Raw genomic sequence first — 57,755 nt, 5'->3', positions numbered from 1 at the left:
CCACGTCAAATCAACAGTTGATTTTATCACATACTGAGTTATGATTCCATCAACGGTGGATAATATCATTTGGTACAACGAAAACTCCACTCTAAACTAAGGGTGGTTCGGTTTGGTTTGCTTGTCACCCTAACTGTGGATTGTTAATGTCAAATTTTGACATTGTACGTATTCGAGAACTTATGATTTTTCCCACATCAACGGGAGATCAACACGATACGTCAAACGTCGCTTGTCGAATAGGGGTCCTGTTTGTTTTCTTTTGTCGTCCGATCCCGGCTTATAATATATACTTAGTACTTATATTGTCAGATTTTTAAGGTTCCGTACTCAAAGGTTAAAAACGGTACCCTATTACTAAGACTCCACTGTCCTTCTATCTATCATCTACTTGGTATGGAACCCTTTGTACGCGAGTCCGATTCGCAATAGGCCGGTTTTATTCCGATAACAGAGGAAGAAATGTTGACAAAAATATAAAAATTACACGAACACGTAAATCCTAGGAGTTACACGTTCCATGTATCACAAACGCTTTGTAAATGCTTTATCTAAGGCATAATGCTAAATACAGGCTTACTATATATTATATTGTCTAGGCTCTAAAGGTAAATAGGCAAAGGAAAACATATATAAGTTGACTGTGATTCCAACTAGTCACTCTTGTGGTCAAATACATTTTTTTTAGTAGTGTAACACCCCACCGGTCTCCAGGTCTGTAACTTATAATTATTTAGGTAGTTAAGTACATATTTACAAAAAAAGTGAGGTGAGCCGCGGTCAAGTGCGGAAGCTTCAATTTGTTTTCCTATCTAGCGAACTTTTAATTATGTAGCCAATAAAATGTGCAAGGTCACTAGCTTAGGGCCTAAAATTAAAGAATACCTTAACAAAAAGTAGCGTGTTTATCAGTATTTTTTACCTAACATTCAACGCTACACATTACCTAATTAGTTAACTTTTTTGTCTTGTAGTTATTAGTTAAATACATACACTTAAATTGTCAAATACTCAAATACCTATATTCCGAAGCTTTTAGACAAATGGTAGTGGGTCAGTGGGACAGCAAATCTGTGGTCAAGATTTATAATAACCAAGTTATTTTTGCCGTCCTCACTTGCCATTTTTTCAAATCTTTAATCAAATCGTTATGGTGACCGATCATTTTCACTTCTTTGTTTTTTAACTTTCTCAAATTGTCTAAAGCATTTCCAAATGTAATTTCGAGTAAATTAAGGTTTCATAAAAGGTTAGGTTAGTTACTACCTACTTAAATATTATTTATGTTCAAAAGCAAAATGAAGTGTGGTATCCTGCTCCTGCTTCTATTTGTGATCGCGACAGCGTCGGCCATGATATCCTTGGTAGATTTATTCAAAAAGGAGTGGGAAAGTTTCAAGGTAACTTTTTTGTTATATTAACAATTTATTTAGAAACTCTTAGTGCTAAGGATTGAATCCTATATGTAGGCATCTTGTATTCAGAGTTTTACTCTTGGTGCCGATGTCGTAAAACTGACATCTCGTAGCATGAGATAAAACCATCAATCATTTCATGCTCGCTTTATCATATTAGTAAATTCTAAATATTACATTTGTGGACGTATTTTTCTTTGTACGTTAAAAATATTTTTCATAAACAGGCTCTTGTTTCGAAATGAAAAAGTATAGGTATTATAGTAGACATAATAAACACACAGCTACAATAGTGCATATACACGACACTTGCGGATCGCTATACATACAATTTAATTTAAATTATGTTATATGCATAGTGCCCTACGGCTCCAAGATTCGGATCATCTTTATATCTTAATGTTAGAGTTATTTTTATTACTAAACTGTTTACCTATTCTTTAAATTCACACATTTTGCTTTAGCTAACGCACAATAAGATTTACAAGTCAGTGGCAGAAGAAATGCGTCGCATGGAAATATACGCTCTGAATAAATACAATATAGTCCAACACAACGAGCTCTTTGAACAAGGACAGGTTTCCTTTAAGCTTAAAGTGAACAAATACTCCGACATGGACCATGAAGAATTTAGCAATATCATGAATGGTCTCATCTACCATGCTGAGTGAGTTAAGTTGCAGATAATATCATTAAATTAGTATTTACTTTTAGACGACTCCCGTATACTTACTTAAGCTTTAAAATTACCACCAACTCGATGGCTAAGTTATAAGTTAAGTATACAGGGTGATTCATGAGGCGTGAGCAGGACTGATCTTGCACACTCAGTAACTGATAATTGATCGAATAGGTACCGTCGTATTTAGGTGAAACAACCACACTTTTTCCTATTTTTTAACTTTTTGGCGAGGGCAAATTTAATTCTCTACAATCAGGGTCACCCTACAAGACCTAATTAAAAAACATAAAACCTCTTTAACCGTAATGACAGCATTATGATTACGAAGAAAATAAACTGTCAAACTTGAGTGAGATACGAGTTTTCAAAAGTAACCAGACCGATGACATTCAATTTGATACAGAATATCGGTAGTTTAGTATTCTAATTGTAGGGTGACCATGCATGTCGTAAAATAAATTATTAACTTTTTTTTTCAGCACGACTAAAAAATTAACGTTAACCTCACTAATACTGATACAAAACAGTTGCTTATAATTTACGATATGCGCAGTGTTAGTCCTGCTCACGTCTCCTGAATCACCCTGTATAGTACCTATCTTGTTTTAGCTCGGGTAACTGTGTATAATTGACTATAAAGTGAGTATAATTTACTAATTTATATTCTGATTAAATGTTGAATTCTTAGCGACAATTCCACAAGTTACGGTTCACGTGTTACAAGAGCGGCCACGAACCTTCCCGATCAGGTTGACTGGCGTGTGAAGGGAGCAGTGACGGCCGTCAAGGACCAAGGAAGTTGCGGATCCTGCTGGGCCTTCAGTACCGTGGGTCAAACATAAAGTGTGGAACTTGCTAACTATGCAAACAAACCGCCATATTAAAATTGTCAAAGAATGATGAATTTACTAGTGACTTTTGTTTACATAGTTAGCAAGTTCCATAGAATGACAGTTTAATTCTACTCTTAGCGCCAGTTGCACCATTCACTAATGGTAACATTCTATTTCTAACCGCAGCTGCACTGCCGGTACTGAACGCGTCGCTGTCATTGTCAATTTCAATAGTAAAATTAACAGTAATGCAGCTGTCGTTGGAAATGGACTGTTACCTTTACCCGGGGTTAACCGATGAAACCTGGAGTTGCCATGGTTACCAGTACAATTTGACACAGGGTTGGTACAAGTGGCGCTTAGTCAATATTTGACCTTCAACTTTCTGGCACATAATATTCTGATGTATGTAACTATTAATGGTTTTACCCGTATACACCGTGTTTTTATTGAATTCCGTTAACTTCGGGGTATGGTTAAGTACATTTAAGATAACTAAATGGCATAGTTAATTTTCAAAAAATATTTTTTTGTTTTTCGAAAAAATTAAGTTTTAAAAGTAATTAAATGTAGCATATAGCGTTGTTATAACACGGGCATTACATTTAACTCAACTAAACAATTGAAATCTTTGACATATCAATGTCATTTCGAACATCGATCGACCGAGATTGTACTTAAGTTTAGTAGCAAATGTATGAACTCATTCTAAACCAGCCCTAAGGCAAGTGTACACGCTTGTAGAGGCCTTATAGGAAAAAAATAAATTATTGATTATCTCCGAAATGGAGTTAATTAGAATATCGGTGTCTTTGAAAAAGTTACTTGATTTAAGCTCAGGAATGCACCCTTGAAATTAACGGAAATAAAAAAAAACACGGTGTATAGTACTCTTAATTTGATACTGGCTCTGTTTAATTGCTTAGTTAGTGGGATCGTGCAAGTGGCGCTTTAGTAGAATGAGCTCGTGATCAGCTACCATTGAATTTGTCTAGCTGGGGTCATATGAAGAAAATTTTATGAAGTATAAACTTTGAAAGTCTTACGGAACTCGGATCGAATAGTATCATCTGTATATACCTATAAAATGCACTAGGTACATATTTAACCTCTTACACTTTTTCTACTGGACAAAAAGATCCGCGTTTTGCATAAACAGCCTTCGAACCAGAAATAAGATAACTTTTGCAGCCTATAAAAAGCTCTAACTCCGATAACTTCTTGGGTAAACAGACGGGCGCTCTCGAAGGCCAGGTTTACATCAAACACAACCGCTTGACATCCCTATCGGAGCAAAACTTGGTCGACTGTGCGGGCAATTATGGATGCCATGGCTGCCAGGGCGGTTGGATGAACAGCGCCTTCTCGTTCGTTAAGGATAATGGCGGGATTGACACTGAGGATTCATATCCCTACCAAGCGAAGAATGACCAATGCAGGTAAGTAAGACTTTGCATGTATTAAACCAGGTGGCCTATATTATCAGTCAACAATAAATATACGCTGTACCATTTTATAATTTTGTGCTAAAATAAAAAATACGAGTAAGTTTCAATAAATGTTTAAAATCAATTCATTTCAGCGTCATCTTGTCGAATTTTAAAACCAGAGAACCAGGAGGCTTACCACCGACATCGAATTATCCGCCTCTATATAGCTTGAATTATGCAAGAGCGATAAAAAGGCAGATCATGATTTCCGATTTTTCGATGTTGGTGGTAGGCCCTCAGAGAATAATCTCTGTAAACTAGCGGTTATTAGCTTTACATAGAGGCAGCAGGCTAACCGCCTTAAACCTGGTAGCTTTCAATTAATTTTCTTCATTCTTCGCTAACCAATAATTGAAAAATAAAATTCCATAGGTATGATGCCAAAAACTCAGGCGCTACTAACAATGGATACAAGACGATCCCAAACGATGAAGACAAACTAAAGGAGGCAGTAGCAAACATTGGACCTATGGCAGTAGCCATAGACGCGGGCCACGCATTCCAGCACTATGCAGATGGAGTTTACTATGAAAAGGATTGCTCTTCTTCTAAACTCAATCATGGGGTAAGCTGTACACCATTGTAAAGTCACCACACGGGATTGTTATGCTATTTAGGATCCTAGCTAATTTGGAAATCCTATAGTGTAAGTATTGAAAAACCAATTTAGCTAGGACCCTAAATGGCGCAACAATCGCAGAGCATGATGGTAAATACTTTAATTTAGACATTTTGAGAGTAAAATTGCTTTTCTATGTTCATGATTACAGCAGTGCTTCAGTATAGTGGCAAGACATTGTCGTCGACTGTATTCCTGCAGCCAATGTCAAAATTAATGTTGATGCCCGGATTTTGACATTTGCTGCAGCAATGTCACGCCGAAATACTGCAGCAGTAACGCTACCAGTCTGAATCCGAATGTTGCCTTAACTTTGAATAACTTTGTCAGGTCCTGGTCGTTGGCTACGGCACGGACACAAACGGAGGTGACTATTGGCTCGTGAAGAACTCCTGGAGTAAGGGATGGGGTAGGGATGGCTACATCAAGATGGCGCGCAACCGTAATAACAACTGTGGCATCGCTAGTGCCTAGGGATTGCAATCCGGTCCGGCGGATCCGGTAATCCGGCCGGATCCGGCACATTTTTCATGATACCGGATCCGGCAAAACTCACCGGATCCGGTCCCGGATCCGGTAAGTGCGCTAAAATATAAAATTACAGCTTAAAACACTGCTAAAATTTAAAAGTTCTCGCCAGTATTCGAATTTTCTCTCTCGCAAACAGCAACACAACAACTTGTTTGTTAGTTGACGCCAGTCTTCTAGCCGACGAAATATGTGTCGTGAGATTTCCGTGCACCCTAAGTACTGGATTGGTTTATATTCAATTTATTGTGTTGTTACATTGTAATTTAATGTACATGTTCTTTCGTTTTATTTTGTACAAACCATTTTAGCCCACTTATAATAAGTGTTACCTGCATTTAAAATATAATAATGAATAAATATTTATAAAATTAAATAGAGAAATATATGTTGACTTTTGACGACCGGTCTGACCTAGCCAGTGGGTAGTGATCCTGCCTGTGGAGCCTCGATCCTGGGTTTTCGAATCCCGGTAAGGACAATTATTTGTGTGATGAGCACAGATATTTGTCATGGTTGCTTTCTATGTATTTAATTTTAAGTATTTGTATATTATATATCGTTGTTTGAGTACCAACAACACAAGCTTTCTTGAGCTTACCGTGGGGCTTAGTCAATTTGTGTAAAAATGTCCTATAATATTTATTGTCCTTTATTCACCATTCTTCTTAGGCTAGGTTTTTATAATATGTATATAAAAGTAAAATATAAAAACACTTACAAAACAATAAAAAATACATATAAACACATTATAAAAAACCTAACCTAGGGTGCCGCCAGCAGCGGGGCAAGGCCCAAGCTACCGGTGGTCAGGGCTGCAGAGAGAGGAACCGGCGGACTATCCGCGCCGTGTCCAAGATCACCGCCTTCTGCATCTGTCCCTTGATCCAACCACCTAGCGAGAGTCTCTCAAGATGTTGGTCGAGACTCTTCGCTATTAAACCGTTCACTGAAACGACTATCGGGACAATGATCGTCGAATCAACATCCCACATGGCGGTTATCTCGTGAGCCAAGTCTAGGTACTTACTGGACTTGTCCTTCTCGGCCTTCACGAGATTCTCATCATGGGGGATGGTGATGTCAACGAGCACGGCCCGACGTTGCGAACGATCTATTATCACAATATCAGGCTTATTGGCTACAATAGTCCTGTCGGTGATGATAGATCGATCCCAATAGAGCGTGGCACGACCATTCTCGAGAACAGGCGCAGGTGAGTACTTGTAGTACGGTACTTCGCGGTCCACAAGGCCATATAGAAGAGCAAGTTGCTGGTGAATAATCCTGGCTACGAGATTATGTCTGTGCAAGTACTCACCGTTAGCAAGATGAGAACAACAATATTTATTTATTATTATTATTTATATGTTATTTTGTTATTATTATGCTACTAAATGTACTTGTATAGGTATACACGTTTATTGATTTTGTTTGCTAAAACTAAAATGGTTGAATTGAGAGCACCTTTTTGTTGGAAATGTGGGTTGGGCTATAGATATTTTAAGAGAAAAAGAAGATTTTATTTGTGGTTAAGTAATGAAAACGTTGATTTTTGAAACTTAAAACAGCCGTCATCGAATTAAACTGTTGTGAGACATACTAACATTGAATAATTTACGGTTTAGACTCACTTCTTTTTAGTCACTCGCGCGGCATGTTTGGGAGAGCCTAGGTCTCCTGTTAAGACACCAGTTTTATTAATCCATTAAAAAATATTCTTAACTTCGCATATAACGCTAAAAACATGATAAAATACGTGACTTGATGAATTTTTTATCCGCAATACCAATCCGGCCGGATCCGGCCGGATCCGCCGGATTGAGGCCAAAATGCGGCCGGATCCGGCCGGATTCAAAACCAGTCCGGATTGCAATCCCTACTAGTGCCGCTTCTTATCCAACTGTTGAATAATGTTATGTGGAAGTTAATGTGATCAACGACTAAGATTTTTTAGTTGCTGTGCGACAAATATTTTCTTTAGTCTCACGAAAGCGACATTACAATCAAAATTTTATTTTAATTAAAACCTCAACGTGGTGTTTTTTTGTTTAGACCACTGGGAAAAAAGAGATAAATCCAAAAATTTGGTACAGATGTAGTAATTATTTCCCATCGTATTTTCAAGGAAACGTATGAACATGTCTTGCTATTTCAGACAGTCTCGGTGCAAAAAGTATTGAGGTTGACTGAAGTAGCATGACAAATACGAACGCTTCCGAGAAAATACGATGGAAACAATTATGCACTACATCTGTATTAATATATAATACTTCAATAAAATCTAACAATTCATATCGTAATTTTGCTTCATTTTCCTGTTTTCTAGCTGCATACTATAGCGAGTAGGTACGACTTGGAGTAATTACGTAGTTGCTAATAATTATATCGTTAGTACGAGTATATTAATAACTGTCAGCGCGTATAGTGAATTCTGCCCACGTAGTCAAATGCCTATTAATTAATGTAAATATATCCAGAGGAAAATTAAGTTGTTGGGGTGAATTTGTTATGGAGAACTTAACATGAAACTGGGGATCTAGGAGATATTTTATAGAATTCTCTTTTAGTAGAAGTAATATATGACTCACGCTAGAGCGGTCCGAGTCCAGGCCGGGGAGACTTACACTGTGTTTACGATGGATGATTGGTGACAATGTGATGCTTTCTATAGAAAATACGAAGTGTCGGATGCCTCGGCCCGGGCCCCGGGACAAGCTAACGTGAGCCTTAAAGGTTTCCTATAGAAAGCATCATGTGATCACGTCACTTGTCATAGAAAACCATTCATGTGTCGCTTGCCTCGGCCGTTCTAGCATGATCTTTTTTAATCTTGTACAAAAACCATAATCTTAAAAAAAGATCCCAAGCCTCGCTAATCTGCAAAAATATACATATTTATATACAATTAGTAATGGACTTTTGTCTTCAACTACCGCAAGACAAATACATAATGGATTCGTCCCAGTTTTAGTTCAGTTCCACGTAGACGTTACGAGACAAACAGTTTTCCTTATATATTGTGAATCTGCTAACATTCTAAATCAGTGTCAATACGTAAAGCCTGGCAGTTCGCACGTCATGCCATTCATCTTAAACCACATGCTTGAAACAAATGCATTATCTAAATCTTAAATGCCAAAGATATGTGGTTAGGGTTAACTTGTCAAATAAGTATAAACATGTATATAAGTAGGTTGTGATACCAAGCGGTCACTATTTCAGTGTCAGAGGGCACAAAAGCTCAAGTAGGTAGGTATAGAAAGTTGATTACCAATATCAAGTTTCATACAAATATTATTTTAAAGGTAATTGCTGTTTTTTTTTATAATTTGTTTATAAATTACATACTTACCTATATCCGATGCATAAATTTACTATATGTATATTATATTTATTAGTATTGTTAGTTTTGACTATTTTTGTTGATACAATTACAATACATTACATTAAATAATACAATAACAAGTAATATAGACAACAATACCTAAATAAAGCCGAAAATTATAGATTTTTTTTGTTAGTTATCTCTTACTCTCTACTGTTGAGTCCTGTGCATTGTTAATGTTTCAAATAAATAGGTATGTAGGTGTATTATTTCAGCAATACAATGAGGGGTGCGTTCTTGCTCGTATTTGTGATGGCCACGGTGATGGCGGTCTCTTTAAACGACTTTGAATCATTTGGGAATTTCAAGGTAAAGTAATATTTAAAATTACTGTGACTTATATAGAATATCCAATCAAATTATGAATCAAGATTATCAGTCTATTTATTGGCATGTTTGATTTTTTTAAATCTAAAAATACCTATATATTTTTATCCCATTATTCAAATATTTACATACAATATTTTTAAACTGTGCTGCAACGCTGCAAATGCCGATAGAATTTTGAATCACTTTCATCAACTCCAATTATTATTTTAGTTAGAGCACAAGAAACACTATAAATCAGCGGTGGAAGAAATGCGTCGCTTGCAAATTTACGTTAAAAATCAAATGAAGATTATGCAGCACAACATGCGCTTCGAGCAAGGACTGGTTTCCTACAAGCTCAAGCTGAACCAGTACTCTGACTTGGACGACGACGAGTTTGAGCGTGATATGTACGGTGTTCTCCCCGATATCGAGTAAGTAGAGGTCTTTTCAACCGACTTCAAAAAGGAGGAGGTTATTAATTAGAATTAAATTTTCCAATTGTTAAAAGAACATATATGTTATATTGCATGTCGCCAATAGCAACGAAAGAATCAAATGAGTTTGTCTTTGTCTTCTAAGGGCCACTTGCGCCATTCCACTAACCCGGGTTAACCGGTTAAACCTGGAGTTACCATGGTAACTAGTACAGTTTAACCGGTTAACTCTGGGCTAGTGGGACGATGCAAGTAGGGCTAAACAGTTTAAAATTTGTCTAACGAAAAATAAATTTCCATTCATTTCGATTGTTAAAACGCAACGCGTGTTACAACACGCCTCTGGATGTCTAATAATATTTTAATGATTTCTCCTTAGTGACAATTTTACACAACCAGCTTTCAACCATCGTACGTTATCATTTGCGAACCTTCCCGATTACGTGGACTGGCGGGAAAAGGGAGCAGTGACTGAGGTTAAGACACAGGGGCACTGCGGCTCCTGCTGGGCTTTCAGCACCGTTAGTGCCAATATGTAGCTTTTTTAAGGGTAAAGATTCCCACAAACCCTCCACCAATGACCAAAGTGCCACTCCCGTCCCATGCAATCGAAACACAAATGTCGGTCGTCGTCAGCTACGAAAGTGCATGCTAGGAGCGTGAGTTTTGTGGCCGAGGCGTTAATATACAGCAGTAACGTGTACCCAATGCCGAGCTTGCTACTGCCGAGATATCAACTATTATTTTTTTCTCCTGCGGTCTATATATCCTTACAATAGGAGGTCCTTACAATCAACTGAGAAAAAAAAATCAAAATCCAAGCCTTGGCTTGGAATGATTATTATGATCATAATTCAACTTTACCAACACTTAGTATCTTTATTATTATTAGTATCCGTACCTACTTTCATGGCATCGTTTTTACCAAGTAGGTAATTATTCAAGTGTATTTTAGAAATATTTTCTGCTTCACAGACGGGGGCTCTAGAGGGCCAAGTTTTTATCAAGACTAATCGTTTGATATCTCTATCAGAGCAAAACTTGATCGATTGTACGAGCAACTACAGATGTCGTGGGTGCGAGGCCGGATGGATGAATAATGCTTTCCAGTACATTAAGGACAATGGCGGGATTGATACTGAGGCCTCATATCCATATGAAGCGAACAATGGCCAGTGCAGGTAAAATAATACACGGGCTGTATTAACAACATACTAATTCCATCTATCTTGTAGTGATACAATCTTAACACAGGGCGACAACAAGGGGCGGAGGGTGTATCTAAAACAATGCATATGAAAGAGACCCATACAACCATTTCCAGTCGCCGTTACGACACGGTGTAGACACATCTTGTGTCGACACCGTCTGTTTCGGTCACAATTCCAGTCGCAGAGTCGTCGCCGTGTCGACACAGTTACCAGAAATGGGGAAGGGTCGACACATGACACAAAGTGACATAAAGTGTGGTCGCCGTGTGCACACATTGTTTCGGGTTTGCGACTACTTTATGCCAAAATCATTCGTTCATTCGTTCATTTTGTTCCTGTCAAATGGAAACTGTCAGATGGAAAAATAGTTAAATAAAAATAAGTGACATTAATACGCCATCTCTAAAACGGATTACAAGACGTAATTATATATTGTTTGCATTTATATTACAATAGGACTTAAATTATTATGGGGAATTAAACTGCTCGAGTGATTTGATAAACTAAGTGTAATATAATCAACGCGCCACCACATTGTTTTAGTTTAGCCGGAAAGGAAATTGTTTACTTCTCAGTGCTTGTGTTCATAAATATATTATTTGATGCATTTTTAGTACTTCGATGCGTATACTATACTTAAATAACAGAAATAACGCTTTACATATTACGAAACTTGTTAATTATGATGTATAAATATGGTTTAAGGCTGAGAAATATTGCAGTCACAAAGTAGTCGCAAATGTTTCGACTTTGTGTCGACTCTGTGTAGACACATGACACGCGCTGTCAAAAGTAATAACAAAGTTACTGGATTTGCAAAATGGCTCCTTGTGTTCATTTGTTTTCAGATATTCTCAAAGTGTAAAAATGACGTGGTCAGAGATGGGACTTAATAGATTAACTGTTTATTCGACTAATTAATGGAATAAAAAAAGTTAATCCTCAAATTTTAATCACGATTAGTTTAGTCGACCTAACATAGATTGAAATTGAATTAATCTGAACATTAATCGAATAAATTATCGATTAAATCTCGGTTGGAAGTTGACAGGGGGCCATTTTTGTACGTAAAAATAATAGAAATGTCTTGCATGCAGATGGTAGCCAAACACTTTGTCATAAAAGTCGAGATGGGTGTCTATTTATAGGTTTTAGGGAGTGCCGATTTCGAAAATGATGACCATTTTGGAATCCAAAATGGCGGCCATGCACTGTGTCATAAAAGTCGTCATGGATGTCGTTTTATACGTTTTAGGGGGCCCCAATTTCGAAAATGATGACCATTTTGGAATCCAAAATGGCGGCCATGCACTATGCCATAAAAGTCGTCAGGGGTGTCGTTTTATAGGTTTTAGGAGGCGCAGATTTAAAAAATGATGACCATTTTGGATTCCAAGATGGCGGCCATGCACTATGTCATAAAAGTCGTCATGGATGTCGTTTTATAGGTTTTACGGGGCCCCGATTTAGAAAATGATGACCATTTTGAAATCCAAAATGGCGGCCATGCACTATGTCATAAAAGTCGTCATGGGTGTCGTTTTATAGGTTTTAAGGGGCGCAGATTTCGAAAACGATGACCAATTTGGATTCCAAGATGGCGGCCATGCACTATGTCATAAAAGTCGTCATGGATGTCGTTTTATTGGTTTTAGGGGGCCCCGCTTTCGAAAATGATGACCATTTTGGAATCCAGAATGGCGGCCATGCACTATGTCATAAAAGTCGTCATGGGTGTCGTTTTATAGGTTTTGGGGGGCGCAGATTTCGAAAACGATAACCATTTTCGATTCCAAAATGGCGGCCATGCACTATGTCATAAAAGTCGTCATGGATGTCGTTTTATGGGTTTTAGGGGGCCCCGATTTAGAAAATGATGACCATTTTGAAATCCAAAATGGCGGCCATGTACTATGTCATAAAAGTCGTCATGGATGTCGTTTTATAGGTTTTGGGGGGCGCAGATTTAGAAAATGATGACCATTTTCGATTCCAAAATGGTGGCCATGCACTATGTCATAAAAGTCGTCATGGGTGTCGTTTTATAGGTTTTAGGGGGCGCAGATTACGAAAACGATGACCATTTTGGATTCCAAAATGGCGGCCATGCACTATGTTATAAAAGTCGTCATGGATGTCGTTTTATAGGTTTTAGGGGGCCCCGCTTTCGAAAATGATGACCATTTTGGAATCCAGAATGGCGGCCATGCACTATGTCATGAAAGTTAACATGAGTGTCGTTTTATAGGTTTTGGGGGGCGCAGATTTCGAAAACGATAACCATTTTCGATTCCAAAATGGCGGCCATGCACTATGTCATAAAAGTCGTTTTATAGGTTTTAGGGGGCCCCGATTTAGAAAATGATGACCATTTTGAAATCCAAAATGGCAGCCATGCACTGTCATAAAAGTTGTCATGGGTGTCGTTTTATAGGTTTTGGGGGGCGCAGATTTAGAAAATGATGACCATTTTGGATTCCAAAATGGTGGCCATGCACTATGTCATAAAAGTCGTCATGGGTGTCGTTTTATAGGTATTAGGGGGCGCAGATTTCGAAAACGAAGACCATTTTGGATTCCAAGATGGCGGCCATGCACTATGTCATAAAAGTCGTCAGGGATGTCGTTTTGTAGGTTTTAGGGGACGCAGATTTCGAAAATGATGGCCATTTTGGAATCCAAAATGGCGGCCACTCACTATGTCATAAAAGTTGTCATGGGTGTCGTTTTATAGGTTTTGGGGGGCGCAGATTTAGAAAATGATGACCATTTTGGATTCCAAAATGGTGGCCATGCACTATGTCATAAAAGTCGTCATGGGTGTCGTTTTATAGGTATTAGGGGGCGCAGATTTCGAAAACGAAGACCATTTTGGATTCCAAGATGGCGGCCATGCACTATGTCATAAAAGTCGTCATGGATGTCGTTTTGTAGGTTTTAGGGGACGCAGATTTCGAAAATGATGACCATTTTGGAATCCAAAATGGCGGCCATGCAGTATGTCATTAAAGTCGTCATGGCTGTCGTTTTATAGGTTTTAGGGAGCGCAGATTTCGAAAATAATAACTATTTGGGAATCGAAGATGGCGGCCATGCACTATGTTAAAAGTCGACATGGATGTCGTTTTGTTGGTCATGGTCATCATTATCGAAATCTGCTCTTCCTAACACCTATAAATCAACATCTATGACGGCTTATATGACAAAGTGCACGGCAGACATCTTGGAATCCGAAATGGTCATCATTTTCGAATTCTGCACTCCCTAAAACCTATAAAACGATATCCATGACGACTTTTATGACAAAGTGCACGGCACACATCTTGGATTCCAAACTGGTTATCATTTTCGAAATCGGCACTTCCTAAAACCTATAAAACGATATTCATGACGACTTTTCTGACAAAATACGTAGCGGCCATCTTGGATTATAAAATGATCATCGTTTTCGAATTCTGCACTCCCTAAAACCTATAAATCGACATCCGTGACGACGCAAGTTATCTTTATTTTCAGATCTAACAAATTGCTACAGAATACAAAGGACAAAAAAAGAAGCGAGGAGGTAATGAAACAAGCAAACATACAGATGATTCCTCGACGCAATTGGATGCTTCTTAAATTGTGTCCAGATTTATTTGTCATAAAAGTTTTTATTTTTCACGTATTACTCTCACAAGTTCCGTGACATTTCGACCTTGTAATTTTTTAAGTAAATGGTTTTGTTTATCTGTGAGGATCTCACTAGAATAATATAATCAAGGTATGTTTATATTTGATAATTGAAATAGTAACGCAAAAAAAAATTATATTTGTGTCTTATAATCCTACCGAAGACTTTTATTTTTCCTTTTCCTTCTACACAAGTTTGGTCAAGTAATAAGAATTTAGGGCTCTCAATTTTATTTTGACTTCTACAACAGTAAAGCTACGAGGCCATGTTTGGTATCGTTTTCGTATAAATTCGCAGTACCAAATTTAGTTATGGTATCACATTGACACCATTCCAAAGTAAAAACATATAAACTTACTTTCTCTTAAACTCCTCTTCACGCTTAAACTGCTGAACAGTTTTAATTTAAATTTAGTACACATATATTTTGAGTCCCGAGACAGGACATAATAAGTTATCTCAAAAATCATCCTTCAAAGGTGTGAAATGAGGTGTAGGGGGGAATTCAGAATTGACTTCTTGAAGTTAATACTGTTTAAGTTTAGGTTTGAAGTCATGTTTTTTTTTATCATTTTTAACTAAATCAAAGATGTAGACCTTCCCAAATTTAATATAAATCGGTTCAGCGGTTATTGATTTCCCGTACAAATTTCCACGCCACTTTTCACACCTTCAAAAGATGATTTTGGTTATAAGATCTATCCTATGTCCTGTTCCGGGATGCAAACTATTTCTATACCAAATTTCAACGAAATCGGTTCAGCGGTTAAGCGTCAAGAGGAGTTTAAAAAAACCGACCAAGTGCGAGTCGGACTCGCGTATTAAGGGTTCCGTACATTAAGTCCGACTCGCGCTTGACTGCACATTTCTAATAGGTTTTCCTGTCATCTATAGGTAAAGAACTATTTTGTGTATTCAGACAGACAGACATACAGACGCACGAGTGATCCTATAAGGATTCCGTTTTATGCTTTTGAGGTACGGAACCCTAAAAAGATTTTTTTAATTTTGTGGAATGGTTTCCATGTTAAATGGATTCAGCAACCCAGATTTATACGAAAACGATACCATACACGGCCTAGCACCTTCACTGATGTAGATATATCAAGATAAAATTGAGAGCCCTAACTAAACTTTCAAGAGCGGATATCTCAAAAACTATTCAACATATCGAAAAAATTGACTGAATAAACTTGTAACAAATTAAATTAACTTTCATTTTGTATAAGTGGCCATGTCGCTAAGATGCATAGTTTCCGAGATATAATCGAAAAACCGGAAAATGGGACATTCAAAGCCCCCTCTCTTCCCCCCGCTCAAGGGCTACGGCCGGGGACTTTTGATATGTTCACCTCCTAACTTGTCCAAACCAAGTTACAGAGTCAAAAATTGTGTTCCGAGCATTTCCCTCTACAACTTTTTTGAGCATTCGTTGGCTGACCTAAGTAGCTTATTGCATTTCTTTAAAAACTTTTCTGTAAAAGGTTGACGGGTGTTGGGTGTTTATATGGTTTTGGTCGATTATTATCATTTGCATCGCCCATGACGACTTACTAGAATTACTTACGAGCACACGAGACACTAATAGTAGTTTGACAAACCTTGGTTTTCAAGAGGTATTTTATATTGACATTTGCTGTCACAAATTTGCTGTCAGATTTAGTCGCAAACCGCACGCAAAGTGCACACAAATGTGTCGACACCTTGTTACGGAAAAGTGTACACACGGCGACGACACTTTGTTTCGAAACAATTCTAGACACATTGTGTGGACTCTGTTACGACACATCTGACATTTAGTTACCACTTTGATGATTCTGCGACTGGAATGGTTATATGGGGAACTAAGTACTTACCTAGAGTGAGTCAAAACAAAAATATGATATCTTTAGCCTCTGCGAATGACTGTGCCTTTCATGAGGACACATACTACGTACAATGCTATTATCGTCACTCTTCATAAGAACTATTAAAATCTCATAATTATTTCTATTTTTACAGATATGACCCCAATAATATAGGCGCAACCAACAAAGGATACGTAAAAATTCCGAGGGACGAAAACAAGTTGAAGGAGGCGGTGGCAAATGTTGGCCCTATATCTGTAGCCATAAACTCTTTGCCGTCAATCAACCATTACGGCGACGGGGTATACTATGAAAAGGATTGCAATCCTAACAAACACAACCATGCGGTAAGCATAAAATATCCATAGGAATATTTATAATTTCGCCGTGTCCCATCGTTCAATCGCGGCACATCCTCTATGCAAATTGGGGTTTTATTATTTAATTTTTAAGTCCCTTCAATCCACATAACGATATATCCTCAATGTCGAAATATCCATGTATTCATAACCAATATCCATGTAGGTACTAGAGTGAGAGAAAAATGTTGCTTTTTATAAAAACCCAAAGTTGAGCTCATGAAAGTCCCTGGGAGCACGTGTATGTTGTTGGCCGATAAAAAGATAGGTACTATAGACAATGGAGTTATATTTGGGGTGATAAGATTAATTTATAATGGCACTTATTAAAGTTCACCCATGTCCACAGGTTCTGGTTGTGGGATACGGCACGGACGAGGACGGAGGTGACTACTGGATCGTGAAGAATTCCTGGGGCAAGAGATGGGGTCGCGATGGCTACATCAAGATGGCGCGGAACCGGGACAACAACTGCGGTATAGCCAGCAGCGCCTCATATCCTCTTGTCTGATTCCGAGAACATCGTCGGCTAACGTTGCTAGCCCCTGAATTCCATTAAATCGAGTTTAGAAGACCACTTAGTTACTACAGAAAAATCGCTTAAACTATTTGGTTTTCCATTTAGATCTTCAAATGATGCTTGGATTTAAGTTGTTTAAAACAAAATATGAAATTTTAAAAACATGATATGAATTTGAATACCCACACTATTGAATTCCTATATGGATTAGGTACAATGTAAATAGGAGCAGCAATACTACAAATAATTTGAATGCCTTTTTATGATGATGAAAAATCAACCCATAACCAAAACATACCAAAATATCATTCAAGCATTTTCTGAACGTAAGTAGTATTATGTATTTCACAAAAACTAGTAACAAAGCAAAAAGTTGAATCCTCATTTATTATTAGAACAATTTAATTAGATTGGGTTTATTCCCTCCCATAATTTCATTTTGTATTCACTAGTAAACAAAGTTTCAAAATTCGTCAACAATCCAAAATAAGCGTAATAATCATATTTGGAGCGGTAGCAATCTGGACAAATATTCCCAAAGGGGTGGCGCGATCGCGGTTGGTTTGAAATTTCAGTCGAGTGAAGTTTCAGTGTCACGTGATTTTAGACGAAAGTGGACGATCGCACTAAATCACCTTTTCTTACAAAAATAGTCCTTAATTTATCTCTAGATATTATTATTCAAATAGTTAATTGACAATATTTTTACACAGGGTCACTACCCTCTGGGATAAAGTACAGACAGGTCGTCAGCATTTTTAATTATTTAAGTATTACTATGGAATTTGTTTTACGCTCCTAATTCTTGTAACATATACTCATATAATTTCCAACGAAGGGACATACAGCTATGGTTAATATATTACATCACAGTATTGCCAGTGTGGCTAAAATCAGACGATACACCAAGTTGTTTTTGAATATATCATCACCAAACATTAGCAGAAAAACGTCCGATTGCCAAGGGTCTACAAGACTGTTGTAGACATGCCTATTTACCTTAACCTAATAATAAAAATCCCTAAAACTGAAAGTAGAGTATCAAGACTACGAGTAATAAATAATAATCCTCCTTAAATTGTTTATACGACAACGGTTTCACTCATTCGAGCCTGAGGAAGGACCCCCGACGGGCCCGAAACATGTCGCCAATAGCGACTAAAAATTCAAGTGAGTGAAACCGTTGTCGTATAAACAATTTAAAATATGTCTCACGCAAGTTTAATATCGAATAATCCTCCTTAATTGGAGAGAGTACACTCAAGTGACTCAACACAGATTCCACTGAAACTGCGACAGGGTGCGAGATTGGAGTAACATCCGCGCTTATGTAATGAAGGACAATGTTCAGACAAAACAACATGTAGTAACTTAGTGGGACATTGGCCTAACTATGACCATTCTAGCCAGATACGCCTTTGTCCCACCAAATATACGAAGTGTAACTAGTGCTGTGCCGTTACCAGAATATTCAACTCGAAGGTTTACGGAGGATTCTAATTTTCTATACGTTTATATTTCAAAGGTTTGTTTGAAAGGTCGGTACTTTTACATTGTTTTGAAACACAATTGTGTACCTACCTACTTATAATTCGTCTCTAATAGTTACTTACTGGTTTTTTTAAACCTTTAGTACCTAGGATCTTGCAAAATATGGTTTTGTAAATAGGGTCATTAGCATTGACCACTGAAAATATTCCTACGGTATGGCTCTTAAGACAAAACACTAGGTAGTGCCCACAAATCAAAATGAATAATCATTAAAATCACCACCATCTCTTTCGCTATGCCATAATCCCGTAAGGGATTCGTATAGGAGGGCCAAGCGTGTACGGCTCGCCCTAAAGAGTTGGTCAACTTCGACTAGCCTTTTAAAGATTGCATATATTCGAGAATTTCGAACGGGTACCGCCGTGACCGAGTGGTTTAGTACTCAGCACATTAGCCGCGTAAGTTGCAGAAGCCGGTTTAATTCCGGCCTCGACCACCGGAGGCTTGGTCACTTTTTCTGCAGTGTACGATCTATTTCTATTTGTATTCAAGCTCGTGGCTCTCATGTTCAGCGACGTATGCTTCTATTGTGCCCCTGAGACCTTGCAGAAAATGCTCAATGTCCAGCTTTTCGATTAATATGCTCTATATCAGGGGAATATTCCTGCACACATCACTACGTGTAACGAATACTCGCACCCGGGGCTATCTTACATTCGTATCATATTCAGGCGGGACGTATGCTTCTATTGTGCCCCTGGGACCTTACAGACAATGCTCAAATTAAAACATTGCAAGCTTTGTTTTTAAATTTGCTTCTAGTTTTTACAAGATACAGTGCCGACTAGGAAAAATTGTGTAGGTATCATTACAGTTTATTTTTCTCTGTTAACATAACTGTATTAAGAACTAGTTGACTGTATTCAGAATTAAGAATAACAACTTACAAGACCGCATTAGTTACATAGCGATTAATATATTGTGCAAACTGGCGCAGTGACAAGATTTACTATTCAAAATGAATCATGAATTTTTCGTACAGAGGATGCTGAAGTAGATATGACATAATATTTCTGCAAGCTTCGTGAACATTTTATGTGGGTATGTCATATTGTATTATGATAATGACACGAAAACTAAAACGTATTGTAACTTTATTTGCCGTTAGATTGTTTACTGTACCAATAAATGAAATAACAATCAAAGCTTTCATACAGCACAATAACGACATGTAGCAGCGTACTTAAAATAAAATAAAAGGCTGTTTATTTCATGACAAGGCAATATTTGATGGGTACTACCTTTTACGAGGTCGTATAAATGAACACAGCGGTAACAAGTTTTGCGCACCTATATCGTATAAAAGTAGTAAAAACGCTATGAACGTGGGTTAACTTTACCTGATTTCTTATCTTTATATTCAGGAGTTTTATTAGTTCAGCCGTTATAAGCATAATAGAGAAATCTGGGAGTAAATTACTTTTATGAATTTCTTTTAGGGTGTTTTATTTTTACTGTTAATATGTGTTTGCTGTATAAACGTTTAAAAGGTAGTCACATTTGCATGATTATGAGTCTTGGGATTAAGCTGTTGTCATTGTGATAAACATTATAAGCTTTGTATTGTAGTATATTCTCATGAGGTTAGAAACCAACAACAATTAATTTATAAACATGCTCTTCGTTGTGAAAATATGATTTTATTTTACGATTATGATCGATAATTAGACGGCAATTGACTATTTTACTATACTTACCGACTTTACCGAGAGTCATTATTTTACTATAAAATAAAACTAAACATATTATTAAAAGTATTTATTAATTTAAAATTGAGATTTAAACGTAAACTTATAAACTTATTATTATACGTAGTAAATTTAGTCGAAGTTTTTTTTGGCACAATTTGAGCAGATCATCAAATTGCTTTTACCACTTTCCTACTTTGAACAAATCTTTGCAATCTGTCCGTTTTATTAGGCGTTGATTTTAAAGTTTCACAATTATTAGGCTAAGTCCAGTGAGAATTGCGTAGTGGTAGTTCCTTTGAAGTATGTTCGTTAATTTTTTTTTATCTCAATCGTTATCTTTATGTACAATGATCAATGCAGATAATATGTAATCTGCACATTCAGTCAAATCTCAAACCGCAACCTGTCTATTTATTATTAAGAAGTCGGGTAAAACTAATTAGTACATTATTTCAATTTAATGGTCATTTTATTGTATGTGTTATCATTTATATATTGCTCTTTTTATACACGTATCTCTAAAGTTATTTCTAATTTGGCTTTAATCCAGAACGACGCCGATATCCGATTAGCGATGGGCGAAAAATTGCATGAAGCCTATTTACAGCATAATAGATCATAAAAAAGCTGTTTTGATAAACAAAAAAAAAACATATAATTAGAGCCCAGTATGACCTTTTAGAATCGTTTTTAGGGTTCCATAGTTGAATAGGTCAAATAGCTTTATTTACCGCCGTTTTTAGGATGGCAGCGTAGCACTGAGTTAAGCCGAATTCCAAATTTTGTTTGGTATGTATGTAATTTATACAATTTCAAAATAGTAAGAATAAAAAAATTCTTAAACAATTTACATAGCTAATTATTTACCTTTTCAACTCCAACATTTGTTGAATTCGAATACAGTTTTTCCTGTTTTACATCGACTTATTGTAATAAAGTAAAAAAAAGTGCAAATGTATTTTTGGCCTTAGTTTTGGCAAGTATCATATTATATCTATGATTATATTTTATCATCAACATTATATCCTGTCATTTTCTGACAAGACCGTGTAGGTAATATAATTAATATAATAATCCGCAGTAATATAATCCACAAAGATAACTTTCACCAGTTGATGAAAGGGTGTTATTCCAATTATTATAATCCACAACATTAAAGGATCAAATATTTTCACAAAAATGGCAGTATTATTGTATCTATTTACAAAACTTTTATAAAAAAAAAAACTTTACTTGACCTTCTTCTAACATCATTATTACTTATATTTATCTGGAGACATAATCTTATTCAAACATTTTGATTAAATCAATGGAAGATAATTTTCTAATAAGGCAAGACCGTCTACATGCTAGAACTTTTGTGTTTGTATAATTTTACTTAGAATCTTTTCCCTACCGTAAGTAAAATAATTTTCTCTACAGAAAACAGTGAAACACGAACACAAAAGTCGTAGAATGTGAATGGTCCTGCCTTATAAGGCGCTCGCACACTGAACTATAAAAGTCATAAACCATTTATAAACATTTCAATAAATTAACTTTCTAAAATAAAACAATCGACGTGTCAAACGAGTCCATATTCAATTAAACTACTTCACTTTTTACATGATAATAAAGTTAGACTCTCAATTCTGCTAAATTGTCACGTTAACATTGATTACACCCTTACAGCTATACAGTACGTACTATCGAGATATGAGTTAGATATTTACAAGATTCAAACGAACTAGCACCGCTTGTGTCTAATATAAAGCATGCCCCCTTACAGTTGCTAGTAAGAAAGAAATTATTTATGTCACACTAGGACGGTGCTAGCTCATCAGGTGGTCACAGTCACTCTCACAAGTCCTTGATCGCCTACACATCGCTTGGGGACGAGGAGGCGGATGTTGGCCGCTAGTGAAGCTGGCTCTTGGTGCTAAAGCCATAGTGCAGATATGGAGAGGAGGCCCCGTCCCTTGGGCCTGAGGAGTTGCCCCCCGCCGCGCCGCTTGGACACTTGAGCGCCGACCGCAGCTCCGAGGCCATTTCCGAACACAGTGAGGCCTGACCACACAAAGCCACGGTACAGTTTCAAATTTATTACAAAATATCATTATTAGTTAGAAAAATTGTACCTCTTCTTTCTGTAGTTCCGATGAAGGGCGGCATTAGGAAAATAAATAAATAGTGTTATAGGGGCATTAGGAAAATATATAAAAATCATCTTAAATAGCGTTAACCACGGCTGCATACCCTGCTAATACTGTTTTAGTGCGTGCTGTCCAAAAATTACTTGTTTGAAAGTGCTATGCCACCCATGTCTGGCCGTCAAGTTATTGATAAAAAATTCGCGCGCAACTTGTATGTTACTAATACAATATTATTTACAAAAGTACCGAAAAGTAGTCTACTCTACTGGTGTCACAAACACAGATGCTAGCCATAGAACATTACTTAATCATAAAGATTTACCCATGTGCTGACTAAAAGTAAACCTAAAACAAAATAGAGTTAACGATGAATAATAACGTAAAAAGAAGAACTGAAATAAATAAACAAACATGTTGGTAAGTATTATGGTGACATTGACAGTTCATTATCATCAACATAAAAAAGACCGAAGCCCTCTTAAGCGTATACGCAGTATACGTATAACGCGTCTGGCCACCTCTATTGTAACACCTGCAGAAGAGTCTTTAAGACCATGTTCGACCTGGCCGGCCACATTAGGGCCCACAATAGGCGTAAATCCGTAATTGCTGAGTTCGAAATCGATAAGGAGGACAAAAATAGGTTTGGCATGATTTAGATGTATGAATATTTGATATTTTACAACGCTGACGATATAGTTATACTAAAGTTTTCTGTAAGTAGGTTTCTACAGAAACGGTAGGTAAATAATGAGCCAAAAAATAATCTACTTTGCCTATCAGTTTATCAAACGTTACATCGCATTTCTTGTAATGAAAATAATTCCTAACAGGGTTGGGCCCTATTATTACTCTAATTCCATAGAAGTCGTAATTGATAGTTCTAACATCAATAACGTAAAATTATGTAGAACACACCTATTTGTAACGTGCTATTTACAAATAACCAAATAATTGTAATGCAAAATTTAAATAGGTACACACCAATAAATTCGGAATGCTCTGTGCATTGCTCTGAGCACCGTAAACTGCTCTAATGCTGCGTAATGCTGACAATTAATAGGTACCATGTACTCACTGACTATGTTAAAAACAAGTTTAAGGGCTGATTTAGACGGCGCGCGAACTCGCATGCGATTTTAGTTATAAGTATTGCGGACTGTTGGTTACGTCCAATTCAACCGACCGATAAAAAGCGGCAATGTAATGAACCTCGCATGCGAGTTCTCGCATCGTCTAAATGAGCCCTTTATCTCCGCATACTTGACCACTTTCATTAGGTACTTCTAAAAATACATAGAGTGTAAATTTACTATGGCTATAGTTTCTATTACCTTCCCTTGTCGCATTATGCCTTCATCTTCTTCCAAAAAGTGATTATTATGATGTAATTGCTCAAAGGAATAAGTTGGCCTTAGTACTAATAACGAATGTTATTTTTCCTGTTTTGTTTTGATTTGATTTTTGTACAATGAGCCCCCCCCCCCCCACATTTAGCGTCTTTCGAGCGTCGGCGTCTGGTCAGCACTATGGAAAATGACTTCGCTGCGCAGTTGCGTCGACGTTGCGTCGAGCAGCGGCCATAGAGTTGTAGACGCCGACGCTCGAAAGACTCTAGATGTGGGGGGGGCCTAAAGTGTTTTTCTTCTACTACTAAACTCACCCGTTCATCCACAGCAACTTTGCGACTCTTCCACACGAACTCGCAGACGGCGATGACGCACGCCACCCCCATGCCGCCCATCAGCACCACAAACACGCCGCCGACGTTAGCGAGACCCAGCTCGTTTGCTGTCGACGACGACTTTGATGTCTCATCCTAGGAATGAAAGAGATTTGTTAGCTAGTTAGTGCCGGCATCAGAAAAGAATAGCACCACCCCATCTCGTCCCGTGGGTGTCGTATATATGTCGTAGGCGACTAAGGGCCCCCCCACATCTAGCGTCTTTCGAGCGTCGGCGACTGTCGGCGTCTGGTCAGCGCTATGGACGTCGTATGCGTCGACGTTGCGTCGACGTTGCGTCGACCGCGGCCGAAAGACGCCAGATGTGGGGTGGCCCTAAGGGAAAACTGGCGACAGATATGCATATCAGCAAGGCTCGCCCGTATCCTTAGCGGGGTCCTTGCTCACAAGAGCTGTGCGCGCGACACATGAAAAAAAAAAAGCTAGCTAGTTAAGCTTACTGTATTTTAGGCACCGTGTCGAACTTGACTTCTGTTTCATATTTTTGTAGTCGAATGATCTTATATATTTAAGAAATATTTTGAAATATACTAATTACATACTTATATTTTTTATTCCTTTAAAAAAGAACTGTCGCGCTACATTAATTTTCACTTTATCTTCTATATATATAAATGCAAGTGTCCTGACTGACTGATTCATCAACGCAGAGCCGAAACTACAAAAGCCAGAAAGTTGAAATTTGCACACCAGATTGCATTTATAAAGTGTACAAGAGATAAGAAGCGATTTTGAGAAATTCAACCCCTAAGGGGGTTAAAAAGGGGATGAAAATTTGTATGGGGTTAAAGTTTTATTTTAAGCTAGGAATTTGAAACTTCGTAAAAACATATATTATTAAAATACAAGAAAACTAATTTCAGCGTTTTTGAAAATTCATCCCCTGAGGTGGTGAAAAAGGGGTTGAAAGTTTGTATGGATATCAAATATTTTTTCGAATGCGGGACTTGAATCTTTGTATTTGGGGATATTATTAGAAGGCAGGAAAAGTAATTTCAGCGTTTTTTAAAATTCATCCCCTAACAGGGTTGAAAAGGGGTTGAAAGTTTGAATCCATTACAAATGCTTGGTAACTTCTAAGAAAGGCATAATAGCCGATTACAAAAAAAAGTAATTGCAACATTTTTGGAAATTCAACTCCTAAGGGGGTTAAAAGGGGGATGAAATTTCGTCTTCGGGTGCAAATTTTATTTTAAGCTAGGAACTTAAACGTTGTCAAAAGGTATTAAATTCAAATACAAAAAACTGATTTCAGCGTTTTAGAAAATTCATCCCCTAAGGTGGTGAAAAAGGGGTTGAAGTTTGTATGGATATGATTTTTTTTTTCTATTGCGGGACTTGAATCTTTGTATTTGGGGATATTATTAGAAGACAATAAAAGTAATTTCAGCGTTTTGTAAAATTCATCCCCTAACAGGGTTAAAAATGGGATGAAAGTTTGTATGGGGTTAAAGTTTTCTTTTGAGCTAGGAATTTGAAACTTCGTTAAAAGATATATTATTAAAATACAAGAAAAGTCATTTCAGCGTTTTTGAAAATTCATCCCTTAAGGTGGTGAAAAAGGGGTTGAAAGTTTGTATGGATAACACACATTTTTTCGAGTATGGGACTTGAATCTTTGTATTTAGGGATATTATTAGAAGACAGGAAAAGTAATTTCAACATTTTGTAAAATTCATCCCCTAACAGGGTTAAAAAGGGGTTGAAAGTTTGAATCCATTACAAATGGTTTTGAAACTTCTTAGAAAGGCATAATAGCCGATTATTAAAAAAAATAATTGACGTTTTTGAAATTTCAACCCCTAAAGGGGTTAAAAAGGGGATGAAAATTCGTCTGCGGGTGCTTATTTTATTTTAAGCAAGGAACTTGAAACTTTGTAAAAACGTTTTAAATACATGAAAACTAATTTCAGCGTTTTTGAAAATTCATCCCCTAAGGTGGTGAAAAAGGGGTTGAACGTTTGTATGGATATCAAACATTTTTTCGAGCGCGGGACTTGAATCTTTGTATTTGGAGATACTATTAAAAGACAATAAAAGTGATTTCAGCGTTTTGTAAAATTCATCCCCTAACAGGGTTAAAATGGGTTTAAAAGTTTGAATCCATTACTAATGCTTTGAATATTCTTAGAAAGGCATAATAGCCGATTACAAAAAAAAGTATATTGCAACGTTCTTGGAAATTCAACCCCTAAGGGGGTTAAAAAGGGGATGAAAGTTTGTATGGGGTTAAAGTTTTATTTGAAGCTGGGAACTTGAAACTTAGTATAAAGGTATTAAATTAAAATACAAGAAAACTAATTTCAGCGTTTTTGAAAATTCATCCCCTATGGTGGTGAAAACGGGGTTGAAAATTTGTATGTATATCATACATTTTTTCGAGCGCGGGATTTGAATTTTTATGTTTGGGGATATTATTAGAAGACAATAAAAGCGATTTCAGCGATTTATAAAATTCATCCCCTAACAGGGTTAAAATGGGGTTCAAAGTTTGAATCCATTACAAATGCTTTGAAACTTCTTAGAAAGACATAATAGCCGATTACAAAAAAAAAAGTAATTGCAACGTTTTTGGAAATTCAACCTTTTAGGGGGTTAAAAAGGGGATGAAAGTTCGTCTTTGGGTGTAAATTTAATTTTAAGCTAGGAACTTGAATGTTTTGCAAAAAAAAAGGTATTAAATTAAAAAACATGAAAACTAATTCAAGCATTTTTGAAAATCATCCCCCAAGGTGGTGAGAAAGGGGTTGTAAGTTTGTATGGAGATCAGATATTTTGTGAGTGCGGAACTTGAATCTTTGTATGGGCATAGGTACCTAATTATGAGAATACAAGAAAAGTAATTTCAGCAACCAACATCAAAATCTAATTGACTTAAAACTTCATACAACTTGCTAAAAAAGAAAAGTACTTACTTAATTTCAACTTTGCTTGGATATGAAAATTATATGTACTTAAGATGTAAAATGTTGAAGATAAGATTCCACGCGGACGAAGTCGCGGGCAACAGCTAGTTAACCATAAACAATACTTTGAAGTCACAAGCGCCTCCTATACGGGGCATGAATGTTTTGCACCTCATCGTTAAACACAGTAAATTTAAAACAGTAAGTAGTTTTTATTTTTATTTTCTGTGCATTCAAATCACAAAAATGATCATGAAAATATTTTAACCACGCTTGTCAGCCAGGACGTTTATACGAGTTTGTAACTTCCATACAAAGTTTCTAACTTCAAGAGCAATGTCCGCCGCCGGCGAAGCGCTATGTAACGTGTAAACTGCATTAGTTAATTCGAACTACCAACTCAATTACACCAATAAAGTTGCAGTATGAACACAGTTTGATTTGATATTTAGAATTCTAATAATTAAATAGCCCTATTTACCTAGTTACCGTCTCGACTTACCCTACAGGATCCTCCGCCTCTTTTTTCTTTCCACCATTTCGTTTTCAGAATATGCAATTTGCCTTCCTCTTGCAGTTTTAAAACAGCACCACTGATAGCAGTGCGGTATGGGGAATCTAGACAAAGATAAAATATTTATGATTTTAAAATATATTCAGTGACGGGTCCTTTGTGAAAATATGAAATTTAACAAATCAATCTATTAATATTCATTATTCATCTAGGTAAGGGTGTGACCTGACATGCACGGATTCGCCGAGTGCCGAGCCGATTATTTCATACATTCCAAAAAGTTCTTCTTTTCTTTGAAATAATCGGTTCGGCACTCGGCGAGTCTTGGCCGCATCATAAAAATAGTACAATAATGTTCGAGAAAAAAGTAATAAAACGGCGATAATACCGATAAAAGTCATGAAGTGCAAACTTTTACTAAAACGTTGGAATTTCATGAATAGAATGCTGAAATAACAAGATTTTGAAAGTCATGACATGTCAAACAATTTTGGCTTTCATGTCAAAAAATGTAAGAACAAAAAACTTACTAGGTGGCATCGCGATCCCGTAGCCCTTGGAGTCAAGCATGCCGCCGACCTGCGTAAGGTCGCAGTTGCGCTCGACCACATATTCGATGGTCGTGGACTCCATCAGGTACGCGTACGCTCCCTTGCCGCGCATCACACGCTCCTCGCCCTCCTTGTTGGTGGTGGCGAACACTGACGGCCTCGCAGACTCCATAAACGACCACATGCGCTGGTAAGTCGAGAAGTTTGAATCCTGTTGAAGTTAAATCATGAAATTTAAGAGCAATACAAAAATAAGTAGCCTTATCCTCATCCTTTTTCATCATACAATTTATTTTTTTAATTTCTTCATAAGCATATTCAATTACACAAACGGGTCTACCGCGATATAATTTCATTGTCTACTTGGGGACCAGTGATTCAAATGTTGAAACCAGCAGATATATCTTCGGACCAGTGTACGGATACTGTGAGTGTTGTGTGTCGTGCCGTGGACAATAAACATTAAACTTTAACGGGTAGCTGCAATTTCTTTGTCTACCCCGAACATTTTTATAAACTAATTTCGGGTAGTTTAGTGTTGTTTTATTAATATCTCCGTTGACATTTGTTGGGACGTCAGTCTTTCCGTGACCACAGCTGATGCAACTCAGCTGAAACGTCGGAATTAAAGGTAAAAACAATGAAATTATATCGCGGTAGACCCGTTTGTGTAATTGAATATGTGTACAAAACGCGAGAGTTTAAAGTGTTATATTCTTCATAAGCAATTTGTCAAAGCTTTAAGCATAACATAATTAGTGTCATCACGTAAAATTGTGTGCCTTCAGAATCTGAGTTGAGGCACTATGGCCGACAATGAAAATTTATGAATGATTTTTATATTACCAATCTACTGTGTCACTTCAACTACTATCAACATATCAGATTAGGGCTTTATATTCTAATCAACTTAGAAGACTATTAACTGATTTATCTAAAGAATCCGTCATCTAAATAGTCACTCGAAGAACAATGACGCGTAAATTTGGAGAAGCGTCGCCATAAACAAATTTCGCAAATTCTAGTTTACATTTTATTAACGCTCGCTTCTACGAGTACTTACTCTTCGCTTTGCTTGAATAGATGGGTAACTGAGAAAAGTTATTATGCTTAATACTTAATTTTGTTGTCTACAGCTTTATTTTTTACACGAGTAGCCTTAAAAAAATCTTACCCTGAAGAAAGCAGCGGTGGAGCCTCCTTTCAAAGCGCCGTACTTGATTTTTGTCTGTTTTGCGAGATCTTCCGCGCTCTCAATAGGCGAGTCCATGCGCTCGACGGTAAGAAAAGCGGCCAAATTCGCGGTATACGATGATATCATGATCAAAGTGAAGAACCACCACATTCCAGCCACCATTCTTGTTGAAACCGCTCTGGCAATACATTCAGATACAAAAGTTAAGTCTAAACTTGATCATGTTTCTAAGTGCCGCTACATCAAATTAAGTGTTCAAAGGAGCTGAAATCACTAAACTAACGTTTGAACATGTTGAGCATCTACTTGAATTGAAAGTGTAGTGATTTGATTACTCGTGAAATGTAATCTCAAATGAAAATCTTTATAGCTGTTCTACTAAATACTTTAATGCGTTTTCAATCAGTTTTGATATTAGTAGCTTCTGAGATCGATGTTACATATTTCACATCACATCATGGCATGGAACTGTAGGTACATAAATTTTAAAAGAATCAAGTTGAAAACATGTAACATCGATCTTTAGGACTTATCTATGATTTAACTTTAAATTTTGATGCAGCAAGCTATGGATACTACACAAGCACAGAGAAATCTGGTGCACTGTTATCGGAGAACCATACCGGATTCAAAAACAAAATTATCAAAACCATGACTAAGTATTGTGAATCCAAAGCTCATCGAAAGTACCGAACCATCTCTATGTGAACCGGACGGTGTAGGTTTACTTACTCAGTAACTACCGATGCTTGAAATTCACAAAGGGCTGTGGTCGCTTTGAAACTAATTAGTGAAAAGGAGTTCTTCATCCAAGCTTCGCAGTAACCGAAGGCTACATTTCCGTATTTACAAAGACGGAAGAATATATGCGCTATCAGCTAGGTCAGTTTATCGAGTAGGACCAAATAAAGTGCCTTCAGAAACCTTATGCGCCCGTATGCAAAACTTGAAAACTGAGGGTGCAGAATTGTAGCCAACCGTTAGTAGTAGATGGGACTTACTTCGGTGCGATATCCGAACCTTGCTGCATCAAGGAGCCGATAGTGAACCACAGCGAGTTCAACAGAGTGAATTGATTCTCCAGCACCTGCGGCTCGTCAAGACAGTTCCTCGGGCTGTCCCACTCGTACGGGCTGAACCTGCGCCCAAATACCGCCCATTTAATGACTGTCTATTACTCACGCTCACCATCAATTGCTCTTCACCCTCTTCGTCATTTATTTGACAAAGGCGTAAAATTTCAAAATATTCAAAATTATGTCCAAATCGTAAAATTGCCAATAAGTAAATAATTAGGTACTTAAATTGTATCTTGAAGCATTATTCTTAAGTACTCATTAAATTTTCATCAATCATTTGATTCAGGACATAATTCCAAGTTATTGACGGTTTACGATTTAGAGAAAATTGCCAAGTTAACATTTTACGACTTTGAAAAATGACAAATCATTCTCTCGTTTATGTTTTTGATGGTCTGAGCGTATTTTCCAGGAAAATAGGGCTCTGTCTATCGCACGGAAAAAGTACCCAATTGTTACGGATATTCCTAACAGTATTCCTCGAAAAAGGGCGAGTCATTCTCGACCATTCTAGATTTTCATAATTCAAACTGTATTGATTTCGCTGAGGTCACTATTCTCCAGCGACACTAAAACCACATTTGAATCGTTTTAGTGCCAATGCCAAATGTGTTTTCAAAATCGCTTTTGCGCAATTCTTCTATTTGTTATCTTTATCTTACTTGGGTAAAAAGTCACAGCTCTGCTGCATTAGAGATCCAATGGCAAACCACAGACAGTTAGCGAGTGAAAATATATTTTCCATTTTCTCTCCGTCCGGCGACCGCGTTTGATGCCATTCGTACGGAGTAAACCTATTGGATTAGCGCATTTAGCACACGAATAAAAAGAGAGTTACTTTATACGAGAGGGGTATTCCACAAAATATTAAATGGGTTTGCTTTAGCAAGAACGAAAGAACGTACCTGGCTAAAATAAACAGCAACACTGAAACACCCAAGTATGCCGTGGCCATATAAATCCAGACGTCCAGAGACAATGGCGAGAGAAACGAAAACAGGTTCGGCGGTTGTTTAATAGGTTTGCGGTAGAGAACAGAAATTCCGAGGTTCATGAAAGGCATTGTGAAGTCGACCACTTGCTCCCTGTTCAAAAAAACATTGTATAAAGTAAAATGTGTATTTTCTTTGTGAGAATAAAGGACCAAATATTTTGTAAGTGTTCGAGTACGTACCTGTCGTATGTAATGGTTAGATCCGCAATGGCTACGTCAGCACGCTGTTCTAACAATTCTCTTATCATTCCATCCCATTCTTTAGTCTCCCGATTGAAGGATCCGTATCTGCCATCAGGGGCGAGCTTGAATGTGTAATTGAAGCCCAGAATTTTAGATATCTCGTGAATGAGATCGATGGCGTACCCTTCGAATTGCGCATTTCCTGTCAACTTCTCGCTTGCTTCCTTCCGCATACAATACGGAGCACTCTATGGAAATATTGAATATGTAAATGTGAAACCAAATAAATGTAAGTAATATTTTGTTGTCAAAGTAAATATGTCGATCTCAAAAGTAGCTTTACAATATAGCATCTTGTGATTTTTGTATATTCAAGTGCGATTTACTTTAGGTATATATTTTCTCGTTTACTCAATCTGACTGTGACAAATACAAATGTATTAAAGAGGGGGCGTGAACCTACTTAAGAAATTAAGTATGAAGAAGGAAACAAAAGATATTGGCGCACCGCACGACACATATGGTGATAGGAGTCTGAAATATAATCTAGTTTGTGTCAATTCTTTTACAGCATTTGCCTTGTAAAAACGTGTAACAATTCAGAATAAAAACAAAAAATTTTCGTTAGCCCCCTCTTAAGCCAACATCTACTTCCGAGGCCGACCTTACGTTTACAAGTAGAGATGTAAAGTATTAGATATAAATGTAAGCGACTATATTTCTTACTTGTGCAATGTGATGTAATTTACAAGTTATGTGAGTCAGGAGAGTGTACATACAAATGTTGTGTGCGCTAATAGGCTTTGTGGGACTCAGGAGAGTAGTTAAATGTTACCAAAAGATTGATGTCGGTGCGCGCTTACCAAAATCGTCGTCACTATCAAGGTTTTGTTTTGCAGGATCTCGACAATCTGCTTCTGATTTTCGCCGTAAGATCGTGTATAGTTTACGCCTTCAGAGGAATTCCAAATACCGGCCTTCTGGAGGCCGTCCCTTGTGAGTTCTATTATGTCGAGAGTGAAGTCGCTCCTGAATCCTTGATGGTCAAACTTTATAACTCCGGTTAAGCCCTTCATCTCTACCTGTGTATTGAAACAAACGGGCGTTGTGAAACTTGCATAATCAGCCTGTTCAACTATTTAGTTGCGGTGGGAACTTTGGATTGTGTTCGTGCTGCACGTTTCGGTGAATTCCTTTCTAGCTAATAGGTTGTCGACTGCTGCTAACAAGTTAGTTTAGACAAAGCCGAAGACAAATTTACTTACGTCTTGTGCGTGTCTTGTATCGTATCGGATTATAAATAGCATTGTTTCAAGTGAGTTACAAGGTCAAAAGCAATTGAAATTTGGTAAATATTACGTTATTATGATGTTATGAACATTACATTAGGATTGAAAACAAGAGAATAAACAGTTAAAACAATCTATGACCAAATAAGCACTAATTAATATTACCTCTGAGATACGAACGAAGTGTTTTATCTCAATATTCACAGAAAAAACTTAGGGAGATAGGAGGCAATTTTCCTTCTTCAGAGCTGTCATGACAAGGAGAAAAGTTAATTTTTTAACCGACTTCCATTTCATAGAAGGAGGAGGTTCTGTATTCGGTTGTGGCTATTTTTTTTTTTTTTTTTTTCTATGTACGTTCACCGATTACTCCGACATCCGTGGTCCGATTTGAGTAATTCTTTTTTTGTTTGAAAGGAGCTACCTCCGAGTTGGTCCCATTTTAATTTGGTTCTGTTCTGATGATGGAATCCATGAGGAATTGAGGGAACTCCTCAATTTTTAAAGGCACATGCATGGTGATTTGGGTGTTTTCTTAAGCAACTCGAGCATTTTTTCCCGAAAACCACCACTTTGATGAAGTGGACCTGATGATGATGATTGTTTTGATGATAATGATGATGATTTTTTGAAATGTAGTATGTTCAGCGATTACTCCGGCACCTGTGATCCGATTTGAGTAATTCTTTTTTTGTTTGGAAGGAGTTACCTCCAAGGTGTTTCCGTATTATTTTTGGTTCTGGTCTGATGATGGAATCCATGAGGAATTGAGGGAACTCCTCAGTTTTTAAAGGCACGTGTAAAGTGATTTCGGTGTTTTCTAAAGTAACTCGAGCATTTGCTTCCGAAAACCGCCAATTTGATGTAGTGCAAGTGTAGCCCTACCACGAGTTTGACATTGACATATTCGCTAAGTTAGCGACGCTAACGTCTTCGTAACTTACTTTTGATGCATCTTGCTCGCATTAATATGCCAGTACGAGCGAGATGCAAAGAAAGTAAGTTACACACACGCTAGCGAATAAATCAATGTCAAACTCTTGGTAAGCAGGTAAGGCTACTGATCGGGGGTTAGGGTTAGGAGTTAAAGGGGTCGGGGAATGGCGGTTGAAGGGCTGCTGGTTCAGGGTCGAGGGGTTGATGGATCAGGGGTTGATGCGCTGTGAGGTAGAGTTATCGGGGGGTTGAGGGATTGGGTCAGTGGCGGGGCGGAGGATGGATTTAGTGTAGTGACAGGAATTATAATTTCCCAGACGGACTCGAGAAAATTCCTGATTACATATTTATTAAAGTAGGTACACGCATTTAATGTTAATCATGATGTTGTTTTTCATTCATGCGTCGCGCTCTTAACAATGCATTAAAACTAAAAATGGAAAAATAAAAACTTTTTACAAAAAAAAGAAAACCGACTTCAAAAAGGATGAAATAAAATATTATCCTTTTTAAGTCTATGCGTTACCAACTGATATGTTTGAAGTCGGTGCCAAGCCAAGTAGTAACAATACCCGTCAAAAATAATCAGCTTTATGACTATAAATCCCATTAGAACTGTACTAATAACTATTATAAATGTGTAAGTAATTCTGTCTGCCTCTTTGTCGCCTTTTCATGGCTAAACAACTGAACCGATTTAGGTGAAATTTGGCAACAAGGTAAATTCTTTGAATTGTTTTATATTTTGAAATGTAGTCCTCTGAATAAGGGACGGGAAATAACTCAGTCCCAATCCCACGCTTGCGTGCCGACAAACATGGTACGGACTGTGCCAAGAAGGTTTGATCGTGTGTTCAGGTACAGTCGACGTCAAAGATATGTTTACACTTTTGCACCTTACTCCTTTTTAATAAGACGAAAAGTGTAAACATACTTTTAACGTTGACTGTACCTACAAAAAGTACGTTCATTGTCGTCGTGTAAGGCAATCCAACGTACATACTTATTGAATCGTACCAAAATCATGGTAGGTATGCTTCATAAGTTGGCTTGGCACCGACTTCAAACATATCAGTTGGTAACGCATAGACTTAAAAAGGATAATATTTTATTTCATCCTTTTTGAAGTCGGTTTTCTTTTTTTTGTAAAAAGTTTTTATTATCATTCAGCTTTTACGGGGGCGTTTTATGAATGAACGTCTTAAACTTGTAAGCAAATCCTTGACGATATTAAGATTTATCTTTGTCAAGAACCTTAATAAAATATGATTTATAGTTATACTTAATTATAAATTATTTACAAATGCTAAATTTATTATACTATTTTTAGGGTTCCGTACCCAAAGGGTAAAACGGGACCCTATTTTACAAATGTTTTTACCGCATGTTTTAGTGCTTTTACAATTTTGCCAACGGAATGCTTCCTACGACATACTTTGATAATTTACTTATCAAAAGGTTTATTAACCAAAGAGGTTTTTTTTGTTTAACTTTGATGCCCGGATGGCACAATAAAACTGAAGTGTTTCAACAATAAACATGTGAAACATCGTAGTTTACGTTAATAATTATGAATCATAAGATCAGTGAATAATGTCTAGCATTAATGTAATGTACTTATATTTGAACGGCCAGTAGCCCCGTTAGAACTCGGCACTCGGCAATCCCTAAGCTCGCTAACAATGCGGACAACTAATCCTAGTACCCACTAATGCGCCCTACATTCTCAACTCGAAACAAGAGAACTACTCCTGTCTCCTTTATACTGCACATGAGTGAGGTGTAAAGCTACGTTGAATTAATTTCTACTCTAAGTGATGCTTAACCTCACTGTTCAGCCGGCTTTTATTCGGTATTTAGGTGCCTAATATTCAGAGTATTCAGACGAAAGCGAGGAATGTGGTAGCAAAACTTTAATTGCTGGGGCTAATTAAACATTTCTCGCGGCGCGATTTGTTTTCATAGTGATTATTTAACAAGTACACCGTGCCATTTTTTACTCTACTATCCATTTCGTTAATGTACATAGCAAAGATGAGTTTATTTTGATCTCTACCTGTGATCCGACGAGACCCAAATTAAAGTTTTAATTTTAGAGTTAGAACCAACTATTGATTTCCGAGTGGAAATGTTCAAATTTGGAACAAAAGTGTAACTACGTACGTAAGCAATGCAATTTTAAGTCTATAGATAGCCTATAAATACTAAAAGACCCGTGTAATAATTCTTAAAACTCTATGTTTGGGGAAAACTACCTGATTGAAAAATGGAATCAGTTAAATTATTAGAAATCAAACTAATTTAAAGGCACATGTTCATCAAATACCATGTTCATTATTCGCAACCTACCCATATTTTAATGTAATTAATTGATACAAACAATAAATTAAATTATACAGAAGCAATACTCACGATCTTCATATAATTGATGAGACTGTAACCGTGAGGCCACGTGTCTTCAGCTTCGCACGACAGAGGTCGCACGTCGATTTGCTGTGACGTGTCCAGATCGTGCAAAGCCTTCGCGAATAAATGTACGGCGTCGTACATCAACGCAGTTTCCGTCTGTGTAAAAAAAAATGTTTAGATAACATATGAGCTGGCCTATAGTTTGGCGGCAAACGACAATCTAAAATTAAAACTTATATGATGAAGGATGCGAACGAAAAGTTACTTGGTCATATCTAAGTGTTATAGTTCGTTTTTTTAGCATTAGAAAGAACTTGCAAGAAGGTAAACGATCTTGACATGTCTTTTAATTGAAAAACGCTTTTTAAAAACAAAAAACTATTACTTATGAAAGCAGAAGAATATAAATGGTCGTATTAGATTCATAATTGTTACATATTTGCCGTAACTTATTTTTAAAATGTGTTTTTCAATTAAAAGCCACATCAAGATTGTTTACCTTTTTTCTAATGCTAAAAAAAACGAGGTATAGATTTGATTGGTGTTTTCTATTATGGAAAGTAAAGGTAAGGAAAACAATCTCCATGTATCAAAAAGTGACCGTCAAACCATGTTTTTTATTCTTATAAGGAAACGATTGTCACTTGGCTAGGCTCTCAGATACAACTGTCTGTAGGTAATCAAAAAATGTAACAAATAAGTACTTAAGTATCGATGGCCAGGCGTAGTTTGCTTTTTAGTACAAGGTACAAAGAAAAATTAACCGTTGAGATGTAGGGTCGAAAGGGCCTGCTACGCATAAGTAGTACAAAAGTCTGATACACCCACTTTTGACTGCCCCGCTCGCACTAAAATGAAAGTTACCAGATTCTTTTACGCAGTGTTTTATAATCAGCTCATAGCGAACTTGTACATAATTTTATATTATTTCAAAGAGTTGAGGTAGGCAAACAAATTAACTTGTTAGTAAAGTAAATAAATATCTTGTAAACTTGTATACTCACCTTTATAAAGGTCATGTTTTCCTGTGAACAGAACAAGCAATTTCATTATGCTAAACAAGTTTAGTCTGCTCTATTTTAGGAATTACTTAATAATTTTGGTATTCCGTCGTTAACTTCGAAATTTGCGGGCCAGACACTGTCAGTAAATACCTTAGGTACAGGTTATTATTATTGATAATGTAGTGAGTGGGATGAATAGGAATAATAAGAAAACTGGAATAATACGAAAAATTTATAAAATTATTAATATACTGCCTTACTGGTAGTGTCTAAATCGCAAGTATTTTTTTAACGAGTATAATTGTATAAGAAGGTTAAGGCTGTAGTCCCAACCCAATTCGTCACAGTGCGTTCTATTTCATATTATTTAGGTATTATATGAGATTGCGTGTAAAAAGTAAGTACCTATTTGCACGAAAATACATCGACGAAAACGCGTTAAAAAAAAATTAACACATGCTGCTATTCTGCCCGACCACACATTAAGACATTAAGAGCCATAACAACCTATGGAAAACTCATTCAATTTTATTGTTTATAGACAGCAAATTTCTAATTCAAACTGGATTTTCAATGACTTACTGTGTGATAGGGTAGTATCTATTATTTAATCTATGTTCTCGTAGACAATTTGAAATGTACCTTAGCAGAGGTATGGCCTAGTTGCAATTTCCTTCCTTTCCTTGCCTCATCATAGACCCAGTCTCTGACTACTCTTTGCACGTCCGCCCTTTCGGGGTCTAGCAATCTCAGTGAGGTTATATTAGTTCCACCGTACTTGAATTCTTCTAAATCAACGCTATGTAAGTCCTGTTAAAATAATAAGAGGTATCAACATTTTGTAAGCGACACATCCACATATTTTCTATGACAGGATTATGTTCGTAGCGCCAATTTGTGGGATGTGAATAGAATAACTAAAGTTTTAAGCTAAAGTATCAGGCCGCGTAGCCAAAATGCCAATCGCTTACGCTCCGTAGCGATCGAAACGCAACTGTCACTGTCGCGCTAATATGGAAGAGTGATAGAGAGACATAATGCTTTTCGTTATCGAAGCGATAGCGATTGTAACCTTGGCTAGGCCGGCAGCTATCCCGCCGGCAGCGTTGAATAACAACGGTCGAGATTTTTCCTTTAATACTTCTTGAAAATGTCGCATGTGCAAAGAGATGAGCTTATGCTTTAAGTGCAATATGGACGTTTCCATCCGGAATTCCAACAGAAATTCTGATAGAAACGTCCTTATTGTAGGTGAAGCCTAAGGACCCTTCTGATGGAAAGCTACATATAGGTATACTTCAAACACAAAGGTGTAATGAGTAGGCACTGTAGTAGTAGACAGCAATATTACCAGAGAGGTGATGAGATAGCTGTGGTAGTCCGACATCATCCCGATCTGTTGTGCTTGCTGTAGGACATCTCGAATCCTGTCTGTCGCACAGTCCAGCACTATGTGTGACTCCGCCGAGTTCTTAATTTGCTTTAGTAGAGGCCTGGTTGGATAAACGATTGCTTTCATTTTGATTCAAATTACAAATTCAAAAATGATTGTACTATTTTTTATAACAAATAAAAATGAAAGACAAAATCGAGTCGAAAGTGCGTTTAAACATTTAATGCCTAAGTAAGTATTACACACAATTATTTAACATCATTTGCACGAAAATTATGCCTACCTAATACTTAAAACCATGCCAAAATGAATGTTTCGTTTCATATAAATATTAAGTACTTCTTTCTCATACCAATTAAATTATGCTCGTAAATTTATGAGGATATAAGTTGTTTAATGAAATGCAACTTTACCACGAGGTAATATAACTTTCAACTGATATAGTTACAACATTTACTGAAACTCATTTTGCATTTCACGAAGTTAATGATGTTACCCGAATATTTACATGTAACTGGTTACCTATATGAATCCTTTGTTTTTGACGTATGAACAATTTTAGTATTCCATAATCAAAAACGGAATAGGTATATGATTTCCATGGTATCTGTTGGTAAAAGTTACGTACCTGTAGTCATGTGAGTCCGGCAGTTGCCTCACTGCAACCGGCAGCTCTAAAGGCCCATGGGCTTTCAGTAGCTCCTGAAGCCGAACTAGACCGTCGCTATTTTCGTACACGATTGTAAACGACTTCCAGCCCCACGCTCGTACCAGGTCCACATACGCCTGTTAGTATCAAGTAAAATTAAATGAGCAAATGATTATGTCCGGCATCTTTAAATTAAATTAGGCTAATATCATGATTATAACTATCACATGGTGATACATTGTGGCCAATTCGACTTGCTTTATATTTTATTGAATAGTTTCATAACTACATCACCCGGCTTAAGGCGGCAGGATGAAGGTAGGCCCATCGAATCACGAGTTGAGGCAACTCCATAGTCTTGCAAATGCATGTGGCATACATACCCAGCTCAAGGCAGCATGATGAGGATAGGCTTGACGAGACACGACTCGTCGGTAGTCTCACCAGGTCAAATGGGCCAGCACCATGTGTTCCAGGAATATATAAAGCATACATACCCGGCTCAAAGCTGCAGGATGCGGATAGAGGTTGACGAGACAAGACTCCCGGCGAGTGCGATAATCCCATCGGGTCTCCAGGTGGGGCAGCTCCATGGTATCGCAGATGGACTGCACGTGCGCTGCCGCCGGGGCGCTTTGCGGGCCGAAGATAGCCGCCACCCCACTTCGGAGCAGGTGGCATACTACGAGCAACATGTTAATATCAGTCTAACACGCGTAATCGGGAAACGAGATAGTCACAAGATCTAGAAACGATATAGAGATCAACTAGATTTACATTAGATATCGACTAGATGTGACTTGGATATCTAAGTCATAACTTGTCGAAATCGTTCAAGAGGACCTCCAGAATCGCGGAAACGTCAAATTTGACATATCTACCTTACAAATATCTTTAAATTATCCATATCGTAACTTGTTGAGGTCTAGTAGAGATCTATTTCATTTTCCGAATCGAGCCGTAAGGCTACTTGTAAATTGCTCTAGGTTTCTGGAATGTATGCGTACCTAATAGCTGTTCAGGTTTTAGAAAATTGGATGATGGATGTGTATTTTGCCATCACTTATGATGAGATACGCCTCAGTCGTCGCTCTATCTCTCTAGATATTTGATACAATATATGACAAAATGTGTGAAACAACTCTGAAGATACGAGTATATATTGAAGTATTATACGTCAGATAAAATATTTATTCATAATCTCGCTCTTGGACGAGCTCGAAACACTTTGAGCAAAAGAGTAAATAGTCAGGAATTTCTGTATAAGAAATAGGCTCTTAAAAAGTTCCCCGAGCTACTTTGTATTCAAAAGAAAGAGTTTGTCATCCCGTCAACCCATCTCGCTAAATTGGATGCTTACCTACAGCCTGTAGGCTACAGGCAACAGTGCTTGTAGGGGTTTACCTGGTTTTTATATATATCAAAAACATCCTAGAACTGTTTTGCTGTGTACCTGTTTATTCTGAACTTGTATAGGGACCTGTTTATTCTGAACTGAACGTTTGAAAAGTATATGTTATATGTATTAAATAGAGATATTGGCTCAAAGCTAATTTAACTATTTCTACGGTACACGAGTCGAATGTCCAACACCAAATCTATTTTTTTTTTACCAGTTTTAAATTGGACCACTCTTTTAACGTGCGGAAAACCGTTTGGGATACCAAACGGTTTTACGCACCTCAATCGTTTTAGCAATAACTCGACTAAACTATCAACCGAAAAATTGGTTCGGGCCTTTCATCTCTAATGGCGTTTGCCATAATAACTAACTGAGTTATTGAAGGGCCACTCTATACACGTCGAGTGTGGCAATTACTAGTATTTCTCTCATTCTTTTCTTTCCAAATCATATGGGTACCTACCTATTCGTTAAATATGTATGGAAGTAGGTACAGTAGAAGATGTCTCTGTATCGTACCTATCATCATTATCAAAATTTTGTAGGTACCTATTCGTAAGTTTTCTTTGGTCCAGTAATTGATCAAAAATTAAAACTCGTACCGTAAGCTGATATTCAGCTGTCTGTCAGTTGTCTCTCCTTGGTATAGTGATTATTAACTAACGAAACAATAAAATGACGTATGTGTTTAAATATATGTAAATGCTTCTAACTTACCTCTCTTGGAAGCGTGGAAGCTGTCCTGCGGCGAGATGGTCTCAACTTGAGCGAGCAGTTTGGCCCGCGGCAGAATAGCGCGGTCCGCGTTGACGCGTTCCACGGCGTACCGGAACGCTACCTCCTGCTTGTCATCTTCGGGATGGAACAGGCCACCTGCCACACATAGGTTAACAATGATGATAATTCTAATTAATGGGCACGTAACATAGAGACTCGTCGCGCGACCACTACCTGTGCTTTGCTTTATGTTTAAAAAAAAAACTTAAACTTCGCGTGTGTACGTTTAATTATGCGTTAAGCCATCAGAATCAGACATTTATAGGTAAAAGCAATATTATTTTACATGTCAAATATTTATAAATATATTATAGCTAGGTATTTAATGCGATTAAGTACCTTTGCCCAAAATTTCAAGCAAATTACAATACAATTATGTACATAAATCAATGTCAATTTAATCTCAATTTAACATCACTTACTACTGCGAAATAACAAATTGTTATTATTTTTAAAGATCGAAGAGAAGCGACTGTGCTAGAATAAAATTAGCTTAAATAGCTCCACAGTGAGCACCCAAGTCATATTTTTATATGGACATTGTAGCATTTGCATTCACATTGTCTTGTCTTCTACCACTTACAAAATAAATACGCCACCAAAATATTATATTACTTATTCACTTGACGTAGGTAACTTTAGTCTGCTCTCAACCACGAAATATTTACAAGAGAAAATGTTTATATTTACAAGTAATTAATCTAGTCAAGGTGAACCCTGACTTGGATGAATTTTAACTTATATTTATGTACACTAAAATGACGTAAATTTATACGACGTCACTAATTAGGCAGCCATTATCTAATTTGTAAAGTTTCGTTCATTTGAAATATACGTTCAGCAAAGATCCGTTTTATTCAGGGCACCAAAGAGCTTTGCATGTTTTATTTAATAAATATAAGATAATAGTAACTAAGAAAAAAATGGAGACTAGAGAATACTCTACTTTTTACAGCTAGCACAGGTATAAGTCTATATCCATAGAAACACGTACACGACAACATAAATTACATAGGACAGTCGCTGGTTGTAATCATGCAATCACGTCGATATAAGCCATAGATGTCAGAGAATTATCTCTGTTGATATTGTCCCTGGCGCTTCCATACGATACTAACTATGACCTACATAGCAAACAGCGACCACATCACATCATTGTTAATACATTTGGCAGATATCAGTATCAAATCAACCACCAGTCCATTAGAATAAGACTAAATGTAGCGCTACCTCTTCACGCAAAATAGATAAGCAAAATGGTTGTCAATTTGCAGAAAATGCCCAGAAACACTATCTAACTAAATACTTACCCCTCCCCCCCCCCCCTTCATTCATAAACGCGCTACAAGTCTCAAGTAAGAACGGGATAAAACATAATTACTTAGTTTAAAATAAGAATTGCTTTCCAAGCGAGTAAAGTTGCAAGAATCAATTCAGCAGCATTCCTTCTCGGATCTTCTATTTATATCCCTAGCTTTGAAGTTATTTCACTTTATCCATCACTTCTTAGACCCTTAATTTGCTGTTAAATTATTTAGGGAATTTAGAACTGTACAATTGGTGTTGTAAACAAACTTCGCTTGAATTATTACTTACTTATTAAAGTTAACTTTAAGATATCTAATTTTATATCACATCTATACACTTTTGAATATTTGAATAAAAGGATTGATTATGTTTCTCAAAGTAATAATTATGAATCGTATTTTCGGTAAACCCACGTATTTCACAACAGGGGGCCTAGCCAAGATAACAATTGTACATCGACAATCGCTAAACGAATAGAGAAAATCTATTGGGATGACAGATGCTACGAAAAGACACGTGACAATCTCCATACATTGAGTTTCGATTGGTTTTTTATCAACGAATGTCATCGTATCGCCTGATTTCTTATTATTTTTTTAAATTGGCGAACAATGGATTTTATTACTTGTTCCAATAATTCTGTTATTCATACCGTAAAAAATATCATTCGTCGTTTAAATATTAGATATTTATAGAATGTAAGAAGTTTAGTTTGAGAAAATCAATTCTTGTTTACGTATAGATAAAAACCCTAGAAAGAGGCACCTGGTATAAAATAAACAACACACTAGTAGTAATAGGTACGTGCTAGAAATATCCAAGTCAATACGTAATATGCCTTACCAATCCTTATCGTATCCGGCAACGCAGAAAGGTGACCAAAAAATAGGATCAGATAAATTGCCTTTGCTCCTCTCATCCTGAAACAAAAAAGTAATAACTTTTTCAATTTCGCCATTTTGCGCATAAAAAGCCACCCTAGTTTTGGACACCGTGACCAAACTTTTACAGGGCAACTGGTAATTTAGATAAAACATGAATTAGGCTATGATATCAGTTGGCAATATGTATATACCTAATTTAGATTCGCCGTTTTTTATGGACTTAAAAATGCCTAATGCAAATGAGGCAGTTGGCGAAGTGTGTTTAGATAATCCTAATTATGTCTTATACAATTGTATAGGGGAATTCGTGTTTGTGTTCGTAATGATAATTCATCTCGATAATACTAGCGGAAATGGTGTAACCTAGCCGCGTAAAGGATGACTCACGTAAGACCGGGTCGTGTCCGGACCGGAGCTTCCGGCGCTTACTTTTCTAAAGGGGCCCACAGATTACCAGTTCGCCGGACGATATCAGCCTGTCAGTTGTTTTGAGGTGTCAAACTTTTAACTGACAGGCCGATATCGTCCGGCGGACTGGTAATCAGTGGGCCCCTTAAGACATCATAGGTGATGCTTTCCATAGAAAACGGTGCGCCGGAAGCTCCGGCCCGGCCACGGCCCGGTCTAACGTGAATCATTCTTAATTATAATCATGCGTGTTGTGAGTAAAAGTTCCACTACCACACGCGATTCATTTGAAGGCTTTAACGAAAACACTTCGTTACATCAGAAGTTAGTAGGTTAATATTGGAGTACAATGCATAATAACAGTAAACACACCTAACGAAACTGAAATTAATGCGACTTTTTTCCTTATTTAAAATGTGAATGATCAAAGACCAGGAAAATTTCTCCAATAAAACCACAATATTTATGTTTGATATGATGTAACAAATATTCCTTTTTTTCCGCACAATAAAGTGTTTACTTACTCACTTAATGTTATGCGAGGGATAAATAAATTATATTACTTAAATATAAATACCATAATGTGATGTAAATATTAGACGGTTTTGTTCAGTGGAGGAATATTTATGTATCTGTAATTTTTAGGCATAAAATAAATGCTTAGGCATACAATTCAGTGAAGAACTCTGAAGGCAAAAGGCAGTAGAGTCGGACAAAAAAAAAATTCTGCAACGGATTTGATAGCCCACGTAGTGCAAGTGTCATTTAATACGTCATAATTTCATAGAAGTTTGACGTTTAAAATAACACTTTCATTGCGTGGGCTATCAAATCCGCTGCAGACTATTCTTGGTCTGACTCTATTTACTTATAGCACGTACACGTGACGAGGTACCCAGTGACCTATTACAATCTTACACACCAGTTTTATTAGCAGAAAATGGTGGCATGGCAAATCAACATTAACAGGACCCCTATTCGACAAGCGACGTTTGACGTATCGTGTTGATCTCCCGTTGATGTGGGAAAAATCATAAGTTCTCGAATACGTACAATGTCAAAATCTGACATTAACAATCCACAGTTAGGGTGACAAGCAAACCAACCGAACCACCCTTAGTTTAGAGTTGAGTTTTGGTTGTACCAAATGATATTATCCACCGTTGATGGAATCAACACTCAGTATGCAATAAAATCAACTGTTGATTTGACGTGGATGCGAAATCTGACAGTTGTACATGTCGAATTTGGCCCCAGATTCATGAATAGGGTTTCCCTGTCTTGATCTATCTACCTCCCAATATCTATCGCCCATCTTTACTGGATTGATGTAAACTAGGATACAGTGGCGTGGTGGCGGCGCGTCCATAAAAGCCGATTCCCACCGGCTTGCCTGTTTTTGGATGTTTGAGCAGAGTTGTCAAGGAAATATGTAAGCCAAATTAGCCCCGGCTTGCCGTTTGGATGGATATGTTTGACGCGCCGCCACTGGTAGCATAGAAGCTCGAGTGTGAAATCAAATTCATTGCCATCACGTTTTTCTTCGAACTACGTCAAAGCAATAGGTACAATACAATACCATGTATATGTATACAGTCGCCATCAGATATATCGAAGCGGCCAAGGTGTTCACAATACCTGAACACGCACTCTAACACCCTGACAATAGAGGCGTGTTCAGATATTTGTGAACACCTCGGCTGCTCCGATATATCTGATGGCGACTGTACAATACTCCGGCACGTGCACAATGAAATCAATTAGAAATGCCGCGGCATACTTGCGGTCGGGTGGGGAATGTAGGGCAATTGAGCATCCACCGTTCGCGCATTTCAAGAGCTTCTCATTACTTGTACAGGGTAATTATAACACATTATTTGTCCATGAATACGTAGTCATGTCTCGAAGACGTGACTACAAACTTACAAAGGAGTAATTTTAAAGGATTGACGACATTTTATCGAAACAGTCACACGCTCCGTGCATACGCGCCAGCTAGCGGGCGTCCTAGGTGTTCAGTTAATATTTATAGTACGTGTACTTATATCTAAAAATAGTAACTAAACTAAGAACCCAACGCGCTAAACCGTCACCACGTTGTAAAGGTAACAGGCCGCGTAGCCAAGATGCCGATCGCTTACGCTCCGTAGCGATCGAAACGCAACTGTCACTGTCGCACTAATATGGAAGTGTGATAGAGAGACATAATGGTTTTCGTTGTCGAAGCGATAGCGATTGTGACCTTGGCTAGGCCGCCAGGTAACGCAACCAACTAAGAGTTGCAAAGGAGTTAACACAGCGCTCCCAGCCCAAGAAGTATCCTAAATAATAAAGTAAGATATGGGAACATGTCCCCCGAGTCCTCCTTTGTTCCACTGAATTACTTTGAACTCACGCATTGCCTCGCTCGCTTGGGTTACGCAAGGTTCCTAAGTATCCGCGGTATAATTAAATTAATTAGATAGGTATTCTAAGACGCAAAGTCGTGCTTAATCTAAAGTAAATGTATTTGGTAATGTAAAGGACCCCCGCTCCGAGTCGTTTCTGGTGCAAAGGCTATCCATAGCCATCCAGCGCGGTAATGCCGCGAGTATTATGGGCACTTTTGCACCGGAAGCGTCTGGGAGCGGCAGCAATGTTTAGTTAGTAACTTGTGTGTGTTTAGTTTGTAAGTATGACTAACTGTATGTATATTTTGATATAAATATTAAATAAAAAGCAATTCCCATTTGGTTTCTATACTTTGTATCTTACTTAACTGCTCAGCTTCAAACACTGAACTAACAAAAAACCTTATAGCACACCAATTAGGACCTTAAAATTTCCAAATACTGTCGAACTCACAGTACAAAGTTTTATCGACTCCCGGCCCGATTCGAACGTTTTTGTTTGAAGAAAGGTCACTTTTGACACTGACTCATCTAATCCATATCGTATCTAGACGTAATATTTGACGTATCTTAATGTTCGAATGGGCCGTTCAACGCGGACAAAGTTGTAGACGTCTGCGTCGATATAGATACCTATGATTGACAAAAACCGACGATTTGTAGTTTGTTAAAAGTAGTAGAAATATTTACGGGGCATTTGTGTTTTTCCTAACTACCTATTTACAATATATGTAATAGTTCTCGGAAACAGTTCTACCGATTTAGGAGAATTTTAAATAAATTTAGCAGTTTTCAACTTGATAATATGTACTTACTATGTTTCATTATCGAACAAGTTCATTATACCATGTTTTATTTTTCGTAATAATCATACGCGGAACGCCTGTAGTTTTTATACGAGCAATTTCCCCCAAGACCTCATTTATCATTTACAGGCTGTTTTTTCAACCCTTAGCCATATTCTTGAGCAATTTTTACTAAACAATAATAAATTTCATTTATTTCGAGTAACACTATGTAAGTATGTAAGTAGTAGGTACTATGGGAGAAAACATGACATCGTTATTTCATACATTTTGTCAGATCAGATGTCGATGTTTTCCATGGGAGAGCCAAAATATGTTTCGCGTTATGAGGGTTCGTCCCATAGTTAAATTCTCTCAGTGACCTATTCACCTCGCCAAATTTGTCTTATTGCGAAAAGAAAACATGCCATATAAAAGACTATAAAATACGATAACTTCGATACATGCTTATAAATAATTTGGTTTCTGCCAGTAGATAGTCGCCTCCCTAAAATTTAACTTCCTGTGTAAAAATTACAGACTGTCATTTCTATACAAAACCAAGCACGCGAGAAGCATAAAGAGAGACATAAATCTTAACCCTCTTTTCGCTTGGTCAAGATTGCTTTTACTTCGAATAATGTACTACTCGTATAGCTAGGTTAGGAGGCCGGTTCGACCTTATAGATTGGTATCAATTTGATCTCCTTTTGACGTTATTTGGCCGCGCTTATATTGTATTTGTGCGAGTGAGATGCGCTGTGAGTCATAACAAATCAATAGCATATTTTATAGAATTTGAATGCGCTGTGAAATCGGATATTTTAATAGTGGTTTTTAACATTAATAACTCACTGGTCAGATCTTGTAAGCGTAGCTTCAAAACTCTAATTTATTATTATTATGTAGGTTAATGCTTGTACAAAAGGTAAGGGTTTACAAGTATTATAAAACTGTATACTATTTCAATGTTTATCAAGTGTAACTGACAATAATGATTAAAGTTTCATTCTATAGAACTTGCTAATTGCTAACTATGTAAACAAACCGCCATACCTATTGAAACTGTCACTGAATGATGATTTCAGTATGGCGATTTGTTTACATCGTTAGCAAGTTCCATAGAATGACACTTTATATGTAATTATAAGCAGAAACAAAGAAGAAGAAAGATTCACTCGTAGAAGAAAAGAATATTGTTATTATTAAACACAAATCCAGTATAAAAGTAGGATTCAAGCATTTTGAGATTACCACGTAGGTATGTACTTTATACGACTAAAGCCCACTTGCACCATCCCACTAACTGGTGCAAGTGGGCCTAAGGTAGACAAAGAACTCTTTCTATCCTTGCTGAAAAAAAAATTGACAACGACGTTGCTCGCGTCAACCTCGTAGCAGTAACAACTACTGCACTCTTAGAGGATATAACCAACGGAGACGCCAAGTCTATAACATCAACATAGCCATGTCAGATAAACGTCAGTCCATACATGTGTTTGACATGTGGTTGACCATTGGCCGCCTTTTTTCGACAGAGGGGAACGCCTGTTAATGACCACTCCGTTGGTTATCTAGACACGCGGCAGCGTGTCAAGCCAAGTTCAAGCAAAGGAACTGGCTAGCCAGCGCCAAGTGTAATATTACACGAACCACTTGGTGCCACTTTTGACCCTTCTATAACTCAAAACATCTTTAACGTAAACACATAAAACTACGTGTGTTTAATTATATCCATAAGGACATCTAGAAGCCCAAATTTCATGAAGCTAGCTCAAACGGTTATAAAGATATGAAGGTCAAAAAGTCGTAAATTTTAAGACTGACTGACAGACCTATAGTACCTAAACCTAACCTACTTCCAGATGACCTAGAAGGATGAAATTTGGAATCCAGCTCAGTTATTGTGTGAAAGTGTAGGAAAAAATCTAAAAATAAAAAAAGTTATAAAATAGGGGGGGTCCCCATACAAAAAAAACATTTTTTATTGTGACTGACATATAAGTACCTAAACCTAACCTACTTCCAGATGACCTAGAAGGATGAAATTTGGAATCCAGCTCAGTTATTGTGTGAAAGCATAGGAAAAAATCTAAAAATATAAAAAAGTTATAAAATAGGGGGGGTCCCCATACAAAAAAAACCATTTTTTATTGTGACTGACATATAAGTACCTAAACCTAACCTACTTCCAGATGACCTAGAAGGATGAAATTTGGAATCCAGCTCGGTTATTGTGTGTAAGCGTAGGAAAAAATCTAAAAACAAAAAAATTAAAAAGTTAATAAATAGGGGGGGTCCCCATACAAATTTCTTTTTTTATTGTGACTGACGTATATGTAGTACCTAAACCTAACCTACTTCCTGATGACCTCTAGAAGGATGAAATTTGGAATCCAGCTCGGTAATTGTGTGTAAGCGTAGGAAAAAATCTAAAAATAAAAAAATAAAAAAAAATAGGGGGGGGTCCCCATACAAAAAACCTGTAATACGCGCTAAACAACCGGCCAACGGTGTGTCGTTGGCGGCGCGCGGCACCACATAATTAATACAAAGAACAGAAGTAAAAAACATGCAGCGGAAACACAAGAAAAAACATTAAATCTCAATAGGTACCTGCCTAGTTTTCTTTACAAAAAGTATTGATATCCCATCAAAAACATAAATGTAAAAAAGGAGAGCCAAGTTCAATACAAAAATTATGCTTGGCTGTGGGGTTCGCCGCAAAAAGAATGGAGATCTAAATGAGTGCCAAGTTCTATGCAAAATCCAAATACGTATTTATAGGAACAAAATAACATTATAAAAAAATATTAAACTCTATTTCTTTGCTTTATTGGATACCTATAACAATTGCTGTTATTTTAAAAAAATGTGAGATCTTAAAGTAGGTTAGATTTGGCTTGGCCAGTTTTTATCAGAATTACAAAATATATATGTTGAATAACTTTATAAAATGATGTAATGAAAACTGGCCAAGTCAAATCTAACCTGCTTTAAGATCTCGCATTTTTTTAACTAGGTACTTATGTAATTTAACATGTACTTTTCATAAAGCGAAATAAAGCTCAGCCCTGAAAGTAGTTTAAGAAAATATTCAGTTCAGTGACATAAAGAGAACTGTTGTTTTCATTATGGAAACGAGATTGTTATTCTCGGTGGCAACGTACGGTGGTAATAGTACGATCATCAATCTACGTCGGGCACAACCACAGATTACTAACCGAGTTACATTCTAGACGGCGCATCGCTTAGGAACATATAGGTATTAGAGATTCGTGTGGCGCAATAACACACTGCCGGCTCGCCGGGTCGCTCGCAGAATACAAAGTATGAGGTTGCCAGGAAATCGACATTATTTGCATGCGGCAGACAACCAAGCGGAATTGCGCCACTATAATCATACTCCTTAGAGTATGGCCAGACGTAACATAATCACTTTGTATAGACGTTCCCATACCGATCATTTTTAACAGCCCCGTGGTACCTTTAATTATACACCGTATTCTTGTACAATCAACGTCATATGTACCTAATTTAAATAGCTTTCCGAATGTAACATAGCCAACATAGGGTTGTTAATGTTGTTATGCGCGGTGATACTAGTTTTCATTAAGGATCCATGCATGCATGCGTGGTCTGTGGAAGGCAGTCTATGAGCAATTGGGCACAAACCTTTCTGACCCGTGCGAAGGGAGCCCTAGCCAACGGATTTGTGAATGACTGGTGGAACCCAAATCGAAGTAATTTGCAAAATAATCAATATATGTACAGTCACCTGCAATAGTATGTTACACAACAAAGACCGCAAAAATATCTTACACGATCTTATTTGTAGAGTCAGAAGAGCGTGTCACATATTTTTGCGGCCTTCGAAGAGTAACATACTATTGCAGGTGACTGTACATATGTAGTCATGTTTGTAATGTTCTGATTATTATATGGTAACATAATTAAATTACGATACAAAGTAGTTTTTGAACTGAAAACGCTACTAAGGTAAATCTAAATAAATTGTTTGAAGAGATGCTACTTATATTATACTACACACAACTTTGTAAGTTGGGAAGAGCCTAATGCCATGACATATTATCAAAAGACCATAACTTTTGCGGCCACCATTTCATATTCTCTGCTATTTATATCTACAATGGCTAATGCAAGGCTTTATTTAGGTACTTAAATTACATTAGGTATTCCAGATCCAGACATTCAATCAGGCGTCACATAATATACTTGGAAATTAAACGAACTTACCTGTAAGTGAAGTTCTATTTCAATTATATTAGCTGCACAAACTTCGAAATGATAATTATTTACTTCTAGTAGGCGTAATATCATTCAGCCTCTGGCCATGTTAAGTATTCAGAGTACCTAAAATTTTAAAATTTCTCAACGAGAATTCAAAATTTTGTATCAGATTTCTGAACGCATAGTCGCGCCCCCGCGCGCGCGCCGCTTCTGTCGCCCTCATTTAGTTTAGAGTAACAAGCCAAGACATAATACTTTCACTGCCAGTGACCCGCTACCTAGGCAGGTTCTCTAGTCTTAGGCGCTTGTCGCTACAAAGCGGAAAACGCATATTATCAGCTTCGCTCGTAGCTCGCGCTGGCAGTGAATATGCCAACTGATATGACAGCTTGGCCCGCAACTCAGCAAAGCCAATATTATCTTAAACTTTGACAGGGATTTTTCACTATTAAAATCCCTGGTTGTCTCAGGACAACGCGGGTACTGGGCGGGAGGGATTATCATTTCGAAGTTTGTGCAGCTAATATAATTGAAATAGAACTTCACTTACAGGTAAGTTCGTTTAATTTCCAATTATTATTACGCTGCACAAACTTCTTCATGATAATTATTTACTTGTAGATGTTTAGAGATAAGTATTCAAAGTTTGTTTTGGCTTTGTATTACTTACAATAATGAAATCAATGATTTATGATTTCATTTTTAAAGTAGGTACCTTTTTAGTTATCATCAACTATTTTCAGTATATATGTATATTTAGTTAACAACATTATTTAGAGATCTAGTGATCATTATAGATATAGAGATCATTATTTCATCAAACTGCCTGTCATATGATAATTGAAACAAAATTAATTTGTTTCTTATTAATAGGTATTTCATTAATAGCACCAAGTACCACTTAAAACTCAATTATTATAGGACTATCAAAGAAATCAAATGTTAGCATGAGATGCAATTTTTAACGAATTCAACAACTATAAGCAACTCTTGATAGTGTGTTGCTGCTTACAACCTTTGGTAACACTTATTTTCTCATTAACTAGATAGTAAGGATATATCTTTATATAATTATTAGAATTAGATGGAACTATGATTATGAAATTGAGCAAAATTATTAGAAGTGTAATGTTTTTGTAACTCCTAAACGATTTTGCTGCTTGTCAGCCTGAGCAGCCTTGTCAGGCTGCGCATAATGGGTTAAATGAGTGGTGGGATTAAAAAAATATCAACACCACTATTTTTTAAGAGTAGGACTTAGTCCATCTACAAATCGTTTAGGAAGAGATTTTTTCTTTGAAATAGACATAGAATTTTATTGCTTGAGATGTAGTAGGTACTTATAGAAATTAGGAGTTAACATGCAATTTTGCATGAGGTTTTTGAAGGCAATAATATATAATCACTAACAATTTTATAATCTACCATCACGAATATTATCATTCATTTATATATAGCTAACCAATGTTTAGCTTAAGCAACCTTACTCAATTTCAATTTAGTATTAACTTGAAAAATTAATTTTGAAGGTAGCAAAGGTTACTGTAATTTATAAAGCCCATAAAGGTCTTTATCAAAAATCAGAATAAAGTTTCATATTTTATCAATTACAGGGTTTGCACGTTGCGTATAATCACAATGGCTAATAAAAGAAATAAAGTAATTTTTTTTTTTTACTTTTTCTGTCTGTACCTAATGAAATATTTTCATTAGTTGGTGACATTGTTGATAAGTAATTTAAGACTGATTAAGGTATCAGCTCACACTTTAATGTTGAGGTGGGTGTAATCTAAAAAACGTTCTTCCTAAAATGTTCAATTGTATCATTTGAGGAGAGCCTATTCCACAATAAAAACCCAAGAACAGATTTACAGAAAATTACACTTCTATACCTAGCATAAGTAATGCTATTAAAACGGCAAGCACTTCTGGAACAGATACCATAAAATAATGTAATTATTTTCACAAAATATACACCAGTATTTCAAGTGTTTAGGCATCATGTTGCTTGACGGTGTTGGGCGCAAGGGATTACACCATACTGTTGGCCTCACCAATCAGAAGTTCCTCCTGTCTCCTCCTCCTCTTCCCTGCTCGTTCAGAGATGGCTGATGACACTCCCCGGATAACACTGGGATAACCATGTTGAAACTTGAAATCGGTTAATAGAATAAGTTTATTTAATTGAGAGCTGGGGCTCTACTCTTTACAATTATATGTAACATATACTCATAAATATTTTTTTAAACTGAGTAGTTTCAGTGACCGTGCCTTCTGGTTTTCCTATAACTTTAATACCTTAGATTTCATTTCAAATTAAAGAAAAGCATAGATAAAATAATTTTTATATGCATGAAAACGTGAAAGCATCTACTTATGTAGAAAAAACATCTGGGTTACTTCACCAGGATATATGTATAGCGTTCACATATTTCATCTGCACGGCTACCAATAACTCGATAGGTATATGAAGTTGCAAAATGTTGCAAGACATTTCAAATTTGTATTAAAACTTTGTATTAACTCTAAAATCCCCAGTTATCACTTAATAGCTTTATAGCACAAATATATCATTTAAGTAGAATATTGTAATGTCTTTTTTCGCACCACTGCAAAATGTTCCTAGACATAAAAATACAGGATTTAATTTCACCTATTCGGTTTATAAATAATTGCGATAGCTGTGTTGTCAAGCTGTGCTCTCAGAAGCATCTCACAATCTGTTAAACCGGAAAGAAAGTCTTTAAACATAAAAGACCACCATAAGCTGAACAAATTTAATGTAATATATATTCTTTTTGACTCCTTCCATAATCCAACAGCTAACTCATTCTAATCTGCCGCCCCAGCGTGTCAATAAACTATTACTGTAAGTAAGTAAATATCTGCAGAAAGTATATTTATAAATCTTTATTTTAATGAGCCACCAAAAAATGTCACACTAGGTTTCCTTAAAATATATTGAATTTAGTATACTTAAGTATGTATTTTTGTCTTTTCAGCTCTTTAACCCTTAAAGCGTTTGTGTAAACATACAGATAGCCAAACTTATCCTATAACTATACAAACAACCAATTTATATTAGCAATGTACCAATTTATAAAGGGCTTTATCTTTTGATTAACTTTGAATTTTTTCCCTAGTAGGTAAAGAAATAAATCTATATAGTAGCCAGCTTTCTGAGGTACTAAGAAGCTAGTTCCATTTGATTATAACTCCACATAGGTAATGGTACCAAGACTAAAATTAAGTGTGTCCTGTATAAGTACCTACATAGTATAACATTTGTTATAAGGAGTATCAACAATAGATATATCTATCATCTAAACAGTCTGTGTGTGTATGTGATCTTAAACACTTCATAAAAGGTCTGGCACATATATCTAGCTAGAGAGATATCTAGTTTAATAGTCTAGGTATGTTAAGACTAAAAACTGAAATCTCATCTTTCCACATGAAACAGATATGTTTTCTACATTCAAGAAATCAAGTAAAAACATCTTGGAGCTAGTGCTCATTTAACAATTTTGTGTTCTTAGTTTCTGGCAATTCTAATATCTTGTTAACTTAAAACCGCTCAGTTGCACTACCTAAATGTGCTTATATTAATATATGGATCTTGCCTATAGGTACCTATAAAGTGAACATGATTTTATAAGGTCATCATAGGCATATATTTGTACACACAGTATATACCTCAGTCACATATTTTTCTAGTATTCGACTATCAATTTCACAGAAGTGATCATATTTCGGAATACTTGTAGGTGTTGGCACAGATAAAAAAGGAACTTTGTATGAGATAGACCGGACAAAATCCTTATATGTGAAAAAAGGTAGGTTAGGTACATACAATTAAGTAAACCACAGCTTTTAAGAATTTGTTCTAAATGAACACAGGCTGTTGTGATGTCGCTGTGTGCGACCACTGTGGCGACCACATTGTGACTGCAGAGAGGAAAGTCTTGCTCTGCTTCCTCTTCCTTGCTTTTTGACCAGGGGTTTTTGTATATTGTTATGTTTAATAAATACTGTATTGTATGAAACAAATACAACAGCAAATCATACGTTAGAAAATATGATTGGTATTTGAGCCTTTGAAGTTTAAAGTGCCAGGCTTACGGGCTGGGCTGCCGGAGTTTAAAGTTCTTCTGCTAAATTTTCTTAAAACATCACTTGTCAACAGCATGTTTAAAAGATTTAATAAACCTCTTATGCCATTTATTATGATTCAGTATTTAATTTCAAAAAATGGACAGAATCACTTAGAAGTGACAATACCTTCTTATAGCTGGTACAGTACACAATTTTTGAGAGCTAAATCATCACAGTCAGAGAACAGGAAACTTTATTTTGTACCATTTCAATACTTAGCCTCGTTCCCCACTGGCAAGAATCTCGCCAGCTGCAGGTTAAGTCTGTGGGTTCATCTTCGGAGGACCAATAATTTCTTACAGCGCAGAGTAGTTTTTTGTAATCTTGTCCGGGTCATACTTCTTTTATAATGTTCTTAATTATTTATCTGTAATCAAACAACAACACTATCCTATAAGGATTTTTCCTATAATATCCAAAATTCTGGTGTGTCCCTCCGACAATGTCAAGGTTTGCTCGCTTAATTCTTCGCTTGCTGACATTAGAATAAGTAAGTACCTTCTTAATTTCACCTACTTGAAGATGAGTATATATCAAGAGACGGCCTAATCTGGCATACCACATGATTAACTCATTAGGTTAAGAGCGGTGTCTAGTCTAACACGCCACAAAACCCAGTAGGTAAGTTTATCTAGCAAGACTTGTAGGTGGCTTATAATGCACCCTATTATCAGGTAGGAAATGAGCAATGTCTCAGTGCTGTTGGCAAGGAATATGTGACAATATCCCCTGGCTATTGGCAGTGAACGCACCTAGTGTAGTACGCCAAGGTTGCCAAGTGCGAATATCAAACAGAGATGTCTAGATTAACACTCCAAAATGATTAGCACAGCCATTTTATGCAGTTAGAAACAGAGAATAGCGCTACAGAATGCATATGCACATCATAACCAAGTACAGTCAGCAACCAGTTGGCTAGTTATAACACTCCAACGCACAGCACTAACACCAGATAAAAATAACTTAAACAAATCATATTTTTTACCTGATTATAATTAATGTTCCTTTTCGGAATATTATGTGTATTAAATAATTAACCGAATGCTGGCACTATTGGAGAGCGAGGCTTACATCTGGATACCGAGCGATATCTACTTCTCTACGCCGCTGGCGGAGATAGGGATCTAGATGATGCAGAATTGCAGACCTAGAATAGGTTGAAGACCATGATCCATCGATCGGTATGTAACGCGTCTGGGCCTTTTCCAACGAAAGGACGCCGTATTTGGATTTGAACGCGTATGCTCTTGAATCTTCTCCAATCTTCTTATTTTTTCTTCTATTCCACAATATTGGTAAATAAGATATACTATTTTATTTTCTTCTTTACATATTTCGTCCTTTATTTGATATAAATACTTTTTTATTTTAATAGGACGTAATGGCCGCGGCTGCATGAAAAACGTCAATGAGGGCGACAGAAGCGGCGCGCGCGCCGGGGCGCGACTATGCGTTCAGAAATCTGATACAAAATTTTGAATTCTCGTTGAGAAATTTTAAAATTTTAGGTACTCTGAATACTTAACATGGCCAGAGGCTGAATGATATTACGCCTACTACAAGTAAATAATTATCATGAAGAAGTTTGTGCAGCGTAATAATAAATATTATTATGTGACTGGTGTTCTAGATTGAGGATTAAATCGGACAGTATGATTATGATTATGCTTATGACAGTTGCCTTCATATAACGATTCGTTAACCTAAACACAAATCTACAGTCAAGGCGTAAGCTTGTAAATATGATGATTTTTGAGCACCTGGACTTTTTTTGTACCTAATTAATTGCAACAATACATAAAACAAATCGATTGTACTTAGATTTTCCCGCTTAAACTGCCTTTTAATAACATGAAACGAACGC

General features: G+C 36.9%; 3 protein-coding genes and 1 long non-coding RNA gene across 9 annotated transcripts; 2 read left to right on the top strand and 2 right to left on the bottom strand.

Moving 5' to 3' along the window:
- The first annotated feature begins 589 nt into the window (after positions 1–589).
- LOC134667910 (procathepsin L-like) lies at positions 590–5,513 on the top strand. The gene is made up of 7 exons (XM_063525326.1): positions 590–737; positions 1,295–1,400; positions 1,880–2,082; positions 2,786–2,924; positions 4,164–4,369; positions 4,793–4,985; positions 5,370–5,513. Exons 2-7 carry the CDS (start codon positions 1,299–1,301, stop codon positions 5,511–5,513), a joined length of 987 nt encoding a protein of 328 aa, XP_063381396.1. The 5' UTR covers positions 590–737; positions 1,295–1,298.
- Positions 5,514–9,161: 3,648 nt separating this feature from the next.
- LOC134667909 (procathepsin L-like) lies at positions 9,162–17,367 on the top strand. The gene is made up of 6 exons (XM_063525325.1): positions 9,162–9,264; positions 9,496–9,698; positions 10,081–10,222; positions 10,677–10,882; positions 16,587–16,779; positions 17,141–17,367. Exons 1-6 carry the CDS (start codon positions 9,178–9,180, stop codon positions 17,300–17,302), a joined length of 993 nt encoding a protein of 330 aa, XP_063381395.1. The 5' UTR covers positions 9,162–9,177; the 3' UTR covers positions 17,303–17,367.
- Positions 17,368–20,605: 3,238 nt separating this feature from the next.
- On the bottom strand, positions 20,606–43,952 carry LOC134667908 (glutamate receptor ionotropic, kainate 2). 6 transcript variants are annotated; one of them, XM_063525319.1, is made up of 18 exons: positions 43,862–43,939; positions 41,651–41,806; positions 40,029–40,213; positions 39,511–39,668; positions 38,841–38,982; positions 38,132–38,299; positions 37,490–37,510; positions 36,489–36,641; positions 32,715–32,933; positions 31,849–32,099; positions 31,580–31,759; positions 31,337–31,468; positions 30,597–30,734; positions 29,575–29,773; positions 28,380–28,611; positions 27,838–27,953; positions 24,340–24,504; positions 20,606–22,599 (listed from the first exon to the last, which is right to left on the bottom strand). In XM_063525319.1, exons 1-18 carry the CDS (start codon positions 43,935–43,937, stop codon positions 22,450–22,452), a joined length of 2,841 nt encoding a protein of 946 aa, XP_063381389.1. In that variant the 5' UTR covers positions 43,938–43,939; the 3' UTR covers positions 20,606–22,449. The 6 variants fall into 6 exon arrangements, with proteins under 6 accessions (XP_063381389.1, XP_063381390.1, XP_063381394.1 ...); XM_063525320.1 differs by having other exon boundaries at positions 24,349–24,504; XM_063525324.1 differs by lacking the exon at positions 31,337–31,468 and having other exon boundaries at positions 43,862–43,952.
- Positions 43,953–54,499: 10,547 nt separating this feature from the next.
- On the bottom strand, positions 54,500–57,170 carry LOC134668230 (uncharacterized). Its single transcript, XR_010098745.1, has 2 exons — positions 56,877–57,170; positions 54,500–56,258 (listed from the first exon to the last, which is right to left on the bottom strand). It is a non-coding gene; the product is annotated as an uncharacterized LOC134668230 (long non-coding RNA).
- Between the last annotated feature and the right edge of the window lie 585 nt (positions 57,171–57,755).

The sequence above is a fragment of the Cydia fagiglandana genome, chromosome 10 (assembly GCF_963556715.1).
Source record: "Cydia fagiglandana chromosome 10, ilCydFagi1.1, whole genome shotgun sequence".
Classification (NCBI taxonomy): Eukaryota; Metazoa; Arthropoda; class Insecta; order Lepidoptera; family Tortricidae; genus Cydia; species Cydia fagiglandana.
Note: the sequence above shows the minus strand (reverse complement) of the source record. Positions and strands in the feature narration are given on the sequence as shown.

Excerpts from the sequence above, each read along its gene's own strand:
- LOC134667908 (XM_063525319.1), bottom strand. The coding sequence starts at position 43,937 with ATGAGAGGAGCAAAGGCAATTTATCTGATCCTATTTTTTGGTCACCTT. Across the intron at positions 39,669-40,028 it reads ATCCTGCAGCTTTGAGCCGG|GCGTATGTGGACCTGGTACG; the intron begins GTATGTATGCTT and ends TGATACTAACAG. Across the intron at positions 32,100-32,714 it reads TGATAGTGACGACGATTTTG|AGTGCTCCGTATTGTATGCG; the intron begins GTAAGCGCGCAC and ends ATATTTCCATAG.
- LOC134667909 (XM_063525325.1), top strand. The coding sequence starts at position 9,178 with ATGAGGGGTGCGTTCTTGCTCGTATTTGTGATGGCCACGGTGATGGCG. Across the intron at positions 10,223-10,676 it reads CCTGCTGGGCTTTCAGCACC|ACGGGGGCTCTAGAGGGCCA; the intron begins GTTAGTGCCAAT and ends TCTGCTTCACAG. Across the intron at positions 10,883-16,586 it reads GCGAACAATGGCCAGTGCAG|ATATGACCCCAATAATATAG; the intron begins GTAAAATAATAC and ends CTATTTTTACAG.
- LOC134667910 (XM_063525326.1), top strand. The coding sequence starts at position 1,299 with ATGAAGTGTGGTATCCTGCTCCTGCTTCTATTTGTGATCGCGACAGCG. Across the intron at positions 2,083-2,785 it reads GGTCTCATCTACCATGCTGA|CGACAATTCCACAAGTTACG; the intron begins GTGAGTTAAGTT and ends TTGAATTCTTAG. Across the intron at positions 4,986-5,369 it reads CTTCTAAACTCAATCATGGG|GTCCTGGTCGTTGGCTACGG; the intron begins GTAAGCTGTACA and ends TAACTTTGTCAG.